Genomic DNA, 72,089 nt, shown 5'->3' on the forward strand with positions numbered 1-72,089 from the left:
ATTCCATTCAATTCCATTCGATGATAATTCCATTTGGGTTCATTCGATGATGATTGCATTTGATTCCTTTCGATGATTCCCTTCAATTCCATTCAAAGTTGATTCCATTCGAGTCCATTGGATAATTCCATTCAATTCCATTCTCCAATGATTCCATTCGAGTCCATTGGAAGATTCCATTCAATTCCAGTCAATGATGATTCCATTCAATTCCATTCAATGTTTCCATTGGATTACATTCGATGATGATTCCTTTCAAATCAATTCGATGATTCCATTCGAGTCCATTTGATGATGATTCCATTCAAGTCCATTCGATGATTCCACTCGATGTTGATTCCATTCAAGTCCATTCAATGATTCCACTCGATGTTGATTCCATTCATGTCCATTTGATAATTACATTTGATTGCCTTCGATGATGATTCCGTTCGCGTCCATTAGAGGATTCCATTCATTTCCATTCGATGATGATTGCATTCGATTCCATTCAATGATGAGCCATTCAATTCAATTCCATGATGTTTCCATTTGATTCAATTTAATGATGTTTCCATTCGAGTCCATTCAATGATGATTCCATTCGATTCCATTTTACGATGATTCCATTTGAGTCCATTTGATGATGTTTCTATTCCTGTCCGTTCATTGATGATTCCATTCAATGCCATTCGATGATTCCATTCAATGCCATTCGACAATGTTTCCATTCGAGTCCATTCCATGATTCAATTCGATTCCATTCAATGATGACTTCATTCGTGTTCATTCAATGATTCCATTCGATTCCATTCTATGATGATTCTATTCGAGTCTATTCGATGATTTCTTTCGATTCTATTCGATGATGATTCCATGCGATTCCATTTGATGATGATTGCACTCGAGTCCATTCCATGATGATTCTTTTGATTCCATTCGTTCATGATTCCATTCAATTCCATTCGATGATGATTCCTTTCGATTTCATTCGTTGATTCTATTTGATTCCATTTGATGATGATTCCATTCTATTCAATGAATGACTCCATTCGATTCGATTCTATGATGATTCTACTTGATTCCATTTGATGATGATTTCGTTTGATTCCATTTGATGATGATTCCATTTGTGTCCATTCGATGATTCCATTCGATGCCATTCCCTGATTACTTTCGATTCCATTCGCTGATGACTCCATTCTATTCTATTTGATGATTCCATTTGATTCCATTCGATGATGATTCCATTTGAATGCATTCAATGATGATTTCATTCCTGTCCATTCGATGATTTCATTTGATTTCATTCAATGATGATTCCATTCAAGTCCATTAGATGATTCCATTCGATTCCATTCATTGATGATTCCATACGATGCCATTCGATGATTCCATTTGATTCCATTGAATGATTACATTTGATTTCTTTTAGTGATGATTACATTCGATTCCTTTCAATGATTCCATAAGATTCCATTGGATGATGATTCCATTCGATTCCATTCGATGATTCCATTCGAGTCCATTCGATGATTCCATTTCAGTCCATTCGATGACACCTTTCAATTCCATTCGATGATGATTCCATTTGGGTCCATTCGATGATGATTCAATTCAATTTCATTTGATGATTCCATTCAGTTCCATTTGGTGATGATTCCATTGGATTCCACTCGATGATTTCATTCGATTCCTTTTGTTGATTATTCCATTCGGTTCCATTAGATATTGATTGCATTTGAGTCCATTCGATGTTTCTTTTCGTGTTTCTTCATTGATTCCATCTGATTCCATTTGTAGATGATTCCATTCGAATCCAACCGATGGTTCCATTCGATTCCACATGATAATTCATTTTGAGTCCATTTGATTATTGCATTTGAATCCATTCGATGATTCCATTTGATTCCATTTGATGATTATTCCATTCGATTCCATTCAATTATTCCATTTGATTCCATTCGATGACTCCCTTCGATTCCTCTTCAAGATGATTCCATTCGATTTCCTTTGATGATTCCATTCTATTCTATTCGACGAGATTCCATTCAATTCCATTCGATGATGATTCCATTCGATTCCACTTGATGATGACTGCATTCGGTTCCATTCAATGACGATTCCAACGGATTCCATTCGATTTCTCCATTCGACTGAGTTTGCTGATGATTCCATTCGATTCCACTAGATGATAATTCCATTAAATTCCATTCGATGATGATTCCTTTCAAGTCCATTTGATGACGAATCCATACAAATCCATTCAAGGGTTATTCCATTCGCTTCCATTCGATGATTCTATTCGAGTCCATTCGATGATGATTCCATTTGTGTCCATTCAATTATTCTGTTTGATTCCATTTGATGATGATTCCATTCCAGTCCTTTCAATGATTCCATTCAAGTCCATTCGATGATTCCTTTCAATTCCATTCGAAGATGATTCCATTCGAGTCCATTCAATGATTCCATTCAATTCCAATCGTTATGATTCCATTCGAGTCCATTCGATCATTCCATTTAATTTCATTCGATGATGATTCCATCCGATTCCATTTGATGATGATTCCATTAGACTCCATTCCATTATGATTCCATTCGATTCCATTCGATGATGATTCCATTTGATTTCATTCGCTGATTGTATTTGATTCCATTTGATGATTATTCCATTCGAATCCAATTGATGATTTCATTCGATTCCACACGATAATTCATTTTGAGTCCATTCGATTATTCCATTCGAATCCATTCGATGATTCCATTTGATTCCATTCGATGATTATTCCTTTCAATTCTATTCAATGATTCCGTTCGATTCCATTTGATGACTCCCTTCGATTCCTTTTGATGATGATTCCATTCGATTTCATTCGATGATTCCATTCTATTCTATTCAATGATGATTCCATTCAATTCCATTCGATGATGATTCCATTCGATTCCATTTGATGATGACTGCATTGGGTTCCATTCAGTGACGATTCCAACAGATTCCATTCGATTTCTCCATTTGATTGAGTTCGATGATGATTCCATTCAATTCCATTACATGATAATTCCATTAAATTCCATTCAATGATGTTTCCATTCAATTCCATTCGATGACGAATCCATACAAATCCATTCAAAGGTTATTCCATTAGCTTCCATTCGATGATTCCATTCCAGTCCATTCGATGATGATTCCATTTGTGTCCATTCGATTATTCCATTTGATTCCATTCGATGATGACTCCATTCCAGTCCTTTCAATGATTCCACTCTAGTCCATTCGATGATTCCTATCAATTCCATTCGAAGATGATTCCATTCGAGTCCATTCAATGATTCCATTCAATTCCATTTCTGATGATTCCATTCGAGTCCATTTGATCATTCCATTTAATTTCATTTGATGATGATTCCATTCAATTCCATTCGATGATCATTCCATTCAATTCCATGTTCCCTTTGGATTCCATTCGTTGATGATTCCATTCGATTCCACTCCATGATGATTCCAATTGGTTCCATGTGATGATGATTCCATTAGATTCCATTTGGTGATTCCATGCAATTCCATTCGATGGTGATTCCATTCGATTCCATTCGATGATGATTCCATTCGATTTCATTCGCTGATTCTATTTGATTCCATTTGATGATGATTCCATTCTATTCCATTTGATGGTTCCATTCGATTCCATTCCATGATGATTCTATTCAATTTCATTTGATGAAGATTCCACTCTATTCCATGCGATGATGATTCCATATGGGCCCATTAGTTGATTCCATTTGATTCCACTGGATGATGATTCCATTAGATGCCATTCGATGATTTCATTCAATTTCATTTGATGATGATTTCATTCGATTTCATTCAATGATGATTCCATTCGATGCCATTTGATGATTCCATTCAATTCCATTTGAGGATTCCATTCTATTCCATTCTATGATGATTACATTGGAGTCCATTCAATGACTGCATTCGATTCCATTCAATGATGTTTCCATTCGATGCCATTCGATGATTCCATTCGAGTCCATTTGATGATTCAATTTGATTGCATTCGATGATGATTCTATTAGAGTCCATTCGTTAATTCCATTCAGTTCCATTTGATGATGATTCCATTGGGTTCCATTCGAGGATTCCATTTGATTCCATTCATTGATGATTCCTTTCAATTCCATTCGATGATGATTCCATTCGATTCCATTAGACTATGATTCCATTCGAGTCCATTCGATTGTAATTCCATTCGTGTCTGTTTGATGGTGTTTACATTCGATTTCATTGAATGCTTCTATTCAATACCATTCTATGGTGTTTCCATCAGATTCCATTGGATGATTCCGTTCAATTCCATTAAGGGATGATCCCATTCAATTCCGTACGGTGATGATTTCATTTGCCTGCATTCGATGATGATTCCATTCGAGTCCATTCGATGATTCCGTTAGATTCCATTTGATGATGATTCCATTCGTGTCCATTTGATGATTCCATTTGATGACGATTCCATTCTTGTCCATTTGATGATTCCATTCGGTTCCATTTGATGATGATTCCATTGTATTCCATTCGATGATTCCATTTGATTCCATTCATTGTTGATTCCATTAGATTTCATTCCATTATGGTTCCATTCGACTCCATTCGATGAGGATTCCATTCGATTTCATTCAATGATTCTATTCATTTCCATTCGATGATGATTCCATTCTATTCCTATCAATGGTTCCAATAAATGCCATTCGATGATTACCTTCGATTCAATTTGATGATGACTCCATTCTATTCCATTTTGTGATTCCATTGGATTCCATTCAATGAAGATTCCGTTTGATTCCATTCAATGATGATTCCATTCGTGTCCATTCGATGATTACATTTGATTGCAGTTGATGCTGATTCCATTCACGTATGTTAGATGATTCCATTCGTTTCCATTTGCTGATGATTGTTTTTGATTCATTTCAATGACAATTCCATTTGAATCCATTAGATGATGTTTCCATTCGATTCCATTCAAGGATTACATTGGATTCCATTCGATGATGATTCCATTGGATTCCCTTGGAGTCCATTTGATGATTCCATTTGAGCCCATTCAATGACACCATTAGATTCCATTTGATGATGATTCCACTCAAGTCCATTCAATGGTGATAGCATTCGAGTCCATTTGACGATTCCATTCGGTTCCATAGGACAATGATTCCATTGGATTCCATTCTTTGATCATTCCATTCGTTTCCATTTGATGATGATTCCATTCGATTCCATTCTTTGATGATTCCATTTGATTCCATTTTATTATTATTACGTTTGACTCCATTTGGTGATGATTCCATTCGATTTCATTCAATGGTTATACTCGATTCCATTCGATGATTATTCCATTCAATTCCATTTGATGATTCCATTCAATTCCATTCAATGATGATTCCATTCAATTCGATTCGATGAGCCATTCAATTCAATTCCATGATGATTCCATTTGATTCAATTCCATGATGTTTCCATCCAATTCCATTCGATGGTTTTTCCATTTGATTCCATTCAATGATGATTCCATTTTTGTCCATTCCATGATGATTCCATTCGAGTGGGTTCGATGATGATTCCATTCAATTCATTTGATGCTTCTACTTGATACCATGCGATGATGATTCCATGTGATTCCATTCGATGATTCCATTCGATTCCATTCAGTGATGATTCCAATCGATTCCATCTGATGATGATTTCATTTGATTCCATTCGATGATGATTACATTCGACTCCATTCGATGATTTCATTCGAGTCCATTCGGTGATTCCATTCGAGTACATTAGATGATACCATTGGACACCATTTGATGATGATTCCATTCAATGTTTCCATTCAATTCTATTTGATGCTGTTTCCATTTGATATCATTCCATGCTGATTTCTTTCAGTTCCATTTGATGATTCCATTTGATTCCATTAGATGATTCCATTTGATTACATTTGATGATGATTCCATTCGATTTCATTCAACGGTTACATTTGATTCCATTCGATGAAGATTCCAATCGATTCCATTCGATGATTACATTTGATTCCATTTGATGAAGATTCCAATCAATTCCATTCGATGATTTCATTCGATTCCATTCGATGATTCCATTTGATTGCTTTCAATAATGATTCCATTTGAGTCCATTCGATGATTCCTTTCAAGCCCATTCGATAATTCCATTTGAGTCCAATTGATGATTCTATTTGAATCCACTCGATCATTCTATTTGAGTCCATTCAATGATTATTCCATTTGAGTCCATTGGATGACTCAATTCGAGTCCATTCGATAATTCCATTTGAGTCCATTCAATGATTGCTTTTGATTCCATTCAATGATATTCCATTCGAGTCCTTTCGATGATTCCATTAGATTCTATTCTTTGATGATTTCATTCGTGTCCATTCCGTGATTACATGTGATTTCATGTGATGATGATTCATTTCAGGTCCATTAGATGATTCCATTCGATTCCATTTGATGATGATTCCATTCGAGTCTACTCAGTGATTCCATTCGATTCCATTCAATGATGATTCCATTCTACTTTATTCAATGATTCCTTTTGATTAGATTCGATGATGATTTCATTCGAGTACATTCAATGATTCCTTTTGATTCCATTCGATGATGATTCAATTCGAGTACATTTGATGATTGTATTCGAATCCGTTTTATGATTGCTTTTGATTATATTCGATGATGATTCCTTTCGAGTCCATTCGATGATTCCCTTCGATTCCATTAGATGATGATTCCATTCGAGTCCATGTGATGATTCCATTTGATTCCACTCTCTGATGATTCCATTCGAATCAATTCGATGTTTCCACTAGACTCCATATGATGATGATTCCGTTTGATTCCATTCAATGATTCCATTCTATTCCATTAAATGATGATTCCATTCGGGTCCATTCAATGCTTGCATTTGAGTCCATTTGATGATTTCATTCGAGTCCATTTGATTATTCCATTCAATTCCATTTGATGCTGATTCCGTACGATTCCTTTAGATGATGATTCCATGTGATTCCATTCGATGATGATTCCTTTCGTTTCCATTCGATGATGATTCCATTCAAATAAATTCGATGATTCCACTTGATTCCATTCAATGATGATTCCGTGTGAGTACATTCAATTATTCCATTCGATTCCATACGATGATGATTCAATTCGATTCCATTCGATGATGATTCCATGTGAGTACATTCAATTATTCCATTCGATTCCATACGGTGATGATTTCATTCGATTCCATTCGATGATGATTCCGTGTGATTACAATCAATTATTCCATTCGATTCCATATGATGATGATTCCATTCGATTCCATTCATTGGTGATTCCATTCGTTTCCATTCCATTATTCCATTCCTTTCCATTTGACTATAGTTTCACTCGATTCCATTTGATGATTCTATTTGATTCTGTTCGATGATGATTCCATTTGATTCCCTTCAATGATGATTCCATTTGTGTCATTCGATGATTCCTTTAGATTCCATTTGATGATGATTCCATTTGGGGCCATTCGATGATTCTATTCGATGATGATTTCATTCGGTTCCATTCAATGATTTCTTACGATTCCATTCGATGATGATTCCATTCACGTCCATTCGTTGATTACATTCTATTCCTTTCGATGATGATTCCATTCATGTCGATTCCATGTTTCCATTTGATTCCTTTTGATGATGTTTCCATTCAAGTCCATTCGATGATGTTTCCATTTGAGTTCATTTGATGATTTTATTTTATTCCTTGGGATGATGATTCCATTCAATTCATTTCGATGGTGATTACATTCAATTCCATTTGATGATGATTCCATTGGATTCCGTTCGATGATTCCATTCCATTCCTTTGGAAGATGATTCTATTCATGTCCGTTCGATGATTCCTTTTGACTCCATTCGATGATGATTCCATTCAAGTACATTAGATGATTCCATTTGATTCCAATCAATGATGATTCAATTCGAGTCCATTCAATGATACCGTTTGATTCCTTTCAATGATGATTCCATTCATGTGCTTTCCATGATTCCATTCATTTCCATTCGATGATGGTTCCATTCAATTCCATTCGTTGATGATTCCTTTCAGTTCCATTGGATGATGATTCCTTTTGATTACATTTGTTGATGATTCCAGTCGATTCCATTTGATGATGACTCCACTCGATGATGTCTCCATTCAATTCCATTATATTATGATTCCTTTCGATGATTATTCCATTCAATTCCATTTGATTATTATTCCCTTCGATTCATTTCGATGATGATTCCATTCAATTCCATTCAAAGATGATTCCACTCAAGTCCATTTGATGATTCCATTCAGTTACATTTGATCATTCCATTTGAGTCCATTCAAAGATTCCATTAGTTTCCATTAGATGATCATTTCATTTGAGTCCATTCCATGATTCCAATCTATTCCATTTGATGATGATTCCATTCGAGTCCACTTGATGATTCTATTTGATTCCACTTGATGATGATTCCATTCGATTCCACTTGATGATGATTCCATTTGATGCCATTTGATGGTGATTCCATTCGTGTACATTAGATGATTATTCCATTTGAGTACATTCGATGATTCCATTTGATTCCATTCAATGATTATTCCATTCAATTCCATTCGATGGTGATTCCATTGATTCCATTTGATGATGACTCCTTTTGATTCCATTCGATGATTCCATTCGATTCCATTTGATGATGATTCCATTCGACTCCATTTGACGATTTAATTTGATTCCATACTTTTATTCAATTTGATTCCATTCAATGATGATTCCATTCGAGTCCATTCGACACTTCCATTTGATTCCATTTGATGATTCCTTTCGAGTCCAAATTATGATTCCATTCAATTCCATTTGATGACAATTCCGTATGATTCCATTCGATGATGATTCCATGTGAATCCATACGATGATGATTCCTTTTGATTCCATTCGATTATGATTCATTTCGAGTTCATTAGATGATTCCACCTTTCCTTTCGATGATGATTCCATTCGAGTCCATTCGATGATTCCATTTGATACCATTCGATGATGACTCTGTTTGATTCCATTCATTGGTGATTCCATTCAATTCCATTCAATGATTCCATTCCATTCCATTTGACAATGATTCCAATAGATTCCATTCTATGATTCCATTCTATTCTACTCAATGGTGATTCCTTTTTATTTCATTTGATAATGATTCCATTCGATTCCATTTGATGATGATTCCATTCGATTCCATTCGATGAAGACAGCATTCGTTTCCATTCCATGATGTTTTGTACAGATTCCATTTGATTTCTCTAATCGATTGAATTTGTTAATTATTCCATTCAATTACATTAGATGATAATTCCATTAGATTCCATTCGATGATGGTTCCATTTGATTCCATTCAATGATGATTCCATTCGATTCCATTTGGTGATTCCATTTGATTCCATTCGATGATGATTCCATTCGATTCCATTCGATAATTCCATTTGATTTCATTCAATGATGACTCCATTCGATTCCATTTGATGATTCCATTCTATTCTATTTGATGATGGTTCCATTCAAGTCCATTTGATGATTCCATTCGAGTCCAATTAATGATTCCATTGGGTTCCATTCGATGACAATTACATAGGATTCCATTTGATGATTTCATTCTATTCCATTCGTTGATGATTCCATTCGATTCCATTCGACGTTGATTCCATTCGATTTCATTCGATGATTCTATTTTATTCCATTCAATGATGATTCAGTTCTATAGCATTGGATGATTCCATTCGATTCCATTCAATGATGATTCCATTTGATTCCATGGGATGTTGATTACATTTGATTCCATTAGATGATGGTTCCATTTGATTCCATTCGATGATGACCCCATTCGATGATGATTCAGTTCCATTCCGTTGGATGATTCCATTCGATTCCATTCGATGATGATTCCATTCGAATCCATTCGATGATGATTCCTTGCAATGCCATTCAATGATTCCATTCGATTCCTTTCGATGATGATTCCATTCGGGTCCATTCGATGATTCCATTAGGTTCCATTTGAGGATGATTCCATTCGAGTCCATTCGATGATTCCATTCGATTCCATCTGATGATGATTCCACTCGAGTCCATTCGATGATTCCATTTGATTCCATTTGATGATGATTCCATTCGATTCCATTTGATGATTCCATTCGAGCCCATTCAATGATTCTCTTAGATTGCATTCAATGATGTTTACATTCGATGCCATTTGATGATTCTATTTGATTCCATTTGATGCTTTTTCCATTCGAGTCTATTCGATGATTCCATTTGATTCCATTCAATGATGATTCCATTCAATGCCATTCAGTGATTCTATTTGATTCCATTCAATGATGATTCCATTTGTGTCCATTTGATGATTCCACTTGATTCCATCCGATGATGATTCTATATGAATCTGTTAGATTGTAGCATTTGATTCCATTGGGTGATGATTCCATTCGATGGTATTCGATGATTCCATTTGATTTCATTTGATGATGATTCCATTTAGTTCCGTTCGATGATTCCATTCGATGATGATTCCTTTCGACGCCATTCAATGATTCCATTCGATTCCATTCCTTGATTCCATTCAATTCCATTGGGTGATGATTCCATTTGACTCCATTCAATGATTTAATTCGATTCCATTGGATGATGATTGCATTCGAGAACATTCAATGATTCCATTCAAATTCATTCGACGAATCCATTTGATTTCATTTGATGATTCCATTCGATTCCATTCAATGATGATTCCATTCGAATATAAACAATGATTCTGTTTGATTCCATTTGATGATGATCCCGTTCAATTCCATTTGATGATTCCATTGGATTCCATTCGATGATACCATTTGATTCCATTCATTGATGATTTCGTTACTTTCCTTTTGAGGATGATTCCATTCGATTCCATTCAATGATGATTCCATTAGTTTCCATTCGATGATTCCATTGGATTCCATACGATGATGATTCCTTTCAACTCCATTCGATGATTCCATTCAATGATGATTCCATTCGATTCCTCTCGGTGATTCCATTTGATTCTTTTCAATGATGATTCCATTCCAGTCCATTCGATGATTACATTAGATTCCATTTGATGATGATTCAATTGGAGTCCATTCAATTATTCAATTCGATTCCATTCCATGATGATTCCACTCCAGTGCATTCGATGATTCCATTCGATTCCATTCCATGATGATTCCATTTGATGATTCTGTTGGACTCCATTTGATGAAGATTGCATTCAATCATTCCATTCGATTCTATTAAATGATGATTCCATTAGGGTCCGTTCGATGATTCCATTCAATTGCATTCGATGATGATTCTATTCAATTCCATTCAATGGTGATTCCATTCGTGTCCATTCGATGATTCCATTTGATTGCATTCGATGATGATTGCATTCGATGATGATTCCATTCGAGTAAATTCAATGATTCCATTCAAGTCCATATGATGATTCCTCTTAATTCCATTAGATGATGATTCCATTCGAGTCCATTCGATGATTCCATTCGATTCCAGTTGATGATATATCCATTCCAGTCCATTCGATGAATCCATTCGATTCCAGTTGATGATATATCCATTCCAGTCCATTCGATGAATCCTTTTGATTCCATTCGATGATGATTCCGTTCGAGTCCAGTCGATAATTGCATTCGAGTCCATCTGATGATTCCACTTTTCCATGTGATGATTATTCCATTGAGTCCATTAGATAATTACATTTGATTTCATTCAATGATGACTGCATTTGGTTCCATTCGATGTTGATTCCAACGGACTCCCTTAGATGACTCCATTTGATTCCATTCATTGATGATACCATTCGATTCCATTCAAAGATGATTCCATTCGATTCCATTCAATGATGATTCCATTTGATTCCATTCGATGATGATTCCGTTCGAGTCCAGTCAATAATTGCATTCGAGTCCATTTGATGATTCCACTTTTCCATGTGATGATTATTCCATTGAGTCCATTTGATAATTACATTTGATTTCATTCAATGACGACTGCATTCGGTTCCATTCGATGTTGATTCCAACGGACTCCCTTAGATGACTCCATTCGATTCCATTCATTGATGATACCATTCGATTCCATTCAAAGATGATTCCATTCGATTCCATTCAATGATGATTCCATTTGATTCCATTCGATGATGATTCCATTCGAGTCCATTCGATGATTTCATTTGATTCCATTCCCTGATGATTCCATTCCCTTCCATTCATTGGTGATTCCGTTGAATTCCATTCATTGATTCTATTCCATTCGACAATGATTCCATTCCATTCCATTCGATGGTTCCACTCGATTTCTCTTGACAATGATTCCATTCAATTCCATTCAATGATTCCATTTGATTCCATTCGATGATGATTGCCTTTGATTCCATTTGATGATTCCATTCTATTCTATTTGATGATGATTCTGTTCGATTCCATTTTATGATTGCTTTTGATTCTATTCGAGGATTCCATTCGATTCCATTCAATGATGATTCCATTCGAGTCCATTCGATGATTTCATTGAAATCCATTTAATGATTCCATTCCAGTCCATTTAATGATTCCATTCGATTCCATTCGACGATGGTTCCATTCGAGTCCATTTGACGGTTCCATTCGAGTCCATTTAATGATTCTATTGGGTTCAATTTGGTGATGATTACATTGGATTCCATTCTATGATTGCATTCGATTCTGTTCATTGATGATTTCATTCGATTTCATTCGATGATTCTATTTGATTCCATTCGATGATGATTCAATTCTATTCCATAGGATGATTCCATTCTATTCCATTCAATGATGATTCTATTCGATTCCATTTGATGATGATTCCATTCAATTCCATTCGGTGATGATTCCATGAGTTTCCATTCGATGATGATTCCATTTGATTCCACTCAATGATGAATCCATTCAATTTCATTCGATGATTCTATTTGATTCCATTAGATGATGATTCAATTCTATCCCATTGGATGGTTCCACTTGATTCCATTCAATAATGATTCCATTCGATTCCATTCGATTATGATTCAATTCAGTGGTGATGTCAATCGAGTCCATTTGAAGATTCCATTTGATTCCATTCGATGATGATTCCATTCGTGTTCATTCGATGATTCCATTCCATTCCATTCGATGATGATTTCATTCAATGCCAATCTATGATTCCATTCAATTCCATTCCATGATGATTCCATTCGAATCTATTCGATGATTCCATTAGATTCCATTCGATGATGATTCCATTCGATTCCTTTTGATGATTTCATTCGAATCCGTTCCATTATATTCCATTCGAGTCCACCTGACGATTCCATTTGATTCCATTCAATGATGATTCCATTTGTGTCCATTTGATGATTCCATTTGAGTTCATTTAATAATTTCATTGGGTTCAATTTGATGATGATTACATTGGATTCCATTCCATGATTCCATTCTATTCCCTTCTTTGATGACTCCATTTGATTTCATTTGAAGATTCTCTTCGATTCCATTCGATGATTATTCAATTATATTACATTGGTGATTCCATTCGATTCCATTCCATGATGATTCCATTTGATTCAATTCAATGATGATTCCATTACATTCTATTTGATGATGATTCCATTCCATTCCATTTGACGATGATTCCATTAAATTTTATTTCATGATTCTCTTCTATTCCATTCGATGATGATTCAATTCTATTCCATTGGATGATTCCATTCTATTGCTTACAATGATGATTCTATTCATTTCCATTCGATGATGATTCCATTCGATTCCATTCGTTTCCATTCGATGATGATTCTATCATATTCCATTCGTTGATGTTTCCATTTGGTTAAATTTGTAGATGATTCTATTCGATTTCATTCGATGATTCTATTCGATTCCATTCGATGATGATTCAATTCTATTCCATCAGATGATTCCATTTGATTCCATTCGATGATGATTCCTTTCGATTCCATTCGATGATGATTTCATTCAATTGCATTCAATGATTATGTCAATCGAGTCCATTCGAAGATTCCATTCGATTCCATTCGATGATGAGTCCATTCCTTTCCATTTGATGAATCCATTCCTTTCCGTTCAATGATGACTCCATTTCATTCCATTTGATGATGATTCCTTTCAATTCCATTCAATGCTGATTTCATTCAATTGCATTCGATAATAATGTCAATCGAGTCCATTCGAAGATTCCATTCAAATCCATTCGATGATGATTCCATTCATGTCCCTTCAATGATGATTTCATTCAAGTCCATTCGATGATTCCATTCGTTTCCATTTGATGATGATTCCATTCGAGTCCGTTCAATGATTCCATTTGATTCCATTCAATGATGATTCCATTCTTGTCCATTTGATGATTCAATTCGATTCCATTTGATGATGATTCCAGTCGAGTCCATTCAATGATTCCGTTTGATTCTATTCAATGATGATTCCATTCGAATCCATTCAGTGATTCCATTTGATTCCATTCGATGATTCCGTTTGATCCCATTGGTTGATTCCCTTCGATTCCATTCGATGATCATTCCTTTCAATTCAGTGACCCCATTGTATTCCATCCGATGATGATACCATTTGATTCCACTCCATGATGATTCCATTTGGTTCCATGTGATGATGATTCCATTAGATTCCATTCAGTGATTCCATGCGGTTCCATTTGTTGATGACTCCATTCGATTCCATTCAATGATGATTGAATTCGATTCCATTCGATGATGATTCCATTCAAGTCCATTCGATGATTCCATTTGGTTTCATTTGATGAAGATTCCATTGGATTCCATTTGATGATTCCATTTTGTTTCATTCCTTGACGATTCCATTTGATTTCATTCGATGTTGGTTCCATTCGTTTCCAATTCATTGATGATAGCATTTGATTCCATTTGATGATGATTCCATTCGACTCCATTCGATTATGATTCCATTTGATTTCATTCAATGATTCTTTTCGTTTCCATTCAATGATGATGCCATTCTATTGCATTCGATGATTCCATTCTATGCCATTTGATGATTACATTCGATTCCATTCAATGATGATTCCATTCGTTTCCTTTCGAAGATTCCATTTGATTCCATTCGATGATTGTTCCTTTCACGTCCATTATATGTTTCCATTCGATTCCATTTGATAATGATTCCATTAGATGCCATTCGACGATTCTATTCAAATCAATTCATTGATGATTCCATTTGATTCCGTTTGATGATTGCGTTCAATTCCATTCAATGATGATTCCATTCGAGTATATTCGATGATTCCATAAGATTCCCTTCCATGGTGATTCCATTTGATTGCATTCGATGATTGCATTCGAGTCCATTCGAGGATTCCATATGAGTCAATTCAATGACACCATTAAATTCCATTCGATGATGATTCCATTCAAGTCCATTCGACGATGATTCCATTCCAGTCCATTCGATGACTCCATTCATTTCCATTTGATGATGATTCCATTTGATTCCATTCGATGATTCCATTCGATTCAATCCGATGACGATTCCATTCGATTCTGTTCGATGATTCCATTTGAGTCCATTCAACGATTCCATTCGATTCCATTTGAGGATGATTCCATTCGAGGCCATTCAATGGTGATTCCGTTCGATTCCATTCAATGATTCCATTCGATTCCATTCGATAATGATTCCATTCCTGTCCATTCTATGATTCCATTCGAGCCCATTCTATAATTCAATTTGAATCCAATCAATGATTCCATTCGCTTCCATTCAATGATTCCATTAGAGTCCATTGGATCATTCCGTTAGAGTCCATTCGATGATGATTCCATTTGAGTCCATTCAATGATTCCATTCGAGTCCTTTCATTGATTACATCCGATATCATTTGATGATGATTCCATACCTGTCCAGTCGATTATTCCATTCGATTCTATTCGATGACTCCATTCAAGTCCATTCGATTATTCCATTCATGTCTATTTGATGATTCAATTAGATTCCATTCCATGATGATTCCATTCGATTGCATTCGTTGATTTCCTTCTATTCCATTCAATGTTTCCCTTTGATTTCTTTTGATAATGATTTCATTCAATTCCATTTGATGTTACCATTTGATTCTATTCGATGATGATTCCTTTCGATTCAATTTGATGATGATTCCATTTGATTCCACTCGATGATGATGCCATTCAATTGCATTCGATGATTACTGCATTTGGTTCCATTCGATGATGGCTCCAACAGATTCCGTTTGATTTCTCCATTCGTTTCCATTCGTTGATGATTCCATTCGATTCCATTCAGTGATAATTCCCTTCAATTTCATTCGATGATTCCTTTGGATTCTATTCGATGATGGCTCCATTTGATTCCATTCAATGATGATTTCCTTTGACTCCATCCTTTGATTCCATTCGATTCCATTTGGTGATGATTCCATTTGATTCCATTTAATGATACCATTTCATTCCATTCAATGATTCCATTTGATTCTATTCGATGATGATTCCATTCGAGTCCATTCGATGATTCCATTCGAGTCCATCAATGATTCCATTCATGTCCATTCGATGATTCCATTCAATTCCATTCAATGATGATTCAATTCGTGTCCATTCAAAGATGATTCCATTCGAGTCCATTCAATGATTCTATTCAATTCCATCCCAAGATGATTCCATGAGATTCCATTCAATGATGATTCCATTCAAATCCATTTGATAATTATTAGAGTTGTTTCAATTCAATGACTCTAGTCGACAACATTTAATGATGATTTCATTCGATTCCATTTGATGATGATACCATTCAATTGCATTTGATGATTCCTTTCGATTCCATTCGATGATTATTCCATTCGATTCCATTTGATGATTCCATTCGATTCCACTCTGTGTTGATTCCATTCAATTCCGTTCTATGATGATTCCATTCTATTCCATTCATTGATGATACCATTCAGATCCATTCGATAATTATTCCACTTAATTCTATTTGATGATTCTATTAAACTCCATTTGATGATGATTCCACTTGATTCCATTTGATGAAGATTCCATTCAATTACATTAGATGATTCCATTCGTTTCCATTTGGTGATGTTTCCTTTCGGGTCCATTCAATGATTTCATTCTGTTTGATTTGATGATGATTCCATTTGATGATTTCATTTGATTCCATTCGATGATATTTCCATTCGAGTACACTCGATGATTCCACTCAATTCCATTCAAAGATAATTCCATTAGAGTCCATTCGATGATTCCATTCAATTCCATTTGATGATGATTCCATTCGATTCTATTCAATGGTGATTCCATTCAATTCCATTCGATGATTCCATTTGATTCCGTTTGATAATGATTTGATTCGATTCCATATGATGTTTCCTTTTGATTCCTTTTGATTAGGATTCCATTCCAGTCCATTAGATGACTCCATTCAATTCATTTCGATGATGATACCATTTGATTCCATTATTTGATTCCATCCAATTCCATTCGATGATGATTTCATTCGTGTCCATTCGATGATCCCATTTGATTCCATTCAATGATACCATTCAAATCCATTTGATGATTCCCTTTGATTCCATTTGATGATCATTCCTTTCAATTCCATTCAGTGATTCCATTCAATTCCATTCGATGATGATTTCATTCAATTGCATTTGATGATGATTCCATTTGATTCCATTTGATGATGATTGCATTCAATTACATTCGATGATGATTCTATTTCAGTCCATTCGATGGTTCCATTATATTCCATTTGATCATGATTCCATTTGACTCCATTCAATGATTGCATTAAATTCTATTCGATGATGATTCCATTCAGTACCATTCAATGATGATTCCATTTGAATCCATCGAATGATTGCATTTGATTCCATTCGAAGATGATTCCATTCGATGATTGGATTCGATTCCTTTCGCATGATGATTCCATTCAAGTCCATTTGATGATGCTTTCGATTCCATTCAATGATGATTTCATTCTAGTCCATTCGATGATTCTATTCAATTCCATGTGATGATGATTCCATTTGTTTCCATTCAATGATTCCTTTCAATTCCACTTAATGATTATTCTGTTCGATTCCATTTGATGATTCCATTTGATTCCATACGATGATGATTCCATTCGATTCCATTCAATGATCCCATTGAATTCCATTCGATGATTCCATTTGATTCCATTTGATGATGATTCCATTTGATTCCATTTGGTGATGATTCCATTGGGTTCCATTCGATTATACCATTTGATTCCATTCCATGATGATTCCATTTGATTCCATTCAATAATGATTTCATTCAATTCCATTTTATGATGATTACATTCTAGTTCATTCGATGATTCCCTTCAATTTCATTAGATGATTATTCCATTCGATTCCATCTGATGATGTTTCCATTCGGGTTCATTCGATGATGATTCCATTTGGGTTCATACGATAATTCCATTCGATTCCATTCGACGATGATTCCATGGGAGTCCATTCGATGATTCCATTCGAATCCATTCAATGGTTTCATTTGATTCCATTCAATGATGATTCCTTTCGAGTCCATTCGATGATTCCACTTGATTCCATTTGGTGATGATTCCATTCGAATCCATTCGATTATTCCATTCAATTCTATTCAATGATGATTCCATTCAATTTCTTTCAATGATGATTATTTTCAATTCCATTTGCCAATGATTCCATTCAATGATGATTCCATTCAATTCCATTCAATGATGATTCCATTCGATTCCATTAGATCATGATTACATTTGACACCATTTGATGATGACTCCCCTCGAGTACATTTGATGATTCCATTCGATTCCTTTCGATGATGGTTCCATTCGATTCCATTCGATGATGATTCCAGTCGTGTCCATTCAATGATTCCATTTGATTCCATTCGATGATGATTTCTTTCGACTCCATTCGATGATTATTCCATTCTATTCCATTCGATGATGATTCCATTCAATTCAATTCGATGATGAATCCTTTAGTATCCATTCGATGATGATTCCGTTCTATTACATTCGATTATGATTCCATTCAATTTCATTAGATGATTCTATTTGATACCATTCGATGAAGATTCTATTCTTGTTCGTTAGATGATTCCATTTGAATCCATTCGATGATGATTCCTTACGATGCCATTCAATGATTCCGTTCTAATACATTCAATGAGGATTCCATTTGATTCCATTCAATGATTCCATTTGATTCCATTCGATGATGATTCCATTCGAGTACATTCAATGATTTCGTTTGATTCCAGTAGATGATGATTCCATACGAGTCTATTTGATGATGATTCCATTCAAGCTCATTCAATGATTCCATTCGATTCCTTTCAATGATGATTCCATTCGATTGCATTCAGTGGTGATTCCATTCGATTGCATTTGACATTTATTCCATTTGTATCAGTTTGGTGATGATTCAATTCAATTCCATTCGATGATTCCATTCGATTCCATTCGATGATTCCAATTGCTTCCATTCGATGATGATTCGATTCAAGTTCAGTTGATGATTCCATTCGATTCAATTCGATGCTGATTCCATTCAAGTCGTATCTCCAATGATTCCTTTGGATTGCATTCGATGATTATTCCATTGAATTCCATTTGATAATGATTCCTTTCGATTCCATTTGATGATGATTCCTTTCAATTATATTTGATGAGTATCCTATTCGATGATGATTCCATTCAATTACACTCAATGATGTTTCCTTTTGATTCCATTCGGTGATGATTCCATTCGGGTCCAATTGATGATTCCATTCGAATCCATTTGATTATGGTTCAATTCGTGTCCATTCGATGATTCCATTCGTGCATATTTGATGAGGCTTCCATTCGACTCCATTCCATGATTCCATTTGATTCCATTCGTTGATGATTCCATTCAATTCCATTCGAAGATGATTCCTTTCAATTCCATTTGATGATGATTCCATTCAATTCCATTAGATGATAAATCCATTCGATCCCATTCGATGATGAATCCATTCAATTCCCTTTGATGATGATTCCATTAGAGTGCATTTGATTGATTTGATTCCATTTGATGAAGACTCCATTTGATTCCATTCTATGAAGATTCCATTTGGGAACACACGATGATTCCATTCGATTCCATTTGATGATGATTCTAATTGATTCCATTCAATGGTGATTGCATTTTATTCAATTCGATGGTGACTCCATTCATGTCCATTTGCTGATTCTATTCGATTCCATTTTATGATGATTACACTCATGTCCATTCCATGATACCTTTCAATTCCATTAGATAATGATTCCATTCGAATCCATTTGAAGATGATTCCATTCGATACCATTACATGATTACATTTGAATCCATTCGATCATTCCATAGACTCCATTCGATGATGATTCCAATTGACTCCATTAATGATTCCATTTGATTACATTCGATGATTCTATTCAATTCCATTCTATGATTCCTTTTGATTTCATTCTTTGGTGATTCCATTAGATTCCATTTGATTGTTCCATTTGATTTCATTCAATGGTGATTCCTTTCAATTCCATTCCATGATGATTCCATTCGATTCCATTCGATGAGGATTCCATTTCATTCCATTCGATGACTCCATTAGATTTTATTTGATGATGCTTCCATTCGAGTCCATTCGATGATTTCCTTCGATTCCATTCAATGATGATTCAATTTTACTTCATACGATGATGATTCAATTCGATTCCATTTGATGGTGATTCCATTCGATTCCATTCGATGGTTGTTCCATTCCATTCCATTCGATGATGATTCCATTCAATTCCATTAAATGACTCCATTCGATTGCATTCGATGATTCCTTATGATTCCATTCGATGATCATTCCATTCGAGTCCATTCAATGATTCCATTTGATTCCATTTGATGATAATTCCATTCGAGTCCAGTCTCTGAATATTCCAGTCGATTCCATTCCATATTGATTCATTTCGATTCCATAAGATGATGATTCCATTTGATTCCATTCGATGATGATTCCATTTGGGTCCATTCTCTGATTATTCCTTTTGACTCCATTCGATATTGACCCTTTGTGATTCCATTTGATGAACATTCCAGTCAATTCCATTCAATGATGATTCCCTTCAAGTCCATTTCATGATTCAATTCAATTCCATTCATTGATGATTCAACTTGATTCCATTCAATGATTCCATTTGATTCCATTAGAAGATGATTCCATTCGAGTACATTCTATGATTCCATTCGTTTCCTTTCAATGACTTTTCCATTCGAATCCATTCGATGATGATTCCATTCAAGCTCATTTGATGATTCCATTTGACTCTTTGGATGATGATTCCACTAGATTCCATTTGATGGTAGTTCCATTTGATTCCAATCGATGATGATTCCATGGGATTCATATCCCTTATTCCTTTCAATTCCATTCAATGATGATTCCATTCGAGTCCATTCGATTTTTCCATTCGATTCCATTTGATGATGATTCCATTCAAGTACATTCAATGATACCATTCGATTGCATTCGATGATTATTCCACTCGAGTCCATTCCATGATTCCATTCGTTTCCATTCGATGATGGTTCAGTTCAATTCCATTCGATGATGATTCCTTTCGATTTCATGCGATGATGATTCCTCTAGATTGCATTTCTTGATGATTCCATTCGATTCCATTTGATGATGATTCCATTCAATGGTGATTCCATTTAATTCCATTCGATGATGTTACCTATTGTTGATTATTCTATTCGCTTCCATACAATGAGGATTCCTTTTAATTCCTTTTGATGATGATTCCTTTTGTTTCCATTCAATTATGATTCCATTCGATTTCATTCGATGATTATTCCTTTTGATTCCATTCAATGACGATTCCTTTTGATTGCATTTTCTGATGATTCCATTCGATTCCATTTGAAGGTGATTCCATTTGATGATGATTCCATTCAATTCCATTTGATGATGTTTCCTTTTGATGATTATTCCATTCAATTTCATTCGATGATGATTCCTTTCAATTCCTTTCGATGATGATTCCTTTCGATTCCATTCGATGATGATTCCATTCGATTCCACTCGTTGATGATTCCATTCAATTCCATTCTATGATGATTCCATTCGAGTCCACTACGTGATTCCATTCGATTCCATTTGATGATTATTCCAATCAATTCCATTCGATGGTGATTCCACTCGATTCCATTCGAGGATGATTCCATTCAATAGCATTCGAGGATGATTCCACTCAATTACATATGTTGATTCCTTTCGTGTCCATGTCATGATGATTTCATTCGGATGCACTCGATGATTTTATTTGATTCCACTCGATGATGATTCCATTCGACTCCATTCGATGATGATTCCATTCGATTCCATTTGATGATGATTCCTTTCGATTCCATTCAATGATTCCACTTGATTCCATTCAATGATGATTCCATTCACCTCCATTTGATGCTTCCATTCAATTCCATTTGATGATGATTCCATTCGAGTCCACCCGATGTTTCCATTCATTTCCACTCAATGATGATTGCATTTGATTCCATTTGATGATGATTCCTTTCGATTTCTTTCGATTATGATTCCATCAGTGTCCATTCGATAATTCCATTCGAGTGCTTTCAATGTTTCCATTAGTTCCCATTTGATGATGATTCCATTCGAGTCCATTTGATGATTCCATTCTATTCCATTCTGAGATGATTCAATACGATTCCATTCAATGATGATTCCATTCAAATCCATTTGATAATTATTACAGTTGTTTCCATTCGATGATTCTATTCAACTCCATTTGATGATGATTTCATTTGATTCCATTCGATGATGATTCCATTCAATTCCATTCGAGGATTCCATTTGATTCCATTCAATTCCATTTGATAATGATTCCATTCGATTCAATTTGATGATTCCATTTGATTCCACTCTGTGTCGATTCCATTCGATTCCATTCAATGATAATTCCATTCGATTCCATTCTTTTGATGATACCATTCAGATCCACTCAATAATTATTCCATTTGATTCCATTCGATGATCCAATTAAACTCCATTGGATGATAATTCCATTTGATTCCATTCAATGGTGATTCCGTTCGATTCCATTGGATAATTCCATTTGATTCCATTTGAAGATGATTCCTTTTGACTCCATTCGATGTTTCCATTCGATTTGATTTGATGATGATTCCATCAGAGTCCATTCGAAGATTCCATCTGATTCCATTTGACGATGTTTCCATTCGAGTCCATTCTATGATTCCACTCAACTCCATTCGAAGATGATTCATTTGAGTGCATTCGATGATTCCATTCAATTCCATTCGATGATGATTCTATTCGATTCCATTCAATTGTGATTCCATTCCATTCCATTCGATGCTTCAATTCTATTCCATTCGATGATGATTTGATTCAATTCCATACGATGATTCCAATCAATTCCAATTGATTAGGTTTCCATTCCATTCCATTAGATGATTCTATATGATTACATTCTCTGATGATACCATTTGATTCCATTCGTTGATTCTATCCTATTCCATTCGATGATGATTCCATTCGTGTCCATTAGATGATTCCATTTGATTCCATTCTATGATACCGATCGAATCCATTTGACGATTCCCTTTGATTCCTTTTGATGATCATTCCTTTCAATTCCATTCGATGATTCTCTTCGATTCCATTTGATAATTCACTTCGATTCTTTTGATTATGATTGCATTTGATTCCATTCGATGATTCTAAATGATTCCATTCGATGATGGTTCCATTCAATACTTTTGATGATGATTCCTTTTGAATCCATTTGAGGATGATTCCATTTGATTCAATTGATGGTGATTGCATTCGAGTACATTCGATGATTCCATTCGCGTCCACTTGATGATTCCATTTGAGTCCATTCAATGATGATTCCATTCGTTTCCATTTGATGATGATTCCATTGGATTTCATTTGGTAATGATTCCATTCGAAGATTCCATTCAATAACATTCGTTGATGATTCTATTTGATTCCATTCGATATTGACTTCCTTCAATTCCCTTCATTGATGATTCCATTAGATTCCAATGAGTGATGATTGCATTTGACTCCCTTCGATGATGATTCCTTTTGATTTCATTCGATGATTCCATTCGACTCCATTCGATGATGATTCCATTCGATTCCATTCGATAATGATTCCATTTGATTCCATTCGAAGATTCCATTCGAAGATTCCATTCAGTGATGAGCCATTTGATTCAATTCCATGATGATTCCATTTGATTAAATTCAATGATGTTTCCACCAGATTCCATTCGATGACGATTCCATTCGATTCCATTGGACGATGATTCCATTTGAGTCCATTCTATGATGATTCATTTTGCGTCCGATTGATGATGATTCAATTCGTTTTCATTCGATGCGTCTATTCGATTCCACTCGGTGATGATTCCATCTGATTCTATTCGATGATTCCATTCAATTCCATTCAGTGATGATTCCATTCGAGTCCATTTAATGATTCCATTCAGTACAAATCGATGATGATTACATTGGATTCCATTCAATTATTCCATTCGATTCCATTAGTTGATGATTCCATTCGATTCCATTCGTTGATTATTCCATTCGATTTCATTCGATGATTCTATTTGATTCCATTTGATGATGATTCATTTCTATTCCATTGGATGATTCCATTCATTTTCATTTGATGATGATTCCATTCCATGCCATTTGATGATGATACCATTCGATTCCATTGGATGATGATTCCATTCGCTTTCATTAAATGATTCTATTAGATTCCATTCAATGATGATTCAATTCTATACCATTGGATGATTCCATTCAATTCCATTCGTTGATGATTCAATTAGATTGCATTCGATGATGATTCCATTCGAATACCCTCGATGATGATTCCATTCGATTTCAGTTGATGATTCTGTTCATTTCCATTCGATGATGATTCCAATATATTTAATTCGATGATTCCATTCGATGCCATTTGATGATTACTTTCCATTCCATTTGATGATAACTCCATTCAATTCCGTTTGATGATTCCATTTGACAATGATTCCATTTGATTCCATTCAATGATGTTTCCATTTGTGTCCATTCGATGATTACATTTGATTGCATTCAATGATGATACCTTTTGCATCCATTAGACGAATCCATTCGATTCCATTCGATGATGATTCCATATGTGTCCATTCGATTATGATTCCATTTGATTTCATTCAATGATTCTATTTGATTCCATTCTATGATGATTCAATTCTATTCCATTCAATGATGATTCTTTTAGAGTCCTTTCAATGATTCCATTTGATTCCATTTGATGATGTTTCCATTCGTGTCCACTAGATGATTCCATTTGATTTCACTCAATGATGCTTCCATTCAATTCCATTCTATGATGATTCCATTCAATTCCATTCAATGGTGATTCCATTCGTTTCCGTTTGATGGATATTCCATTTGATTCCATTCGCTGATGATTCCATTCAATTCGATTTGATGATTCCATGCGATTCTATCCAATGATGATTCCATTCAATGATGATTCCATTCTACTCCATTCAATGATTCCGTTTGACTTAATTCAAAGATTCTATTCGACACCATTTAATGATGATTCCATTTGTGTCAATTAGATGATTCCATCTGATTCCATTTGATGATGATACCATTCAATGCCATTCGATGATTCCATTCAATTCCATTCATGAGGATTCCATTTGATTCCAGTCGATGACTCCTTTGGATTAAATTCGATGATGATTCCATTCAAGTCCATTGGATGATTTCCTTCAATTCCATTCGATGATGATTCCATTCAAGTCTATTTGATTATGATTTCATTTGATTCCATTCTATGATGATTCCATTCGATGATGTAATTCGAGTCCATTCAATGATTCCATTTGAGTCCATTTGATGATTCCATTTGAATCCATTTGATGACACCATTCGATTCCAGTCTGTGGTGATTCCACTCGAGACCCTTCCATGATTCCATTTGATTTATTTCAATGATTTTTCCATACGAGTCCATTCAATGAGGATTCCCTTCCAGTTCATTCAGTGTTTCCATTCAATTCCATTGGGTGATGATTCCATTGGATTCCATTTGATGGTGATTCCATCCGATTCTATTTGATGATGATTCCATTGGATTCCATTCGATGATTTCATTCAATTCCATTTGATGATGATTCCATTCAAGTGCATTCGATGATTCCAGTTGATTCCATTTGATGATGATTCCATTCGAGTCCATTTGATGATTTCTTTTGATTCCATTAGATGATGATTTCATTCGTGTCCATTTGGTGATTCCATACAATTTCTTTTGATGATGATTCCTTTCGGGTCCATTATATTATTCCATTCAATTCCAATTGATGATGATTCCATTCAAGTCCATTCAGTGATTCCATTCGATTCCATTCGATGATGATTCCATTTGATTCCATTCGATGATTCCATCTGATTCCATTCAATGATGATTCCATTCGAGTTCATTCGATTATTCAATTAGAATCCATTTGATTATTGCTTTTGTTTATAATTGATGATGATTCCATTCGAGTCCATTCGATGTTTCCATTCGATTCCATTCGATGATGATTCCATTCGAGTCCATTTGATGATTCCATTTGATTCCATTCTCCAATTATTACATTAGATTCCATTCGATGATTCCACTCGATTCCATATGATGAAGAATCATTTTGATTCTATTCCATAATTCCATTCTATTCCATTCAATGATGATACAATTGGAGTATATTAGATGATTCCATTAGATTCCATTCAATGTTGATTCAATTCGTGCCCATTAGATGATTTCACATGATTCCATTCGATTATGATTCAATTCGAGTCAATTCGATGATTCCATTCTATTCCATTCGATGATGATTCCATTTCATTTCATTCATAGGTGATTCCATTCAATTCCATTCATTGATTCCATTCCATTCCTTTCTACAATGATTGCATTTGATTCCATTAGATGATTCCACTCGATTCCACTTGACGATTATTCCATTCGATTCCATTCGATGATTCCATTTGATTGCATTCAATGATGATTGCCTACGATTCAATTCGATGATTCCATTCTATTCCATTCGATGATGATTCCATTCTAGACCATTCGATGATTCCATTCAATTCTATTCAATAATGATTCCAAACGAGTCCATTCAATGATACCATTCAATTTCATTCGATGATTCCATCTGATTCCATTCGATGATGATTCCATTGGAGTCCATTCAATGATTCCATTTCATTCCATTTTGTGATGATTTCATTTGCTTCAATTCAATTATTCCATTCGAATCCATTTGATGATGATTCCAATTAATTCCATTCGATGATTCCCTTTGAATCCATTCAATGATGAGTCCATTTGTTTCAATTCAATGATGACTCCATTCGATTCAATTCGATGGTGTTTCCATTCAATTCCATTCGATGTTGATTCCAATCAATTCCAATGGATGATGATTCCATTCGAGTCTATTCAATGATGAATCAATCCGAGTCCATTCGATGATGATTCCATTAGATTTCAAATGATAATTTTATTTGATTCCATTCGATGGTGATTCCATCAGATTTCATTCAATGAATCCATTCAATTCCATTCTATGATGATTCCATTCGTTCCCATCTGATGAAAATTCCGTTAGATTCCATTCAATGATTCCATTTGATTCCATTTGATGATGATTCCAATCAATTCCATTTGATGATTCCATTGTAATCCATTCGATGATTTTTTCCATCCGTTTCAATTCCATGATGATTCCATTCCATTAAATTCGATGGTGTTTCCATTCAATTCCATTGGATGTTGATTCCACATGATTCCCTTGGATGATGATTTCATTCGAGTCCATTAGATGATGATTCCATTTGAGTGCATTGAATGATGATCACATTCAATTTCATTTGATAATTTTATTTGATTCCATTCGGTGATGATTCCATCTGATTCCATTCGATGATTCCATTCGATTCCATTTGATGATAATTCCATCCTTTTCCATTCAATGATTATATCATTCGATCCCATTTGATGATTATTCCATTAGAGTAAATTCCGTGATTCCGAGTACATTCCATGATTTCATTCGATTCCATTTAATGATTCCATTCGATTCCATTTGATGATGATTCCATTCGAATCCATTTGATAATGGGCCATTTGATTCAATTCCATGATGATTCCATTCGGGTACATTCGATGATGATTCCATTCGAGTCCGTTCATTGATGATTCCATTTGATTTCTTTCAATGCTTCTATTCAATTCCATTTGATGATGATTCCATTCTATTCTGTTTGATGATTCCATTCAAATCCATTCAGTGATGATTCCATTCGATTCCATCTGACGATGATTTCATTTGATTCCATTCGATGATGATTTCATTTGATTGCATTCGATGATGATTCCAATCGAATCCATTAGAAGATTCCATTCAATTCCATTCGATGATGATTCCATTGGAGACCATTTGATGATTCCATTTTAGTCCCTTCGTTGATTCCATCCGATTCCACTTGACGATGATTCCATTCGTGTGCATCTGATGACTCTATTCGATTCCATTCTATAATGATTCCATTCGAGTCCATTTGATGGTACGATTCGAGTCCTTTCAATGATTCCATTCGATTCCATTTGATGATGATTCGGTTCGAGTCCATTTGACTCTTCCCTTTGAGTCCATTTGATGTTTCCATTCGAGTCCAATTGATGATTCCATTCAATTCCATTCGATGATGATTCCGTATGTTTCCATTCAATGATGATTCCATTTGATACCATTAGATGATGATTCCTTTAGATTGCATTTGATTATGATCCATTTCGAGTTCATTCAATGTTTCCACATCATTCCATTCGATGATGATTCCAATCGAGTCCATTCGATGATTCCATCCAATTCCATTTGATGATGATTCCATTCGATTCCATTCATTGGTGATTCCATTCAATTCCATTCAATGATTTCATTAAATTCCATTTGACAATGATTCCATTTGGTTCCATTCGATGATTCCATTCAATTCTATTCAATGATGATTCCATTCAATTCCATTTGATGATGATTGCATTTGATTTCAATCGATGATTCCATTTGATACCATTGGATGATGATTCTGATCAATTCCATTCAAGGATTCCATTCAAATCCATTCGATAATGATTCCATTCGAGTCCATTCCATGATACCATTTGAGCCCATTTGGTAATTACATTTGAGTCCAATCACTGATTCCATTCATTTCCATTCAATGATTCCATTAGCATCTATTTGATCATTCCGTTAGATTCCGTTCAATGATTATTCCATTCGAGTCCATTCTATGATGATTCCATTCAAATCCATTCGATGATTCCATTCTATTCCATTTGATGAAGATTCCACTAGAGATCATTCAATGATTCCATTCGGTTCCATTTTATGATGATTCTATTGGATTCCATTTGATGATTCCATTTGGTTCCTTTCGTTGATGATTCCATTCGATTCCATTCAATGATGATTCCATGTGATTCCATTTGATGATGATTCCTTTTGCTTCCATTCGATGATGATTCCATTCGGTTCCATTCAATGATGATTTTTTTGGATTCCATTTGATGATGATTCCGTTTGATTCCATTTGATGATGATTCTTTTTGATTCCATTTGAGGATGATTCCATTCAATTCCATTCGATGATGATTCCATTTGATTCCATTTGATGATTCCATTTAATTCCATTCAAAGATGATACCATTCGAGTTCATGGATTATTACATTACATTCCATTCAATGATTCCTTTTGAGTCCATTGGATGATTCTATTCGATTCCATTAGATAATTACACTTGATTCAATTTGATGATGATTCCTTCAGGGTACTTTCAATGATTACTCCGTTTGATTATTTTCGGTGATTCCATTCAATTCCATTTGTTAATAATTCCATTCGATTCCATTTGATGATTCCATTCAAATCAATCAATGATGATTCCATTCAATTCAATCAATGACGATTCATTCAATTCCATTTGATGATTCCATTCGATTCCATTCGATGGTTCTATTCAATTCCATTCAATGATGATTCCATTCTATTCCACTTGATGATTCCATTTGATTTCATTTGATGATGATTCTATTCAATTCCATTCGATGAGTCCATTCGACACCATTCTACGATGATTCCATTCCATGCTATTTGATGATTCCATTCAATTCCATTAGACGATGATTCCATTGCACAACATTCGATGATTCCATTCGAGTCTATTCGATTATTCCACTAGATTCCATTCGATGATGATTCCGTTAGATGCCATTCGATGATTCCATTTGATTCCATTAAATGGTGATTGCATTCGTTTCCATTTGATGATTCCATTCGATTCCATTTGAAGATGATTCATTTCTTTTCCATGCGGTGCTTCCGTTCGATTCCATTCAATGATGATTCCATTCGAGTCCATTCGATGTTTCCATACGATTCCATTCGATGTTGATTCCATTTGAGTCCATACAATGATTCCATTTGATTCCCTTCAATGATGATTCCATTCGACGACATTTGATGACTGCATTCGATTTCATTCGATCATGGTTTCATTCGATTCCCTTCGATGATTCCATTTGATTCCCTTCGTTGATGATTCCACTCGAGTCCATTTAATGATTCCATTCTTTTCCATTTGATGATGATTCCCTTTGAGTCTATTAGATGATTCCGTTAGAATCCATTCAATGATAATTCCATTAGAGTCCATTCGATGATTCCATTTGAATCCATTCAATGATAATTCCACCTGAGTCCATTCGATGATTCCATTCAATTCCATTCGATGAAGATTCCATTCATTTCCATTCAGTGATGATTCCATTCAATGCCATTCGATGATTCCTTTTGATTTCATTTGATGATGATTCCATTCGATTCAATTAGATGATTCCATTAGATTTCATTCAATGATGATTCCATTTGATGCCATTCAATGATGATTCCATTCGATTCCATTTGATGATTCCATTTGATTCCGTTCAATGATTATTCCATTCCATTCATTTCGATGATTCCATGTGATTTCATTTGATGATGTTTCTATTCAAGTTGATTAGATGATTCAATTTGATTCCATTTGATGATGATTCCATTCGAGTCCATACAAAGTTTCCTTTCAATTCCATTTGATTATGAAACCATTCCAGTCCATTCGATGATTCCATTCGATTCCATTTGAAGATTCCATTCGATTCCATTCAATGATTCCCTTAAATTCCATTCGATGATCATTTTATTTGATTCCATTTGATGATTCCATTCGATTCCAATCAATGATTATTCCATTCAATTCCATTCGATGATGATTCCATTTGATTCCATTCGATGATGATTCCATTCATTTCAATTCGATGATGACTCCATTAGGTTCCATTTGATGATGACTCCATTCGGTTCCGTTGGATGATAATGTCATTAGATTCTATTGGACGACTCTCTTCGATTTCATTCATTGATAATTCCATTCGATTCCATCCCATGATGATTCCATTCGTTTCCATTCGATTATGATTCCATTCGATTCCATTCGATGATGATTCCGTATGATTCCATTCAATGATGATTCCATTTGATACCATTAGATGATGACTCCTTTAGATTGCATTTGATTATGATCCATTTTGAGTTCATTCGATGTTTCCACATCGTTCCATTCTATGATGATTCCAATCGAGTCCATTCGATGATTCCATCCAATTCCATTCGATGATGATTCCATTTGATTCCATTCATTGGTGATTCCATTCAATTCCATTCAATGATTTCATTAAATTCCATTTGACAATGATTCCATTTGGTTCCATTCGATGATTCCATTCGATTCTATTCGATGATGATTCCATTCAATTCCATTTGATGATGATTGCATTTGATTTCAATCGATGATTCCATTTGATACCATTGGATGATGATTCTGATCAATTCCATTCAACGATTCCATTCAAATCCATTCGATAATGATTCCATTCGAGTCCATTCCATGATACCATTTGAGCCCATTTGGTAATTACATTTGAGTCCAATCACTGATTCCATTCATTTCCATTCAATGATTCCATTAGCATCCATTTGATCATTCCGTTAGAGTCCGTTCGATGATTTTTCTATTCGAGTCCATTATATGATGATTCCATTCAAATCCATTCGATGATTCCATTCTATTCCATTTGATGAAGATTCCACTAGAGATCATTCAATGATTCCATTCGGTTCCATTTTATGATGATTCCATTGGATTCCATTTGATGATTCCATTTGGTTCCTTTCGTTGATGATTCCATTCGATTCCATTCGATGATGATTCCTTTCGCTTCCCTTCGATGATGATTCCATTTGGTTCCATTCGATGATGATTTTTTTGGATTCCATTTGATGATGATTCCGTTTGATTCCATTTGATGATGATTCTTTTTGATTCCATTTGAGGATGATTCCATTCAATTCCATTCGATGATGATTCCATTTGATTCCATTTGATGATTCCATTTAATTCCATTCAAAGATGATTCCATTCGAGTTCAGGGATTACTACATTCCATTCCATTCAATGATTCCTTTCGAGTCCATTGGATGATTCTATTCGATTCCATTAGATAATTACACTTGATTCAATTTGATGATGACTCCTTTAGGGTACTTTCAATGATTACTCCATTTGATTATTTTTGGTGATTACATTCAGTTCCATTTGTTAATAATTCCATTCGAATCCATTTGATCATTCCATTCAAATCAATCAATGATGATTCCACTCAATTCAATCAATGATGATTCATTCAATTCCATTTGATGATTCCATTCGATTCCATTCGATGGTTCTATTCAATTCCATTCAATGATGATTCCATTCTATTCCACTTGATGATTCCATTTGATTTCATTTGATGATGATTCCATTCAATTCCATTCGATGAGTCCATTCAACACCATTCTACGATGATTCCATTCCATGCTATTTGATGATTCCATTCAATTCCATTAGACGATGATCCCATTGAACTCCATTCGATGATTCCATTCGAGTCTATTCGATTATTCCACTACATTCCATTCGATGATGATGCCATTCGATGCCATTCGATGATTCCATTCGATTCCATTAAATGGTGATTGCATTCGTTTCCATTTGATGATTCCATTCGATTCCATTCGATGATGATTCATTTGTTTTCCATGCAATGCTTCCGTTCAATTCCATTCAATGATGATTCCATTCGAGTCCATTCGATGTTTCCATACGATTCCATTCGATGTTGATTCCATTTGAGTCCATACGATGATTCCATTTGATTCCCTTCAATGATGATTCCATTCGACGACATTTGATGACTGCATTCGATTTCATTTGATCATGATTTCATTTGATTCCCTTTGATGATTCCATTTGATTCCCTTTGATGATGATTCCACTCGAGTCCATTTAATGATTCCATTCTTTTCCATTCGATGATGATTCCCTTCGAGTCTATTAGATGATTCCGTTAGAATCCATTCAATGATAATTCCACCTGAGTCCATTCGATGATTCCATTCAATTCCATTTTATGATGATTCCATTCAATTCCATTCGATGAAGATTCCATTCATTTCCATTCAGTGATGATTCCATACAATGCCATTCGATGATTCCTTTTGATTTCATTTGATGATGATTCCATTCGATTCAATTAGATGATTCCATTAGATTTCATTCAATGATGATTCCATTTGATGCCATTCAATGATGATTCCATTCGATTTCATTCAATGATGATTCCATTTGATGATTCCATTTGATTCCGTTCAATGATGATTCCATTCCATTCATTTTGATGATTCCATGCGATTTCATTCGATGATGTTTCTATTCGAGTTGATTAGATGATTCAATTTGATTCCATTTGATGATGATTCCATTCGAGTCCATTCAAAGTTTCCTTTCAATTCCATTTGATTATGAAACCATTCCAGTCCATTTCATGATTCCATTCAATTCCATTTGAAGATTCCATTCGATTCCATTCAATGATTCCCTTAAATTCCATTTGATGATCATTTTATTTGATTCCATTTGATGATTCCATTCGATTCCAATCAATGATTATTCCATTCAATTCCATTCGATGATGATTCCATTTGATTCCATTCGATGATGATTCCATTCATTTCAATTCGATGATGACTCCATTAGGTTCCATTTGATGATGACTCCATTCAGTTCCATTGGGTGATAACGTCATTAGATTCTATTAGATGACTCTCTTCGATTTCATTCATTGATAATTCCATTCGATTCCATTCCATGATGATTCCATTCGTTTCCATTTGATTATGATTCCATTCGTTTCCATTCGATGATGATTCCATTCAATTCCATTCGATGATGATTCCATTCGATTCCAGTTGATGATGATTCCAACCGATACCATTCTATGATATAATTTGATTCCATTTGATGATGATTCCACTCAATTCCTTTCAGTTATCCTATTCGATTGCATTCGATCATGATTCTATTTGATTGAATTCAATTATTCAATTCGATTCCATTTGATGAAGATTCCATTCGATTTCATTCAATGTTTCTATTCAATTCCATTTGAATATTTTTCCATTCTGTTCCATTCGATGGTTCCATTCGATTCCATTTGATGATGATACCATTCATTCCATTCGATGATGATTCCAATCGATTCCAATCGATGATTTTTCCATTTCTATTCCATTCGATGATTCCATTCGATTCCATTCGTTGATGATACCATTCATTCCATTCGATGATGATTTCTTTCGATTCCGTTAGATGATGACTCCATTTGAGTCCATTCAATGATTCCATTCAATTCCATTTGATGATGATTCCATTCATGTCCTTTAGATAATTCCATTCAATTTCATTCAATGATGATTCCAATTGATGCCATTCGATGATTCCATTTGATTACATTCGATGGTTCCATTCGATTCCATTTGATGATTCCATTCGAGTCCACTTGATGATTCCATTCGAGTCCATTCGACGATGATTCCATTAGATTCTATTCAATGATGACTGCATTCGTGTCCATTCTATGATTCCCTTCTAATCCATTCCGTGAGGATTCCATTCGTGTCCATTCGATGATTCCATTCTATTCCATTCAATGAGGATTCCATTCCAGTCCATTAGATTATTCCGTTCTATTCATTTTGATGATGATTCCTTTTGATTCCATTCTTTGATTCCTTCCGATTCCATTTGATGAAGATTCCATTTGTGTATATTCAATGATTCTTTTCAAATCCATTCTATGATTGCTTTTGATTCCATTCGATGATGATTCCATTCGATTCCATTTGATGATGATTCCATTCGATACCATTCTATGATCCCATTCGATTCCATTTGATGATGATTCCTTTTGATTTCATTCGATGATGATTCCATGTGAAGCCATTGGATGATTTCATTCGAGTCCATACGATGATGATTCCCTTCAATTCCTTTCATTGATGTTTCCATTTGATTCCATTGGATGATGATACCATTCGATTGCATTTGATGATGTTTCAATTTGATTCCATTCAATGATGATTCCATTCGAGTCCATTCGATGATTCCACTGGTTTCCATTCGATGATTCCATTCTATTCTATTCAGTGATGCTTCCAACTGATTCTATGTGATGATAATTCCATTCAATTCCTTTCTATTATAATTTCATTCAATTCCATTCGACGATTCCATTTGACTCCATTCTATGATGATGCCATTCGATTCCATTTGATGATTCCATTCGATTCCATTCTATGATTCCATTCGATTCCATTCAATGATGGTTCCATTTGCATCCATTCGATGATTCCATTCAATTCCATTCGCTCAAGACTCTACTTGAGACTATTAGTTGACTCCTTTCGATTCCATTTGATGATTCAATTCGACCCCATTTGATGATTCACTTTGATTACTTTGATAATGATTCGATTTGATTCCATTTGATGATTCCATTTGATTCCATTTGATGATAATTACATCCGATTCCTTTCGATGAAGATTCCTTTTGATTCCATTGATGACAATAGCATTCGATTCCTTTGATGATGTTAGCGTTCAATTCCATTCAATGATGATTCCATTGGAATCCATTCGATGATTCCATTCGAGTCCATTCGAAGATGATTCCATTCGAGTCCATTCGATGATTCCTTTTGATTCCATTTGATGATTCCCTTCATGTCCATTTGATCGTTACATTAGAGTCCATTAGGTGATTCCATTGGATTCCTTTTGATGATGTTCCCTTTCAATTCCATTTGATGATGATCCCATTCATTTCCATTCAATGATGATTCCATTCCAGTCCATTCAATGATCCCATTCGATTCCATTCGATGATGATTCAATTCAACTCAATTCAGTGATTCCATTCGATTCCATTCTATGATGATTCCATTTGAGTCCATTCGATGATTCCATTCAAGTCCCTTCATTGATTCCATCTGATTCCCTTTGATGATGATTCCATTCGAGTTCATTTGATGAGGATTCCATTCAATTCTGTTGCATGATTCCATTCAATTCCATTCGATGATGATTCCATATGATTCCATTTGATGATTCCATTTGATTCAATTTAATGGTGATTCCATTCTGGTCCTTTTGATAATTCCATTCATTTCCATTCTATGATGATTCCATTCTAATCCATTTGATGATTCCATTCAATTCCATTCAATGATGACTGCATTTGGTTCCATCTGATGATGATTCCAACGGATTCCATTGGATTTCTCCATTTGATTCCATTCGTTGATGATTCCATTCCTTTCTATTAGATGATGATTCCATTAGATCCTATTCCATGACTATTCCATCGATTCTATCTATCTGATGATTCTATTTGATTCCATTCAATGATGACTGCATTCAGCTCCATTCGATGATGATTCCAAAGGACTCCATTCGATGACTCCATTTGATTCCATTCATTGATGATTCCATCTGATTCCATTCGATGATGATTGCATTTGATTCCATTAGATGATGATTCCATTTGATGGCATTCTATGATGATTCTATTTAATTTCTGTCCATGAAGATTCCGTTCGATTCCATTCGATGATTCCACTTGATACCATTTGATGTTGATTCCATTCGAGTCCATTCGAGGATTCCATTCGATTGCATTCAATGATGATTGCATTCGAGTCCATTCGATGATTCCATTCAAGTCCTTTTGATGTTTCCTTTCGATTCCACTCGATGTTGATTCCATCTCAGTCCATTCAATGATTTGAATCACAGGAAAACGTCATCAAATTGAATCAAATGTAATTATCATAGAATTCAATTGAAAGTCTCATTATCAAATGGAATCGAATGGAATCATCTAATGGAATTGAATGGAATCATCATTGATTGGAATCGAATGCAATCATCGCATGGAATCAAACGGAATCATCACTGAATGGAATCGAATGGAACCATCAAATGAAATTGAATGGAATCATCATTGAATGGAGTTGAATGGAATCAGCATTGGATGGAATCTAATGGAATCATCAACGAAGGGAATCAAATGGAATCATCATCGAATGCAATCAAATGGAATCATCAACGAATGGAATTGAATGGAATCATCGAAAGAAATCCAATGGATTCATCATCAAATGGAACCGAATGCCATCATCGAATGTACTTTAATGGAATTATCATCAAATATAATCAAATGGTGTCATCGAATGGACACAAGTGGAATCATCAAATGGACTCTAATGAAATTATCAAACGGAAGCAAATTGAATCATCATGAAATGGAATGTGATGGAATCATCGAATGCACTCAAAAGGAAACATCATCGAATGAAATCGAATGTAATCATTGAATGGAATTGAATGGAATCATCATTGAATGGCATTGAATGGAATCATCGAATGTTATCGAATGGAATCATCAATGAATGGAATCGAGTGATATCATCAAATGGACTCGAATGGTATATCTTCAAATGGAATCAAAAGCAATCATCGAATGGACTCAAATGGAATTATTGAATGTACTCGAATGGAATCATCGAATGCAAGTTAATGGAATCATCATCAAATGGAATCAAATGGAATGATAGAATGGACTCGAGTGGAACCATGGATTGGACAGAAATTGAATTATCGAAAGGGTTTGAATGGAATCATTGAATGGACACGAATGGAATCGTTATCAAATGGATCGAATGGAATCATTATCAAATGGATCAAATGGAGTCATTATCAAATTGATCAAATGGAATCATCGAATCGAATTGAATGGAAACATCGAATGGAGTAGATCGGAATCATCATTGAATGGAATCAAGTGGAATCATCAAATGTAATCGAATGCAGTCATCATCGAATGGACTCGAATGGAATCATCATCGAATGGAATAGAATGGAATAATCGAATGGCATTTAATGGAATCATCATCTAATGGAATCTAATGGAATAATCGAATGGACTTGAAGTTAATCATCAAATGGAGTTGAATGGAGTCATCATGGAATGAAATCGAATGGAAACATCGAATATCATCTAATGGAATTATCGTTGAATGGAGAAAAATGGAATCATCGAATGGAATCAAATGAAATCTCCATGGAATGTAATCAAATAGAATCTTTGAAGGGACTCAAATGGAATCATCATCGAATGGAATTGAATGGAATCATGATCGAATGGAACCGAATGGAATCATCATTGAGTGGAATCGAATGGAATCATCAATGGATCGATTGGAATGGAAACATAGAATGGAATAAAATGTAATCATCATCGATATGAACGCAATGGAATCATTAAATGGACTCAAATGGAATCATCGAATGGACTCGTATGGAATCATCATCAAATGGAATAGAATGGAATCATCAAATGAAATCAAATGGAATCATCATCAAATGAAATCAAATGGAATCATCGAATGGACTCGAATGGAATCATCATCAAACGGAATCAAATGGAATCATTGAATGAACTCAAATGGAATCATCATCGAATGGAATTGAAAGGAATCATCCAGTGGACTTGAATGCAATGATTGAATTGACTCGAATGGAATCTTCATCGAATGTAATTGAATGGAATCATATAATGGACTCGAATGGAATAATCATCATCAAGTGGAATCAGATGGAATCAATGAAGGGACTAGAATGGAATCATCAAATGCAGTCGAATGGAATCATCATCGAATGGACTCGAATTGGATCATCATCGAATGGAATCAAATGGAATCATCGAACAGACTCGAATGGAATCATCATCAGATGGAATCGAATGGAGTCATCGAATGGACTCAAATACAATTATTGAATGGAATCGAATGGAATTATCATCAAATGTAATCGAACAGAATGATCATCAAATGGACTCGAATGGAATCATCGTATGGAATAGAATGGAAACATCTTTGAAAGAATCAAATAGAATCATTGAATGAAGCCAAATGGAATCATCATCAAAAGGAATTGAATTGAATCATCATCGAATGGAATCGAGTGGAATCATCATCAAATGGACTCGAATGGAATCATCGAATGGACTCGAGTGGAATCATCATCGAATGGAATTGAATGGAATTACTGAATGGACTCGAACGGAATCATCGTCGAATGGAATCTGATGGTATCATCGAATGGACTTGAATGGAATAATTGTCAAATGGAATCTTATGGGTTCATCGAATGGACTTGAATGGCATCCTCATCAAATGCAATCTAATGGAATTATTGAATGGACTCGAATGGAATCATCATTGAATGGAAATGAAAGGAATCATCAAATGGACTTGAATGGAATCATTGAATGAAATCGAATGGAATCATCAACGAATGGAATTGAATGGAATCATTGAATGGACACAAATGGAATCATCATCAAATGGATTTGAAGGGAATCATCGAATGGAATCATCGAATGGAATTGAATGTAATCATCGAATGGACTGGAGTGGAATCATCATCGAATGGATTCGAATTGAATTATCATTGAATAGAATCGAATGGAATCATCGAATGCACTCAAATGGAATAATCGAATGGACTCCAATGGAAACATCAAATGGAATTGTATGGAATCATCCACTGGACTCGAATGGAATCATCATACAATGGAATCGAATGGAATCATCATACAATGGAATCGAATGGAATCATCATCAAATGGAATCGAAAGGAATCATCATCGAATGGAAACAATTGGAATCATCAAATGGAATCAAATGGGATCACCATTGAATGGACACCAATGGAATCATCTTTTAATAGAATCAGAAGGAATTATTGAAAGGACTCAAAAGGAATCAATCATCATCGAATGGAATCGACTGGAATCATCAAAAGGAATCAAATGGAATCATTATCACATGTAATCAAATGGAATCATCGAATGGAATTGAATTGAATCATCGTCGAATGGACGCGAATGGAATCATCATCAAATGGAATGGAATGGAATCATCGAATGGACTCCAATGGAATCATCATCAAACGGAATCAAATGGAATCCTTGAATGGAATCGAATGGATTCATTATTGAATGGAATTGAAAGGAATCATCGATTAACATCGAACAGAATTTTCATTGAATAGAATCGAATGGAATCATCTAATCTACATGAATGGAATCATTACTGAATGGAGCCAAATGGAGTCATCGAATGCAATCTAATGGAATCATGATCGAATGGAAGAAAATGGAATCATCACCGAATGGAATCTAATGGAATCATCATCAAATTGAATTGACTGAATCATCATCGAAAGGAATCTTGTGGCATCAGCATCTAATGGAAGCTAATGGAAACATCATTGAATGGAATCGAAGGGAGCCATCGAATGGAATGCATTGGAATCATCATTGAATGGAACCGAATGCAGTCATTATAGAATGGAATCAAATGCAATCATCGAATGGACTCGAATGGAATTATCATCGAATGGAATCAAATGGAATCATCGAATGGAATTGAACGGAGTCATCATAGATTGGAATCTAATGGAATCATCTTCGAATGGAATCGAATAGAATAATCATCGAATTTAATCAAATGGAATTATCATCTAATTGAATCAAATGGAATCATCAATTAATGGACTCGAATGGAATGATCGCATGGACTCAAATGGTATAATTGAATGGAAATGAATGGATTCATCAGTTGGACTCAAATGGAATTATAGAATGGGCTATAATGGAATCATTGTATGGACTAGAATGGAATCATAATTGAATGGAATCGAATGGAATCACCAAATGGAAATGAATGGCTTCACTAAATGGAATCGATCAGAATCATCATCGAATGGACTCAAATGGAAACATCGAATGGAAACTAATGAAATCATCATCAAATGGAATCATCTTCGAATAGAATTGAATGGAATCATTGAATGGAATCGAATGGAATCATCTTAGAATTGAATTGAATGGAATCATCAAATGGAATCCAATGGAATCATCATCAAAAGGAATTGAATGGAATCATTATCAAATAGAATCAAATGGAAATATTTAATGGAATCATCATCAAATGGAGTCAAAAGGAAACATCGAATTGAGTCGAATTGAATCATCACTGAATGGTATCAAATCGAATCATCGAATGGACTCGAATGGAATAATTATCGAATGGAATAGAATGGAATCATCAAATGGAATCGAATGTAATCATCATCGAATGAAAGCAAATGGAATCATCGAGTGGAGTCGAATGGAATTATTATTGAATGGTTTTGAAAGGAATCATCACTGAATGGAATTGAATGGAATCATCATCAAATAGAATTGAATGGAATCATCATCGAATGGAATCAAATGGAATCATCATCCAATATAATTGAAAGGAATCATCATCGAATTGAATCAAATGGAATCATCATCGAATGGAATAGAATGGAATCATCTAATGGAATAGAATTGAATAATCATCGAATGGAAATGAATAGAATCATCAAATGAAATCGAAAGGAAACTTCATTGAATGGAATCGAATAGAAACATCATCGAATGGAATCGAATGGAATCATCATCGAATGGAATCCAAAGGAATCATCATCGAATGGAATCCAAAGGAATCATCATCGAACGAAATACAATGGAACTATCAAATGTAATAGAAATCAATCATCATTGAATGGAATCAAATGTAATCATCGAATAGACAAGAATGGAAGCATCATTGAATGAAATCTAATGGAATAATTGAAAGGATTCGAATGGAAACATCATCAAATGGAGTCTAATGTAGTCATCGAATGGAATCATCATTGAATGGGATCAAAAGGAATCATCGAATGGCATCGAATGGAATCATCACCGAATGGAATGTAATGGAATCATCAAAGAGAGACGAATGGAATCATCTTCGAATGGAATCAAATGGAATCTTCGAATGGATTCGATTGAAATCGTGATTGAATGCAATCGAATGGAATCAGCATCAAATGGAATTGAATGGAATGGTCATCGAATGGAATCAAATGGAATAATCCAATGAAATAGAATTTAATCATCATCAAATGGAATTGCGTAGAATCATCGAATGAAATTGAATGGAATCATCATTAAATGGAATCGAATGGAATCATCATCAAATGGAATTGAATGGAAACATCATCAAATGGAATCGAATGGAATCATCATCGAATGGAATAAAATGGAATCATAATTGAAAGGGATTGAATGGAATCATCAACGAATGGAATCGAAAGGACATCATCCAAAGCAATAGATTTCAATTGTCATCAAATAGAATCGAATAGAATCATCGAATGAAATTGAATGGAAACTTCATCAATGGAATCGAATGGAATCATCATCAGACAGAATCAAATGGAATCATCATTGAAAGGAATCAAAGGAATCATCCAATGGAATAGAATTGAATCATAACCAAATGGAATCAAATGGAATCATCGAACGAAATTGAATGGAGTCATCAAGGAATGGAATCAAATGGAATCATCTAATGGAATCCAATGTAATCATCATAGAATTGAACCCAATGGAATCATTAAATGGACTCGAATGGAATCATTGAATGGAATCGAATGGAATCATCATCAAATGAAATCAAATGGAATCACTGAATGGACTCGAATGGAATCATCATCGAATGGAATCGAATGGAATCATCTAATAGAATCAAGTGGAAACATCAATGAATAGAATCATCGAATGGCATCACATGGAGTCATCATCAAATGGAATCGAATGGAATCATATAATGGACGCTAATGGAATCATCTTCGAATGCAATCAAATGGAATCAACGAATGGACATGAATGGAAACATCATTGAATGGAAATGAATGGAATCAAATGCAATCATCAAATGGAATATAATGAATCAGATGGAATAAACGAATGGAATAAAATGGAATCATCATCAAATGGAATCGAATGGAATCATAGAATGGACTCTAATGGAGTCATCATCGAATTGAATGTAATGGAATCATCATTGAATGGAATCAAAAGGAATCAGCAAATGGACTCGAATGGAAACGACATCGAATGAAATGAAATGGAATCATCAAAAGGAATCATATGGAATCATCATCGAATGGAATCAAATGTTTTCATAGAATGGTATCAAATGGAATCATCATCAAATTGAAACAAAAGGAAACATGGAATGGATTCATATAGAATAATTGAATGGACACGAATGGAATCATCATTGAATGGAATCAAATGGAATCATCAAATGGCCTAGGATGGAATCCACATCCAATGAAATTGAATGGGATCATTGAATGGACATGAATGGAATGATCATCGAATGGAATCGAATGGAATCATCATATGGAATCCAAATAATCATCGAATACAATCGAATGGAATCATCACATGGAATCGAAAGGAATCACCATTGAACAGATTCAAATGGAGTCATCATCGAATGGAATCTAATGGAATCATCGAACAGACTCCAATGCAATCATCAAATGTAATCAAATGGAATTGTCATCAAATGAAATAGAATGGGATCATCGAACACACTCCAATGCAATCATCAAATGTAATCAAATGGAATTGTCATCAAATGAAATAGAATGGGATCATCGAGTGGCATCGAACAGAAACATCATCGAATGGAATCAAATTGAATCATCGAATGGACACGAATGGAATCATTATCTAATGGAATCAAATAGAATCGTTGAATGGAACCAAATGGAATCATCATCGAACAGAATCGAATGGAATCATCATTGAATCGAATCGAAATGAATCATCATCGAATGGAATCAAATGAAATCATTGAATGAACATGAATCGATTCCTCATTGAATGGGATCAAACGGAATCATCGAATGGATTTGAATGGAATCATCATTGAATGAAATCGAACGGAATTACTGTTTAATGGACTCGAATGGAATCATCGAATGGACTCGAATGGAATCATCATTGAACAGAATCGAAAGGAATCATCGAATGGCATCGAATGGAATCATCATCAAATGGAATCGAACGGAGTCATCTAATGGACTCAAATGGAATCATCATCGAATGGAAGTGAATTGAATAATAGAATGGACACGAATGGAATCATAATTGAATGGAATAGAAAGGAATCATTGAATGGACTCGAATGGGAATATTATCAAGTGGAATCGAATGGAATCATTGAATGCACTCAAACGGAATCATCATTGAGTGGAATCGAAAGGAATCATCGAATGGACTTGAATGGAATCATTGAATGTACTCGAATGGAAACATCATCGAATGGAATCGAATGGAATCATCAAATGGAATCGAATGGAATTATCATCAAATGGAATCATTGAGTGGACTCGACTGGACTCATCATCAATAGGAATCGAATGGAATCATTGAAAGGAATCGAATGGTATCATCATCGAATGGAATCCAATGGAATCATCATCGAATGGAATGCAATAGAATTGTCATCAAATGGAATCGAATGGAATCATCAATGAATGGAATCAAATGGAATCTTTGAATGGAATCTAATGTAATCATCATTGAATGGTACCAAATGGAATCATCATTGAATGGAATTGCATGGAATCATCATGAAATGGAATAGAATGGGGTCATCGAATGGACACGAATGGAATCCTCATCAAATGGAATTGAATGAAATCATCCAATGGACTCGAATGGAATAATCATAGAATGGAATCGAATAGAATCGTCATTGAATGGACTCAAATGGAAACACTGAATGTACTCGAATGGAATCATTGAATGGCCTCGAATGCAATTGTCATCAATGGAAATGAACGGAATCATCATCAAATGGAATCAAGAGGTATCATCATCGAAAGGAAACGAATGGGATCATCACTGAATGGAATCGAACAAAGTTATCAAATGGAATCAAATGCAATCATCATCAAAGGGAATTAAAGTGAATTCTAGAAGGGAATCGAATGGAATCATCAAATGGACTCGAAAGAAATCACCATTGAATAGAATTGAAAACAATCATCGTTGAATGGACTTGAATAGAATCACAAAATGGACTAGAATGGAATCATTGAATGGACTCAAATGCAGTCATCCACAGTGGAATCGAATGGAATCATCATCAAATGGAATGGAATGGAATCATCATCGAATGGAATCATCATCGAATGGAATCAAATGGAATCATTGAATGGACTCGAATAGATTCATCACCACATGGAATCAAATGGAATCATCGAATGGAATCGAATGCAATGAACATCAAATGGAATCAAATGGAATGATCAAAATGAATCGAATAGAGTCAGCATCGAATGAAATCACATGGAATCATCCAATGGATTCGAAAGTAATCATCATCGAATGGAATCAGATGGAATAAACGAATGGAATAAAATGGAATCATCATCAAATGGAATCGAATGGAATCATAGAATGGACACTAATGGAATCATCATCGAATTGAATCGAATGGAATCATCATTGAATGGAATCGAAAGGAATCAGCAAATGGACTCAAGTGGAAATGACATCGAATGAAATCAAATGGAATCATCGAAAGGAATCAAATGGAATCATCATCGAATGGAATCAAATGGTTTCATAGAATAATATCAAATGGAATCATCATCAAATTGAATCGAAAGGAAACATGGACTGGATTCAAATAGAATCATTGAATGGACACGAATGGAATCATCATTGAATGGAATTGAATGGAATCATCAAATGGCCTAGGATGGAATCCACATCCAATGAAATTGAATGGGATCATCGAATGGATATGAATGGAATGATCATCGAATGCAATCGAATGGAATCATCATATGGAATCAAAATAAATCATCATCGAATACAGTTGAATGGAATCATCACATGGAATCGAAAGGAATCACCATTGAATAGATTCAAATGGAATCATCATTGAACGGAATCTAATGGAATCATCGAACAGACTCAAATGGAATTATTGAATGTAATCGAATGAAATTGTCATCGAATGAAATAGAATGGAATCATCGAATGGCATCAAATGGAATCATCATCAAATGGAATCAAATTGAATCATCGAATGGACAAGAATGGAATCATTATCTAATGGAATCGAATAGAATCATTGAATGGACCCAAATGGAATCATCATCGAATAGAATCGAATGGAATCATCATTGAATGGAATCAAAAGGAATCATCATCGAATGGAATCAAATGGCATCATCGAATGAACATGAAATGATTCCTCATTGAATGGAATCGAATGGAATCATCGAATTGATTTGAATGGAATCATCATCGAATGGAATTGAATGGAATCACCATTTAATGGACTGGAATGGAATCATTGAATGGACTCGAATGGAATCATCATTGAATGGAATCGAATGGAATCATCGAATGGCATCAAATGGAATCATCATCAAATGGAATCGAATGGAGTCATCTAATGGACTCAAATGAAATCATCATCAAATGGAATTGAATTGAATAATAGAATGGACACAAATGGAATCATAATTGAATGGAATCGAATAACATCATCAGTGAACGGAATCGATTGGAGTCATCATCAAATGGAATCGAATGGAATCATCAAATGGAATAGAATGGAATCATCATCGAATGGAATCGAATAGAAGCATCAAATGAAATCGAATGGAATCAGCATCGAATGGAATAGAATGGAATCATCATCAATTGGAATCGAATGGAATCATCAATGAATGAATCGAATGGAGTCATCTTTGAACGGAATTGAAAGGAATCATCAACGAATGGAATCCAGTGGAATCATCGTCAAAAGGAACCGAATGGCATCATTGAATAGACTCGAATTGAATCACCAAATGGACTCAAGTGGAATCATCATCGAATGCAATCAAATGGAAACATTGAATGGACTTGAATGGAATAATTATTGAATGGAATCAAAAGGAACCATCATCGAATGAAATTGAATGAATCATTGAATGGCATCAAATGGAAGCATCATCAAATGGAATCGAATGGAATCATCTAATGGACTTGAATTGAGTCATCATTGATAGAATCAAATGGAATTATCGAAATGACTCGAATGGAATTATCATGTAATGAAATCTAATGGAATCATCATTGAATGGAATAATATAGAATCATCACTGATTGGAATCGAATGGAATCATCAAAAGGAATAGAATAGAATCATCATCTAATGGAATACAATGGAATAATCATCGAATATAATAGAATGGAATAATCATTGAATGGAATTGAAGAGTATCATCATCAAATGCAATCGAATGTAATCATCAATTAATGGAATTGAATGAGATAATTTAATGGAATCTAATGGAATCATCATCAAATGGAAGAAAATGGAATAATCATTGAAAGGAATCCAATGGAATCATCGAATGGACATGAATGGAATCCTCATCGAATGGAATCAAATGAAATCATTGAATGGACTTGAATGGAATCATCATGGAATTGAATCGAATAGAATCATTGTTGAATGAACTCGAATGGGATCATTGAATGGACTCGAATGGAATCATCGAATGGACTCGAATGCAATCAGCACCAATGGAATCGAATGGAATCATCATCAAATGGAATTGAAAGGAATCATCATCCAAAAGAATTGAATGGAATCATCATCAAATGGAATCATAGAATGGAATTGAATGGAATCATCCTGAAAAGGAATCAAAGTGAATCATCAAATGGAATCGAAGGGAATCATCGAATGGAATCAAACAGTTTCTTCGAATGGAATTGAATGGAATCATTGAATGGACTCGAATAGAATAATCATCAAATGGAATCAAAACGAATCTTTGAATAGACTCGAATAGATACATCATCAAATGGAATCGAATGGAATCATCAAATGGAATCGAATGGAATCATCATCAAATGGAATCGAATTGAATCATTGTATGGAATCGAATGGAATCATCATCAAACAGAATCAAATAGAATCATTGAATGGAATCGAATGGAATCATCATCAAATGGAATTGAATGACATCATAGAATGGAATCAAATGGAATCATCATCACGTGGAATCAAATGGAATCATCTAATGGCATCGAATGGAATCACCATCAAATGGAATTTAATGAAATCATAGAATGGTATCGAATAGAATCATCATCAAATGGAATCTAATGGAATCATCATCGAATGGAATCAAAAGCAAATATCGAATGGATTCGAACAGAATCATCTAATGGACATGAAAGGAATCATCATAAAATAGAATTGAAATGAATCAACGAATGGAATCGAATGGAATCATCATCGAATGGAATCGAATAGAATCATCTAATGCACTGGAATGGAATACTCATCAAAAGGAATCGAATGTAATAATACAATGGACACGAATGGAATCCTCATCGAATGGAAGTGAATGGAATCATCCAATGGAATCGAATGTAATCATCATCGAATGGAATTGAATGGAATCATCGTCAGATGGACGCAAATGGAATCATCGAATGGACTCCAATGGAATTTTTGAATGGACTCGAATGCAATCATCACCAATGGAATTGAATGGAATCAAAATCAAATGGAATCGAAAAGAATCATCATTGAAAGGAATCAAATGGAATCACCATCGAATGGAATCAAATGGAATCATCGAATGGAATCAAATGGAATCATCATCAAAAGTAATCGAACAGAATCATCAAATGGAATCGAATTGAATCATCGGATAGAATTGAATAGAATCGTGATGAAATGGAATCAAATGGAATCATCATGTGATAAAATAGAATGGAATCATTGAAAGGACTCGAATGGAATCATTGAATGGACTTGATTAGAGTCATCAAATGGAATTGAATGGAATAATGGAATGGACTCCAATGGAGCCATGATCGAATGGAATTGAACGTAATCGTGACTGTAAGGAGTGAATGGAATATCATCGAATGTGAATGAATGGAATAATCGAATATAATAGAATGGAATCATGATCAAAGAGGATCGAATAGAATCATCAAATGAAATTGAATGGAATCATCATCTGATGGAATCAAATGGAATCATCATCAAATGGCATCATCATCGAATAGAATCAAATGGAATCATCATCATATTGAATCATCATCGAATAGAATCAAATGGAATCATCATAGAATGGAATCGAATGGAATAATCAATGAATGGAATCAAAGGCAATCATCGAATGAAATGGAAAGGAATCATCGAATGGAATCAAATGGAATCATCAAATGCACTCGAATGGAATCATCATCCAATGAAACAGAATGGAACCTTCCAATAGACTCGAATGGAAACATCATCGAATGGAATCAAATGGAAACATTGAATGGACTCAAATAGAAACATCATTGAAAGAAATCTAATGGAATCATTTAAAGGAATCGAATGGAAACCTCATCTAATGGAATCATCTAATGGCCTGGAATGGAATCCTCATCGAATGGAAGCAAATGGAATCATTAAATGGACTCGAATAGAAACGTCATCAAATGGAATCAAATGGAATCATGAAACAGAATCAAATGGAATCATCATCGAATGGACTCGAATGGAATCAGCATGGAATGGAATCGAAAGTAATCACAGAATGGATTCGAATTGGATCATCGAATGGACTCAAATGAAATCTTCAAATGGAAACATATGGAATCATCGAATTGCCTCGAATGGAATCATCATCGAATGGAGTAGAATGGAATCATTGAATGGACTCGAATGGAATCACGATTGAATGGAATGAAATGGAATCATCGAATGGTATCGAATGGAATCATCATTGAATAAAAACGAATGGAATCAACTAATGAAATCGAATAGAATCATCATGGAATGGAATCAAATGGAATCATCGAATTAACTCGAATGGAATCACCATCAAATGGAATTTAATGGAATCATCGAACATACTCGAATGGAATCATCATTTAATGGAATCAAATGAAATCATTGAATGAGCTTGGAGGGAGTCATCAAATGGAATTGAATGGAATAATCATCAAATGGAATTTAATGGAAACATCATCGAACTGAATCGCATGGAATCATCATAGAATTGAATCGAATGAACTCATCATCGAATGGAATCAAATGGAGTCATCGAGTGGATTCGAATGGAATATTCATCGAATGGGATCAAATGGAATTATCATTGAGTGGAAACGAATGGAATCATCGAGTGGATTCGAATGGTTTATTCATCGAATGGGATCAAATGGAATTATCATTGAGTGGAAACGAATGGAATCATCGAGTGGATTCGAATGGAATCATCATCAAATGGAATGGAATGGAATGGAATCATTGAATGCACGTGAATGGAATCATCATCAAATGGAATCGAATGGAATCATCAAATGGAATTGAATGGACTCTTCATCGAATGGAATCGAGTGGAATCGTCATTGAATGGAATCGAATGGAATCATCAAGTGGACCCGAATGAAATCATCATCAAATGGACTCGAATGGAATCAATATATGGAATCAAATGGAATCATCATTGAGTGGAATTGAATGGAATCATCATCAAATGGAATCGAAAGGAAGCATCATCTAAAAGAATCGAATGGAATCATCACTGAATGGAATTGAATGGAATCATCGAATGGAATTGAATGGAATCATCCTCTAAAGGAATCGAAAGGAATCATCAAATGGAATCAAATGGAATCATCGAATGGTATCAAATGAAATGATCATTGAATGGAATCACATGGAATCGTCGAATGGAATCCAATGGTATCATCGAATGGAATCGAAAGGAATCATTGAATGGACTCGAATGGAATCATCATCAAATGGAATCATCATCAAATGGAATCGAATAGAATAATCATCGAATGGAATCTAATGGAATCATCGAATGGAATCAAATGGAATCATGGTCGAATGGAATCGATTGGAATCATCACCTAATGGAATTGAATAGAATAATCATCGAATGGAATCTAATGGAATCATCGAATGGAATCGAATGGAATCATGGTCGAATGGAATCGAATGGAATCATCACCTAATGGACACGAATGAAATCATCATTGAATGGAATCGAATGGAATCATCGAATGGACTCGAATGAAATCATTATCGAATGGAATCGAATGGAAACATCATCAAATAAAATCGAATGGAATCATCGAATGGCATCTAATGGAATTATTATGGAATGGACTCGGATGGAATCATCATTGAATGGAACCGAATGGGATCATCAAATGCACTCGAATGGAATCATTGAATGGACGAGAATGGAATCATCATTGAACAGAATCGAATGGAAATATCAAATGGACTCAAATGGAATCATCATAGAATGGAATCGAATGCATTCATCATTGAAGGGAATCGAATGGAATAATCATTGAATGGAATCGAATGGATACATCAAATGCACATGAATCGAATCCTCATCGAATGGAATCAAATGGAATCATTGAATGGACTCAAATGGAAACATCATCGAATGGAATCAAATGGAATCATTGTCAAATGGACTCGAATGGAATCATCCATTTGACTAAAATGGTGTCATCAAATGGACTCAAATGCAATAATCATCAATGGAATCGAATGAAGTCATCCACAAATGAAAACGAAAGAAATCATTATCGAATGCAATCAAATGGAATCATTATTGAATGGAATTGAATGGAATCATCCAATGGAATTGAATGGAATCATCTAATGGAAGAGAATTGAATCATCATTGAATGGAATCGAATAGAATCATCAAATGAAATCAAAAGGAATCATCATTGAATGGAATCCAATGGAATCATCATCGAACGGAATCAATTGGAATCATCGTCAAATGGAATGGAATGGAATCATCATCAAATGGAATGGAATGGAATCATCATTGAATGAAATAGAAAAGAATATTTGAATGAAATCTAATGTAATCATTATGGAATGGAATCGAATGGAATCATTATCGAATGGAATCTAATGGAGTCATCTCATGGACACGAATGGAATCATCATCGAATGGAATCGAATGGAATCATCCAACACAATCAAATGGAATCATAATGAAAAGGAATCGAAGTGACATATCGAATGGAATCGAACGGAATCATCGAATGGTATCAAATGGAATTATTGTGGAATGGACTCGAATGGAATCATCATTGAATGGAACAGAATGGGATCATCAAATGCACTCGAATGGAATCATCGAATGGATTCGAATGGAATCATCCAATGGAATCAAATGGAATCATCGAATGGAGTAGAATGGAATCATCAAATGGAATCAAATGGAATAATCGAATGGACTCAAATGGAAATATCATTGAATTAAATCAAATGGAATCATCAAGGAATTGAATCGAATGGGCTCAGCATCTAATGGAATTGTATGGAATCGTCTACAAATGGAATCGAATGGAATCATCATAGAATGGAATCGAATGGAATCATCATAGAATGGAATCAAAAGGATTCATCGAATGGAATCGAATGGAAAAATCATCGAATGGAATCGAATGGAAAAATCATCGAATTCAATCGAATGGAATCATCAATGAATGGAATCGAATGGAATCATCCAATGGAATCTAATTACATCATCATCAATTGGAACCGAATTGAATAATCATCAAATGGAAACCAATGGAGTCCTCATCAAATGGAATCGAATGGAATCATCATCGAATGGATTTGAATGGCATCATCATCGAATGGAATCAAATGGAATCATCATCAAATGGAATTTAATGGAATCATCAAAGGGAATTGAAAGGAATGATCATCGAATGGAATCCAAGGGAGTCATCAAATGGAATTGAAGGGTATCATCGAATGGACTCAAATGGAATCATGACATAATGGAATCGAATGGAATCTTTGAATGAACTCGCATGTAATTATAATTGAATGGAATTGAATGGAATCATCGAATGGACTCAAATGGAAACATCATTGGATGGAATCAAACGGAAACATCAAATAGAATCAAATGGAATCATCATCGAATGGACTCAAATGGAATCATCATTGAATAGATTCAAATGGAATCATTGAATGGACTCTAATGGAATCATCAAATGGACTCCAATGGAATCATAGAATTGAATTGAAAGGAATCATCGAATGGACTTGAATGGAATCATCATCGAATGGAATCAAATGGAGTCATCATCGAATGGAATGAAATGGAATCACTGAATGGACACGAATTGATTCCTCATCGAACAGAATCAAATGGAATCATTGAATGGATTTGAATGGAATCATCATCGAATGAAATAGAATGGACTCGTATGGTATCATCGAATGGAATCAAATGGAATCATCCAATGGAATCTAATTACATCATCATCAATTGGAACCGAATTGAATCATCATCAAATGGAAACCAATGGAGTCCTCATCAAATGGAATCGAATGGAATCATCATCAAATGGAATTGAAAGGAATCATCATCAAAAGGAATCGAATGGAATCATCATCGAATGTAATCGAATGGAATCATTGAATGGACTCGTATGTAATGATCATCGAATTGAATCAAATAGAATCATCATTGAATGGATTTGAATGGAGTGATTGAATTGAATCAGATAGAGTCATCATCAAATAAAATCACATGGAATCATCGAAGGGATACTAAAGGTATCATCATCCAATGGAATCGAGTTAAATCAACCAATGGAATAGAATGGAATCATCATCAAATGGAATCGAATGGAATCATTGAATGGACTCGAATGGAATCATCATCAAATTGAATCGAATGGATACATCATCGAAAGCAATCAAATGGAATTTTCATTGAATGAAGTCGAATGGAATCATCATCAAAAGGAATCCAATGGAATTATCATCGAATGGAATCAAATGGAATGATCATGGAATACAATTGAATGGAATCATCAAATGAAATCAAATGCAATCATCATCAAAAGGAATCGAAGTGAATCATCAAATGAAATTGAACGGAATCATCGAATGGAGTCGAATGGAATCATCATCGAATTGACTAGATGCTATCTTCATAGAATGGGATCGAATGGAATCATTGAATGGACAAAAATGGAATCATCATTGAATGGAATCAAATGAAATCATCGAATGAAGTCGAATGGAATCATCATCAAATGGAATCGAATGGAATCATCAAATGGAATCGTGTGGAAGCATCATCGAATTTAATCGAAATGAATTATCAAATGGAATCAAAAGGAATCATCAAATGGTATCAAATGGAATCATCATCAATGGACTCGAACGGAATCATCATTGAATAGAACAGAATGGGTTCATCAAATGCATTTGAATGGAATCATCGAATGGACTCAAAAGGAATCATCAAGTGGAATCGAATGGAATCACCAAATGGACTAGAATGGAATCATCATCGAATGTAATCAAATGAAATCATCGAATGGACTCTAATGGAAATATCATTGAATTGAATCAAATGGAATCATCATGGAATTGAACAGAATGGACTCAACATCTAATGGAATGGTATGGAATCATCAACAAATGGAATCATCATTGAATGGAATCTAATGAATCATCATCAAATGGAATCGAATGGAATCATCAACTGGAATTGAATGGAATAATCATTGAATGGAATTGAATGGAATCATCAATGAATGGAATTGAATGGAATCATCCAATGGAATCTAATTCAATCATCATCGAATGGAACCGAATTGCATCATCATCAATTGGAAACTAAAGGTGTCCTCATCGAATGGAATTGAATGGAATCATCATCGAATGGAATCGAATGGAATCATCATCGAATGGAATCAAATGGAATAATCAAATGGAATCGAAAGGAATGATCATCCAATGGAATCGAGGGGAATCATCGAATGGAATCAAACGGTACCATCAAATGGAATCAAATGGAATCATTGAATGGACTCAAATGGAATCATGACATAATGGAATGGAATGGAAGCTTCAAATGAATACTAATGTAATTATAATTGAATGGAATCGAATGGAATCATCCAATGGACTCGAATAGAAACAGCATTGAATGGACTCAAATGGAATCATCATTGAATGGAATTGAATGAAATCATCGAATGGCATCGAAAGGAATCAAATGGAATCATCATCGAATGGAATGGATTGGAATTATCATCGAATGGAATTGAATGGAATCATCAATGAATGGAATCAAAAGGAATCATCGAATGGAATCTTATTCAATCATCATCTAACGGAACTGAATGGAATCATCATCAAATGGAACCTCAGGGAGTCCTCATCAAATGGAATTGAATGGAATCATCATCAAATTGAATCGAATGGAATAATCATTGAATAGAATCAAAAACAATCATCAAATATATTTGAATAGGATCATTGAATGGAGACAAATGGAATCATCAAAGAATGGAATCGGATGGAATGAACGAATGAAATAAAATGGTATCTTCATTGAAATGAATCAAATGGAATCATCTGATGGACTGGAATGGAATGCTAATGAAATGGAATTGAATGGAATCTTCGAATGGACATGAATGGAGTCCTCATGGAATGGAATTGAATGGAATCATGGAATGGAGTCAAATGGAATCATCATCAAATAGAATCGAATGGAATGACAGAATTGAATCAAATAGAGTCCCCATCGAATGAAATCACATGGAATGATGGAAAGGATAGAGAAGGGATCATCATCAAATGGAATTGAGTGGAATCAATGAATGGAATAGAATGGAATCATCATCGAATGGAATTGAATGGTATCATCGAATGTACTCGAATGGAATCATCATCGAATTGCATCAAATGGAATCACCATCAGATGGAATCCAATGGAATTGTCATCAAATGGTATCCAATGGAATTATCATCCAATGGAATCGAATGGAATGATCATCGAATAGAATTGAATGAAATCATCAAATGGAATCAAATGGAATCATCATCAAAAGGAATCAAAGTGAATCATCACATGGAATAGAATGGAATCTTCAAATGCAATCCAAAGGAATCATCATCGAATGGATTCGATGGACTCATCATCGAATGGATTCGATGGACTCATCATCGAATGGATTCAATGGACTCATCATCGAATGGATTCGATGGACTCATCATCAAATGGAATCGAATGGAATAATCGAACGGACTCATATGGAATCATCATCAAATGGAATCAAATGGAATCATCATCTAAGGGAATCAAATGGTATAATTGAATGGCATCAAATGGAATCCTTTTTGAATGGAATCGAATATAATCATCGAATGGACTCGAATGGAATCATCATCGAATGGAATTGAATGGAATCATTATCAAATGGAATTGAATGCAATAATAGAATGGACACGAGTGGAATCATAATGGAATGGAATCGAATGGAATCATCATCGAATGGAATGGATTGGAATCATCATCAAATGGAATCGAACGGAATCATCAAATCGAATGGAATGGAGTCATCATCTAATGGAATCGAATAAAATCTTCGAGTGAAAATGAAAGGAATCATCATCAAATGGAACCAAATGGAATCATCATCGAATGGAATCAAATGGAATCATCAACGAATGGAATCAAATGGTATCATCATCGAATGGAATCTAGTGGAATCGTCGAATGGAATCATCATCGAATGGACTCAAATGGAATCATCATCGAATGGAATCGAATGGAATCATGGAATGAAATTGAATGGAATCATGGAATGGACTTGAAGGGAATCATCAAATGGACCCGAATGAAATCATGGAATGGAATTGAATGGAATCATGGAATGGACTCGAAGGGAATCATCAAATGGACCCAAATGGAATCATCAAATGGAATCAAATAGAATTAACGAATGTAATCAAATGGAATTATCATCAAATGGAATCGAATGGAATCCTCATCGAATGAAATTGAATGGAATCATCAACGAATGGAACCCAATGGAATCATCATCAAATGGAGCCGAATGGAATCATCGACTGGACTTGAATGGAATCATTGAATTGACTTGAATGGAATCACCATTGAATGGAATCAATAGGAAACATTGAATGAAATCAAACGGATTCAAATGGAATCATCGAATGGATTAGAGTGGAATAATCAAATAGAATCGAATGGAATCATCGAATGGCCTGGAATGGAATCATCATCAAATGGAATTGTATGGAATCATCGAATGGAATCAAATGCAGTCATCATCAAATGGACTCGAATGGAATCATCAAATGGAATCAAATGCAGTCATCATTGAATGGACTCGAATGGAATCATCGAATGAAATCGAATGGAGTCATTATTGAATGGACTCAAATGGAATCATCGAGTGGAATCGTATGGATTCATCATCGAATGGAATCAAATGGAAACATGGAATGGACTCCAATGGAATCATCATTGAATGGAATCAAAAGGAATCATCATCGAATGAAATCAAATAGAAACATCGAATGGACTTGAATGAAATTGTCATCGAGTGGAATCGAACGGAATCATCGAATTGACACGAATGGAATCATCATTGAATAGGATTGAATGGAATCATTGAAAGCAATTTAATGGAATCATCATCGAATGAAATCTAATGGAATCATCATATGGCATTAGATGGAATCATCATCGAATGTAATCGAATATAATCATCTAATGGACAAGAATGGAAACAACATCGAATCAAATCAAAAGCAATGATCAAGTGGACTCGAATGGAATCATCATGGAATGGAATCGAATGGAATCATCATCTAACGGAGTTGAATAGAATCATCATGGAATGGAATCGAATGGAATCATCGAAAGGAAAGGATGGAATAATTATTGAATGGAATCATCTAACGGACAAAAATGGAATCATCATCGAATTGAATCGAAAGGAATTATCCAGTGGACTCGAATTGAATCATCATGGAAGGGAATCGAATGGAATCATCATCTAATGGACTCAAATGGAATCATCATCGAATGGAATCAAATGGAATCATTGAAAGGAAAGAAGAGAATAATTATCAAATGGAATCGAATAGAATCATCAAATGAAATCGAATGGAATCATCATCGAATGGAATCCAATGGAATAATCATCGAATGGAATTGAATGGAATCATCATCGAATGGAATCAAATAGAATCATCAAATGGAACAGAATGGAATCATCAATTAATGGAATCGAACGGAATCTAATGGAATCACCATTGAGTAGAAACGAATGGAATTGTCATCGAATGTAATCGAATGGAATCATCAAATGAAATAAAATGGAATCATCATCAAAAGTAATCGAAGTTAATCATCGAATGGAATCGAATGGAATCGTCAAATGGAATTGAATGGAATCATCAAATGGACTCGAATGGAATGATCAAATGGAATTGAACAGAATAATCGAATATAATCGAATGGAATTAACACTGAATGGAATCAAATGGAATCATCAACGAATGGAATTGAATGGAATCATCATCGCATAGAATCAAATGGAATCATGAACGAATGGAATTGAATGGAATCATCATCAAATGGAACCGAATGTAATCATCAACAAATGGAATCCAATGGAATGATCATCAAATGGAACTGAATGGAATCATCGAATGGATGCGAATGGAGTCATCGAGTGGAATCGAAAAGAATTATCATCAAATGGAATCAAATGGAAGCGTCGAATGGACTCGAATGGAATCATCATTGAGTGGAAACGAATGGAAACACTGAATGGACTCGAATGGCATCATCATGGGATGGAATCAAATGGAATCATCGAATGGATTCGAATGCAATTTTTGAATGGAATCGAGTGGAATCATTGAATGGACTCAAAGGGAATCCTCACCGAATGGAATTGGATGGAATCAACAAATGGAATCAAATGGTATCATCATTGATATGAATCGAATGGAATCATCCAATGGACTGGAATGGAATCCTAATCAAATGGAATCAAATGGAAACATCGAATGGACTCGAAAGGAATCATCATCCAATGGAATTGAATTGAATCAGTGAATGGAATATAGTAGCATCATCATCAAAGGGAATCAAATGGAATGATCGAATAGAATTGAATGGAATCATCATCACATGGAATGGAATGGAATCATCATCGAGTGGAATAGAATAGAATAATCATCAAAAGGAATCTAATGGAATACTTCTTCAAGAGGAATAGAATGGAATTATCATCGAATGGAATTGAATTGAATCATCTTCGAATAGAAGCGAATGGAATCATCGAATGGAGTGGAATGGAATCGTCATCAAAAGGAATCGAAGTGAATCATCGAATGGACTCGAAAGGAATCATCGAATGGAATGGAATGGAATGGAATCATTGAATGGAATCGAGTAGAGTCATCGAATGGAATAGAATGGAATCATCGAATGTACTCCAATGGAATCATCATCGAATTGAATCAAATGGAATCATCTAATGAAATCAAATGGAATCATCAACAAATGGAATCAAATGGAATCATCGAATAGAATCATCATTGAATGGAATCGAATTGAATCATCGAAAAGCATTGAATGGAATAATCATCAAATCAAATCGAATGGAATTATCGAATGGACTCAAGTGGAATCATCATGGAATGGAATCGAATGGAAACATCATTGAATGGAATCGAATAGAATCATCAATGAATGGAATCCAATGGAATCATCAAAAGGAATAGAATGGAATCTATCGAATGGAATCACATAGAATCATTGAGTGAAATCGAATGGAATCATCATCGAATGGAATCCTATGGAATCATCATCGATCAGAATCAAATGGAATCATCATCGAATGGAAATGAATAGACTCGTCATCAAATAAAATTGAAGGGAATCATCAATGAATGGAAACAAATGGAATCATCTAAAGGAATCGAATGAAATCATCGAATGGACTCAAAAGAAATCATCATTGTATGGGATCAAATGGAATCAGCAAGTGGAATGGAATGGAATTATCATCTAATGGAATCAAATGGAATCATTGAATTGAACCATATGGAATGATCATCAAATGGAATCGAATGGAATCATTGAATGACATCTAATGGAATCAACATTGAATGGAATCAAATGGAGTCTTCTAATGGACTCGAATGGAATCATCATCGAATAGAATTGAATGGAATAATCTAATGGACACGAATGGAATCATCATTTCATGGAATCGAATGGAATCATCATCAAATGGAATTGATTAGAATCATCATTGAATGGAATCGTATGGAATCATCAAATGGAATAGAATGGAAACAACATCAAATGGAATCAAATAGAATCATCAAATGAAATCGAACAGAATCATCATCGAATGGAAGTGAAAGGAATCATCATCGAAGGGAATCGAATGGAATCATCAACTAATGGAATTACATGGAATCATCATTGAATGGAATTGAATTGAATCATCAAAGAATGGAATCCAAAGGAATCATCATCAAATGGAACAGAATGGAAACATCAAATGGACACGAGTGGAATCATCATCGATTTGAATCGAATGGAATCATTGAATGGAATCAAATGCAAAGATCATGAAATGGAATCAAATGGAAGCATCAAATGGAATCGAATGAAATCATCAAATGGTATTGAATGGAATCATCGAATGGACTCATACAGAATCATCATCGAATGGAATCAAATGGAATCATCATAAAATGTAATCAAATGGAAATATCGAATGAAATCGAATTGAATCATCATCGAATGGAATTGAAACGAATCATCATTGAATGGAGTCGAATGGAATCATCATCGAATGAAATTGAATGGAATCATCGAATGGACATGAATGGAATCATCATCGAATGGAATCCTACGGAATCATACAGTGGAATCGAACAGAAACATCATCGAATGAAATCGAATGGTATCATTGGGGGGAATTGAATGGAATCATCATCAAATATAACCATCGAATGGACTCGAATGGAATAGTCATCAAATTGAAAAGAATTGAATATTCGAATGGAAGTGAAATGGATCATCATCTAATGGAATTGAATAGAATCATCAAATGGAATCATCATTGAATGAAATAACATTAAATCGTAAAAAGGTATTGAATGAAATCATCATCAAATGGAATTGAATGGAATCATCATCAAATGGAATCAGAAGCAATCATCGAATGGAATCCAATAGAATCATTGAATGTACATGAATGGAATAATCATTGAATGGAATCGGATGGAATCAAGGAATGGAATCAAATGGTATCATCATCGAAATGAATTGAATGGAATCATCTAATGGACTTGAATGGAATCCTAATCAAATGGAATCGAATGGAATCATCAAATGGACAAGAGTGGAATCCTCATGGAATGGAATCACATGGAACCATCAAATGGAATCAAATGACGTCATCTTTGAAAAGAATCAAATTGAATCATCATCGAACGGGCTCGAATGAAATCATCAAATGGAGTCGAATAGAATCATCGAATGGACTCGAATGCAATCATCATCAATGGAATCAAATAAGATCATCATTGAATGGAATCAAATGGAATAATCATCGAATGGAATCATCATCGAAAGGAATTGAGTGGAATCATCATCGAATGGATTTGAATGAAATCATCATCGCATGGAATGGAATGGAATCCTCGAATGAAATCGAAGGCAATCATCATCAAATGGAATCGAATGAAATAATAGAATTGGATCGAATAGAGTCATCATCGAATGAAAGAACATGGAATCATCGAATGGATTTGAAAGGAATCATCATCCAATGGAATTGAACAGAATCAGTGAATGGAATAGAATAGAATCATCATCAATCGGAATTGAATTGAATCATCAACAAAAGGAATCAAAAGGAAATATCATCAAAAGGAAAAGAATGGTATTATCATCGAGTGGAATTGAATGGAATCATCATCAAAAAGAATCGAATGGAATCATCGAATGGAATTGAAGGGAAACATCATCAAAAGGAATGGAAGTGAATCATCGAATATAATTGAAAGGAATCGTCAAATGGAAGCGAATGGAATCATCCAATGGAATTGAGTAGAATAATCAAATGGAATTGAACGGAATCATCGAATGGACTCGATTGGAATCATAATCCAATGGAATCAAATGGAATCATCTAATGAAATCAAATGGAATCATCATTGAATGGAATCAAATGGAATCATCAAATGGAATCGTAGGAAATCATAGGAATGGAATTGAATGGAATCTTCGAATGGCATCGAATGGAATCGTCATCTAATGGAATCAAATGGAGTCACTTACTGGACTCGAAAGGAATCATCTTTGAATGGAATTGAAACGAATAATTGAATCTACACGAATTGAAATGTATCAACATCGAACGGAATCGATTTGAATCATCATTGAAAGGAATCAAAAGGAATCATCAAATGGAATAGAAAGGAATCATCATGAAATGGAATAGTATAGAGTCAGCAAATGAAATTGGATGGAATCATCATCAGAAAGAATCAAAAGGAACCATCATGAAACGGAATCTAATGGAATCATCAAGGAATGGAATCGAGTGGAGTCATCATCAAATGGAATCGAATGGGATCATCAATGAATGGAATCCAATGTAATCATCATCAAATGGAACCGAATGGAATCATTGAATGGGGTCAAAAGGAATCAACATATGAAATGGAATGGAATCATCATCGAATGGAATCAAATAGAATTGTCATTGAATGGAAACGAATGTAATAATCATCGATTGGAATCAAATAGAATTATCATCAAATGCAATCCAATGGATTCATCATTGAATATATTCGAATGGTTTCATCGAATGGAATCATATGCAAACATTGAATAGACTCGAACGGAGTCATCGAAGAGACTTGAATGGAATCACAGAAAGGTCTCGAATGGAATCATCGAATGGACACGAGGGGAATCATCATCAAATGGAATCAAATGCAATCATTGATTGGACTCATGTGGAATCATCATTTAATGGAATCGAATGGAATCATCAAATGGAATCATCATCGAATGAAATTGAATGGAATCATCGAATGGCATCGAATGGAATCTTCAAAGAATGGAATCAAATGAAACCATGGAATGGACTCGAATGGAATGATCATCCAATGGAATCAAATAGAATCATTAAATGAAATCGAATGGAATCATTATCAAATGGAATCAAATGGAATCATCATCGAATGAATCTAATGAAATGATTGAATGGCATCTAATGGAATCATCATTGAATGGAATCGAATGGAATTACTGAATGGAATATAATGGAATCATCATCAAATGGAATCGAATAGAATCATTGAATGAAATCAAATGGAATCATCATCGAATGCAATCAAATGGAAACATCATCGGAATGAATCCAAAGGAATAATCATCAAATGGAATCAAATAGAATCATCATCGAATGGAATCGAAAAGAATCATTGAATGGATTCGAATGGAATCATCATCGAATGGAATTGAATGAAATCATTGAATGGACTCGAATGGAATCATCATTGAATGGAATCAAATGGAAACCTCAAATCGAATAGAATGGAATCATTATTGAATGAAACAGAAGGAAATCATCGAATAGAATCCAATCGAATCATCATCGAATGGAATCTGTTGGAATCATCGAATGGAATCAAATGGACAACATTGACAGGAATTGGATGGAATCAACGAATGGATTCATTTGGAAACATAGTCGAATGGAGTCGAATGGAATCATCATTGAAGTGAATCAAATGGAATCATCGAATGGACTCGAATGAATTCATCTAATGGACTCAAATGGAATAATCATATAATGGAGTGGAATGGAATCATCAAGTGGACTTCAATGGAATCATCGAGTGGACTAGAATGAAACCATCATCGAATGGATTTGAGTGGAATCATTGAATGGTATCGAATGGAATCATCAACTAATAGAATTGAAAGGAATCATCAAAGGGAATCAAATGGAATCATCATCGAATAGAATCAAATGGTATCATTGAATAGAATCGAATAGAATCATCCTCAAAGGGAATCAAATAGAATCATCATCAAATGGAATCGAATGGAATCATCATCACATAGAAACAAATAGAATCATCACCGATTGGATTCCAAAGGAATCATCATCAAATGGAATTGAATGGAAACATCATCAAATAGAATAGAATGGAATCATCAAATGGAATTGAATGTAATCATCGAATGGCCCCAAATGGAATCTTCGAATGGACTCGAATGGAATCATCCAATGGACTCAAAAGGAATCATCAAATGGACTCGAATGGAATCATTGAAAGGACCCAAGTGGAATCATCATCAAATGGAATCTAATGGAATCATCAAATGTACTCGACTGGATTCATCATCGAATAGAATTGAATGGAATCATCGAATGGAATCATGATCGAATGAAATCAAATGGAATCATCGAATGCCATGGAATGGAATCATCATCGAATGAATAGAATGGAATAATCGAATGGAATCGAATGGAATCATCATTGAATGGAACTGAATATAATCATCAAATGAAATGGAATGGAATCATCATTGAATGGAATCAAATGGAATCGTCATCAAATGGAATTGAATGGAATCATCGAATGGAATCTAAAGGAACCATCTTAGAACGGAATCAAATAGAAACATCAAATGAAATCAAACACAATCATCATCAAACGGAATCGAATGGAATTATCATCGAATTGAATCGAATAGAATCATCATTGAATGGAATCTAAGGGAACAATTGAATGGAATTAAAAGGAATCATCAAATAGCCTCGAGTGGAAACATCATCGAATGGAATCGAATGTAATCAGCGAATGGACTTGAATGGAATCATCATCGAGTGGAAGCGAATGGAATCATCGTAAGGAATTGAATGGTATTATAATAGAATGAAACTGAAACTAATCACCGAATAGCATTGAATGGAATCATGATCGAATGGAATCGAAGGAAAACATCTAATGGACAAGAATGGAATCATCATCGAATGGAATCGAATGGAATCATTGAATGGACACGAATGGAATCATCATCCAATGGAATCAAAAGGAATCATCATCGAATGGAATTGAATGGAATCATCATTGAATGGAATCGAATGCAAACATCGAATGGAATAGAATGGAATCATCATCTAATGGAATCGAATAGAATCATCACATGAAATCGAATAGAAATATCATCAAATGGAATCAAATGGAATCATCATTGAATGGAATCAAAAGGTATCATCATCGAACAGAATTGAATTGAATCATCATCGAATGGAAATTAATGGAATCATCAAAGAATGAAATCGAATGGAATCATGGAATGGACTCGAATGGAATCCTCATCCAATATAATCGAATGGAATCATCAAGTGGACACGAATTGAACCATAATCGAATGGAATCGAATGGAATCATCAAATGGAATCGAATGGAATCATCATCAAATGGAATCAAATGAAATCATTGAATGTACTCGAATGGAAACATCATCAAATGGAATCATTGAATGGAATAAAATGGAATCCTCATAGAATGTAATAGAATGGAATCATTGAATGGCATCACATGGAATCATCATCGAATGGAATCAAATGGAATCATCTAACAAACACGAGTGGAATCATCATCGAATGACATCGAATAGAATCATCAAATGAAATCGAATGGAATCATCATCGAATGGAATAGAATGGAATCATCATCAAATGGAATCAAATGGACTCGAATGGAATCATCATCGAATGGAATCGAATGGATTCATCATCGAATGAAATCAAATGGTATCAACATCGAATGGAACTGAAAGGAATCATCATCGAATGGAATTGAATGGAATCATGGAATGGACTCGAATGGAATCCTCATCGAATATAGTCAAATGGAATCATCAAATGGACATGAATTGAACCATAATCAAATGGAATCGAATGGAATCATCAAATGGACTCGAATGGAATCATCATCGAATGGAATTGAAAGGAAACATCTTTGAATGGAATTAAATGGAATCATCATAGAATAGGATCCTCATCAAATGGAATTGAATGGAATCATCAACAAATGTAATAGAAAGGAATCATTATCAAATGAAATTGAATGGAGTAGTCATCAAATGCAATTGAATGGAATCATCAGAGATTCGACTTGAATGGAATCATCATCGAATGGAATCTCATGGAATCATCAACTGAACTTGAATCAAATCATTTGGAATGGAATCAAATGGAATCATCGAATGGAATTGAATGGAATCATCAAATGGAATTGAATGTAATAATCATTGAATGTATTCAAATGGAATAACCATTGAATGGAATCAAATGGAATCACCATCAAATGCACTCAAATGGAATCATCATTGAATGGAATCGAATGGAATCATTGAAAGAACTTGAATGGATTCATCATCAAATGGAATTGAATGGAATCATCATCGAATGGAATCAAATGAAATCATTGAATGTACTCAAATGGAATCGTCATCAAATGGAATCAAATGGAATTATTGAATGGAATCAAATGGAATCCTCATTGAATGTAATAGAATGGAATCATCGAATGGCATCATATGGAATCATCATTGAATGAAATCATATGGAATCATCTAACGAACACAAATGGAATAAACATCGAATGGTATTGAATAGAATCATTGAATGAAATTGAATGGAATCATCATCGAATTTAATAGAATGGAATCATCATCAAATGGAATACAATATAATTATCATCGAATTGAATTGAGTGGAATCATCATCAAATGGAATAGAATGGAATAATCATCGAATGGAGTCAAATGGAATCATCATCCAATAGAATAGGATGGAAGCATCGAATGGACCCGAGTGGGATCATCATTGAATGGAATCGAATGGAATCAACATTGAATGTAATTGAATGGAATCATCAAATGGACATGAGAGTGATCATCATCGAATGGCATCAAATGGAATCATGATCGAATGGAATCGAATGGAGTCATCATTGAATGGAATCCAATGGAATCATCATATGGAATCGAATGGAATCATCAAATGGATTTGAATGGCATCATCATCAGATGGAAACCAATGGAATCATTGAACGGACTCGAAATAAGTCATCATCAAATGGAATCAAATGGAATCATCGGATGGAGTTGAATGGAATCAGCATTGAATGGAATGAAATGAAATTATCGAATGGAATAGAATGGAATCATCATCGAATGGAATCGAATTGAATAATCGAATGAACTCGAACGGAAAAATTGTCTAATGGAATCGAATGGAATCATCATCAAATGGAATCATCATCAAATGCAATCGAATGGAATCATCATCGAGTGGAATCAAACGGAATCATCGAATGGACTCGAATGGAATCATCATCGAATGGGCTCGAATCAAATCATCATTTAATGGAATTGAATGGAATCATCGAATTGACTCGAATGTAATCATCATCGAATGGATTCGAATGCAATCATCGAATGGACTCGAATGGAATCATCACCGAATGGAATCAAATGGAATCATCGAATGGCCTCGAATGGAATCATCACTGAAAGGAATTGAATATAATCATTGAATGGAATTGAATGGAATCATCCAATGGAATCATATGGAATCATCTTCAAATGGACCCGAAAAGAATCATAATCCAACAGAATCGAATGGAATCATCATTGAATGGAATTGAATGGAAAAATCAATGTATGGAATTGAGTGGAATCATCGAATGGACACGAATGGAATCCGCATCGAATGGAATCTAATGGAATCATCAAATGGACTCAAAGGGAATCATCATTGAATGGGATTGAATGGAATCATCATCGTATGGAATCGAATGGAATGATCAAATGGACTCGATTAGAATCAACATCAAATGCAATCAAATGGAATCAATAGTGACTGGAATCGAATGGAAGCATCGAATGGAATCACAGAATGCTATCGAATGGAATCATCATGAAATGGAATCAAACGGAATCGTAATCAAATGGAATCGAAAGGAAGCATCGAATGGAATAGAATGGAATCATCAATGAATGGAAAGGAATGGAATCATAATGGAATGGAATCAAATAGAATCATCGAAGAGAATTGAATGGAATCATTATGGAATGGATACGAATGGAATCATCATCAAATGGAATCGAATGGAATCATCATTCAATGGAATCAAGTGAAATCATCATAGAGTGGAATCGAATGGAGTCATCAAATGGAATCGAATGGAATCATCGAATGGAATCGAATGCAATCATCATCCAATGTAATCAAACGGAATCATGAAATGGACTCGTTTGGAATCATCATCAAATGGAACCAAATGGAATCATCGAATGAACTCGAATGGAATCATCATCGAATGGAATCGAATGGAATCATTGAATGGAATCCCATGGAATAATCATCAAAGGGAATCAAATGGAATCATCATCCAATGGAATCGAAGGGAACAATCGAGCGTATGCGTATCGAGTCATCATCAAATAGGCAAGAATCGAAAGATAATCGAATGGATTCGAGTGGAATCATCGAATGGACTCGAATGGAATCATCATCAAATGGAATCGAATGGAATCATCAAATGGACTCCAATGGAATCGTCACCAAATGGAATCGAAAGGAATCATGGAATGGAGTCGAATGGAATCACCATCAAATGGAATTGAATGGAATCATCGAAGGGACTCGAATGGAATCATCATCCAATGGAATCGAAAGGAATCATCCAATGGACTCGAATGGAATCATCATGGAATGGAATCGAATGGAATCATCATCGAATGGAGTCGAATGGAATCATCAATGATTGGAATCGAATGTAATCATCATCAGATGGAATCCAATGGAACAATCAATGAATGGAATCAAATGGAATCAACAACTGGAATTGAAAAGAATCATCATCGAATGGAATTGAATGGAATCATCATGTGGAATCGAATGAAATCATCATCAAAGGGAATCACATGGAATCATCATTGACTGGAATCAAATGGAATCATCATATAGAGGCATTGAATGGAGTCATCGAATGGAATCGAATGGAAACATTGAATGGACACGAATGGAATCATCATTGAATGGAAACTAATCAAATCATTGAATGGACACAAAAGGAATCATCATCGAGTGGAATCAAATGGAATCACCGAATAGACGCAAATGGAATCATCATTGAATGGAATCAAATGGAATTATCGAATGGACTCGAATGGAATCATCATCGAATGCAATTGAATGGAATCATTGTATGGAATCAAACGAAATCATCATCGAATGAAATCAAGTGGAATTATCGCATGGAACCGAATGGATTCACAATTGAATGGAATTGAATGGAATCATCATCAAATGGAATTGAATGGAATCATTGAATGCACTAGAAAGGAATCATCATCAAATGGAATCAAATTAAATCCTTGGACGGACTTGAATGGAATCATCATCGAATGGAATCAAAAGGAATCATTGAATGGAATAGAATGGAATCATCAATGAATGGAAAGGAGTGGAATCATAATTGGATGGAATCGAATAGAATCATCAAAGGGAATCAAATGGAATCATTATGGAATGGATTTGAATGGAATCATCATCGATTGGAATCAAATGGAATCATCATCAAATGGAATCGAGTGGAAACATCATAGAGTGGAATTGAATAGAGTCTTGGAATGGAATCGAATGGAATCATCGAATGGACTCGAATGCAATCATCATCAAATGGAAACTAATGGAATCATTGAATGGACCCATACTGAATCATCATCAAATGGAACCAAATGGAATCATCGAATGGACGTGAATGGAATCATCATCGAATGGAATCAAATGGAATCATTGAATGGACTTGAATGGAATCATAATCAAATGGAATCAAATGGAATCAACAAATGGACTCGAATGGAATCAAATGGAATAATGGAATGGCATCGAATGGAATCACCATCAAATGGAATCGAATGGAATCACCGAAGGGACTCGAATGGAATCAACATCCAATAGAATCGAACGGAATCATCGAAAGGACTCTAATGGAAACATCATTGAATGGAGTATAATGGAATCATCATCATTTGGAATCGAATGTATTCATCATCAGATGGAATCCAATGGAACCGTCAAAGAATGGAATCAAATGGAATCATCAACTGGAATCGAACGGAATCATCATTGAATGGAATTGAATGGAATCATCATCTGGAAACGAAAGAAATCATCATTGAATGGAATCAAATGGAATCATCATCCAATGGAATCGAATGGATTCATCATAGAGAGGCATCAAATGGAGTCATCGAATGGAATCAAATGGAATCATTGAATGGACTTGAATGGAATCATCATCAAATGGAATCAAATGGAATCAATAAATGGACTCGAATGGAATCATCATCGAATGGAATCAAATGGAATAATGGAATGGCATCGAATGGAATCACCATCAAATGGAATCGAAAGGAATCATCGAAGGGACTCGAATGGAATCAACATCCAATAGAATCAAACGGAATCATCGAAAGGACTCGAATGGAAACATCATTGAATGGAGTTGAATGGAATCATCATCATTTGGAATCGAATGTATTCATCATCAGATGGAATCCAATGGAACCGTCAAAGAATGGAATCAAATGGAATCATCAACTGGAATCGAACGGAATCATCATTGAATGGAATTGAATGGAATCATCATCTGGAAACGAATGAAATCATCATCGAATGGAATCAAATGGAATCATCATCCAATGGAATCGAATGGATTCATCATAGAGAGGCATTAAATGGAGTCATCGAATGGAATCGAATGGAAACATTGAATGGACTCGAATGGAATCATCATCAAATGGAAACTAATGGAATCATTGAATGGACACAAATGGAATCATCATCGAATGGAATCAAATGGAATCACCGAATGGACGCGAATGGAATCATCATTGAATGGAATCAAATGGAATCATCGAACGGACTCGAATCGAATCATCATTGAATGCAATCGAATGGAATCATCGTATGGAATCAAAAGAAATCATCATCGAATGCAATCGAATGGAATCATCACATGGAATCGAATGGAATCATCATTGAATGGAATCAAATGGAATTATCATCGAATGGAATTGAATGGAATCATCATCTGGAAATGAATGAAATCATCATCGAATTGAATCGAATGGAATCATCATCAAATGGAATCGAATGGAATCATCATACAAAGGCATCAAATGGAGTCATTGAATGGAATCAAATGGAAACATCGAATGGACTCGAATTGAATCATCATCAAATGGAAAGTAATGGAAACATTGAATAGACACAAATGGAATCATCATCGAATGGAATCATTGAACTGACTCGAATGGAATCATCATTGAATGCAATCAAATGGAATCATCACACAGAATAGAATGGAATCACCATTGAACGTAATCGAATGGAATCATCATCAAAT

Source organism: Pan troglodytes, chromosome 18 (genome assembly GCF_028858775.2).
Source record: "Pan troglodytes isolate AG18354 chromosome 18, NHGRI_mPanTro3-v2.0_pri, whole genome shotgun sequence".
NCBI lineage: Eukaryota > Metazoa > Chordata > Mammalia > Primates > Hominidae > Pan > Pan troglodytes.